This window comes from Pseudophryne corroboree, chromosome 10 (genome assembly GCF_028390025.1).
Source record: "Pseudophryne corroboree isolate aPseCor3 chromosome 10, aPseCor3.hap2, whole genome shotgun sequence".
Lineage (NCBI taxonomy): Eukaryota > Metazoa > Chordata > Amphibia > Anura > Myobatrachidae > Pseudophryne > Pseudophryne corroboree.
In genome coordinates this window covers 366,478,010-366,538,957 of record NC_086453.1, presented here as the reverse complement: position 1 = coordinate 366,538,957, position 60,948 = coordinate 366,478,010, and the positions used below count along the sequence as shown (strand labels likewise).

Below are 60,948 nucleotides of genomic sequence, written 5' to 3'. Positions count from 1 at the left end.
AATGAATGAAGCGCTGTCCGAATCAGTGTATATTCAAAAAGCACACAACATTTAATAAACAATACATAACAAACATGTATCACACGGCCGGTGTCTAATAATTAAAAACAGCTTTAAATTTCATATAGCCACTCCGGAGTTTACTGTGCTTAATCAGTGCACTATGGATTAGTAGCTGTCACAACTGAGGGCCTGAGCTGACGGGAGGCAGCCTCAGTTGTAGGGGCTGAGGTGTAATGGAACCTGGCAGGTTGTATCAGACCCCTAGACATATAGAAGAATTGCCCGAAGGCGTGACCACGACAACCAGGAATAAAAGTCAATGATGTTTATTTATGACAAACTCCATGCATCACAGTAGCAGTAAAAGAACATAAAAATCAGCAGAGAAATAATAATACAGTTCCTGGGTACTACAGGGTGGCAGGGGCCACAGAGCTCTGGTGGTATGAGACAGTTCTTATTATCTGCAAGTTGGAAAGTCCTTACCAGGCTCAACTGTAGCAATGAGGAAAGCCCAGGGTCGTACCAGCTGGTGTTCCAGGGAAAGCTGGACTGCTGTAGATAAAATGCTGCTGTGGGTACTGGTTAGAACCAGACAGGTGTTGGCACGGAGTGGATACTGGCTGGAACCAGTTAAATAGTAAATAAAGCTTGAGAGCGATGCAATATAGATGAAATGTAGAATTTGAGAACGGAGAAATAATAAGACCGGTGGAGAGAGGTAAACTGCAGAAAGGACACCGGCCCTTTAAGAGAAGCTGTACACTGCTGGAAGCTGGGCTGGAAGCAGGTGATTGTTGTAGCTGGAAACAGGTGAGTCCAGAATGGATCGGAGAGTCAGGCTACACCGCAGATGGAATGCTGGTACACCGGCCCTTTAAGAGAAGCAGTACACTGCTGGAAGCTGGGCTGGAAGCAGGTGATTGTTGTAGCTGGAAACAGGTGAGTCCAGAATGGATCAAAGAGTCAGGCTACACCGCAGATGGAATGCTGGTGCGGGTCTCTGTAGTGGAAGGATTGACACAGGAGCTGGAACATGGAAGACAATCACAGGAGAGAGACAAACTGGAACTAGGTTTGACAACCAAAGCACTGACGCCTTCCTTGCTCAGGCACAACCTATTTATACCTGCAGCAAGGAAGGCATTGGCTAGGCAATTATGCAAATTAATAATACTGACAACGGATTGGTAGGAAAGATCAGCTGACAGAATCCAAGATGGCTGCGCCCATGCAGACACTTGGAGGGAAGTTTGGATTGTAATCCATGTGGTCTGGAAAACAGTAATGGCGGCGCCGGCCACCGGAGACAGAAGACGCCAGGCTGACAGATGCACATCCGACCACGCGGACACAGCGGAGGCCGCGGCTGACGTAATCGCCACTCTGAATGCAGAAGCTCAGGGACGGCGGCGGAGGCCGCGGGAGACGCCATGCCAGATGTATAAGGCGTTACTGTGACTGCGTCCAGAGAAACAGGAGAGGATGCGGGAATGTGCACATCAGGATAACAGATGGGATCCGGTCCTGGAGCGCTGAGCCAGCCTTAGGAGGCATCTGATAGGTAAGAAATGGCGTCCAGATACCCGGATCGTGACAGTAGCAATTCATCACGCCCATAACAACAGGCTTGGAATGATGGAAAAGTTCAAAGCATGAAGATTCAGTCAGCTTTTAGAAAGTTTAAAAGTTCAAAGCAAGAAGCTTGTTAATGTATTGTTTATTAAATGTTGTGTGCTTTTTAAATATACACTGATTCGGTCAGCGCTTCATTTATTGTGTATATACTTTTTAGATCCTTAGTGAGGTTGACAGTGACCTCTTAGTGAAGCAGCAGCCCTAAATCAGTCATTTAAACATCATAGTACTTTAGTGTCAGTGCCCAAATATTTGTGTTTTATCACTAACCCTCCCTGGTGGTGTGTAACTCTAACCCTCCTCCCAAAAGCCTAACTCTAATGCTCAAATCATACTCTGTGATTGGTGCCTGCGTAGGTGCATTCATCACTACACCAATCACACAGTATACTTTGAGTTGGAAAAATTGCCTTTATTTGAATCAAGATAAAAGTGCGGCTCAGTCACAGCCCGGTAACCACTCTGTAAAGCTGTTTCTTCGTAATCAGACTTGCTGTGTGGATCGTCTCCGACCTTTCAGAAATCTCCTGCTAATTTGCTCTCTGTTCCTGCTGTTGAAATCTTCAGCTGGCCTCACTTGTTCCAGCTGGTTTCTACATTTTCTCCATATAGTATTTGATCGGTAATTATTTCATTTACTGTTTTCATTTATATATCTAAATCTTCTTACTGTACGTGTGTATTTTAGCTAGGGTATCATGACGCTCCTTCAGCATTGTCCTGTAGCAGACAAAACCTATGCCATCACTCTTTCTGTAGCTGAGCACTGCCACTAGGCAGGGGGTCATGGGCGGTGGCCATTTTGTCAACTTGCTATGCAATTGAGTCCGGTGTATCGTAATGTGAATAGAGCTCACCTATCCCTATCGCCCCTGTGTATTTTAGCTAAGGTATTGTGACGCTCCTTCAGCATTGCCCTGTAGCCTGCAAAACCTATGCCGTCGCTCGATCTGTAGCTGAGGGCTTCCACGAGGTGGGGGATCATGGGCAGTGGCCATTTTGTCAACTTGCTATGCGATCGAGTCCGGTGTATCGTAATGTAAACAGAGCTCGCTCATCCCTATCGCCCCTGTGTATTTTAGCTAGGGTATTGTGACGCTCCTTTAGCATTGCCCTGTAGCCTGCAAAACCTATGCCATCGATCGCTCCATATCTGAGCGCTGCCACAAGGTGGGGGGTCATAGGCACTGGCCATTTTGTCAGCTTGCTATGCAATCGACTTCGGTATATTGTATTGTTCATAGTGCTCATTTATCCCTATCACCCCTGTCTATTTTAACTAGGGTATTGTGATGCTCCTTCAGCATTGCCCTGTAGACTGCAAAACCTATGCAATTGCTCGCTCCATAGTGAGCGCAGCCATGAAGCAGGGGGGTCACATGCGGTGGCCACTTTATCAACTTGCTATGCAATCGAGTCCGGTGTATCAAAACGTGCAGGGAGCTTGCCTATCCCTATCGCCCCTGTGTGCTACTGTACCATACTATACTGTAGGTGCAAGCAGTGCAGCTGCTTTGGGGCCCAGAGCTGAGAGGGGCACATCTTCCCTGTCAAAGTTACGTGTGTTACTGTACTGTATATACATTTTTCACCACTGGGTGGTATGTAGGGGTCCTTTCAAACTTTTTACATGGGGCCTGCAATATACTGTTCTGTATCTACTGTAGGTACTGTATGCACCTGGACTTGCTCATTGGAGGGGATCCGATCTTTACTGTAGGCTGACCTTTTCACCTGTCGGCCTAGACCATGTTGACCTAAAGACCCTGTCTACCTAGCATCCCTGTCGACCTACTTACTGTCGACCAATAGTGGTCAACTCAAACATTATCAACCTACTTACTGTCAACCTAACATACCACACCCCATTGTCGTGTGGTAGAGTATAACGTGAACTGTAGGACATTTTAATGTTACATGGACCGGAGCTCTGTAATGAGGCACAATATGAATGGGGAGCACTTTACAGTGTATAATAATGTGAATTGGGGGTACTGTGTGGCATAATGTATACTGGCAGCTCTGAAATGTGACATACAGTACAGTAATGCAGGGTGACTTATTCACTACTACAGTATGATTCATAAAAGAAGCTAGGGCACTACTATGGGGCATAACATTAAATAATGTTCTGCTATGGTTCTGCTATGGTTCAGAAAATGATCTACAGTACAGTACTGCAGGACACTATTATAGGTCATTAAATAAAAACTGCTGCAGATGAGAGTCTCTCTACAAGCATTGGGATGGGGGCCCCATCAAAATTATGCTATTGGTCCCACAAAGTTCTAGCTATGCCCCTGAGTCTGGTGTACAGTATCTTACGGTTCATTGGGCTTGCTTATCCCCATAGCCCCCTGTGTTTTTTAACTTCCGTATTGAGACACACATTTTTAGGCCTACAGTATTTAATATACAGTAAGCAGCATTGCTGGTAGGCAATAACTGAAGAATTTACATACAGTAGTGACATATACTGTATGTATTGCTGGTACAGTATGTCAGTCGTTCCTTATGCTATACAGTACTGTATGTATCACAGGGCCCATGCACCTCCAAGGAGGGTTATTCAATTGTTTTATACAGGACAGTAATTGCAGTCCATAAGACTAATGTGGTATTTTCAGTACAGTACTGTACAGTACAGTATACGGTACTTACATTTTAACATCAGATTCTGTATAGTAAACATGTAGAGTATTAGCTTTTATCATAAAACTGAAGCAAATTTTCAAATGTGTACATTTTGAAATACAGTATTCACAAATGTTATTTCTCAACACAGGAGTTATGGTTGGACAACATGCCAGTAACTATCAACAAAACTATGAGCAAAATAATCACCAACATGAAAAAATAAAATAAAAGCATCACAGAGATCCATGCATGGCTCACGGAAAGTGGTATTATAGTCACAATAGAAACTGTGCGCTATCATGCTTTCAAGAGAACAACGCCCAGATTTGCATTTCCTACAAAATGCACATGGTACGTACTGTACAGTACTGTAATGTTTAACTGACTTACTGTACACAATAGTCCATTTTTTTGTAATAGTAAAGAAAAAAAGTAACACTTTATCTTCCTGTGATTGTGCTGTTCATTAATTTGTATTTTTCATACTGTATTGTACTGTCGGAGAGTGCAAGAAATTGTGAAGGAACTAACTTGTGAAAGATGAGCGTACTGCTTCACAAATAAAATGAATTCTCCATTCCAAGTATGACTTGGACATATCGATCACCATCATTAGAAGGATGCAACGGAAAATGGGATGGACCTTTGGCGCTACAAAGTAAAATACTAAAAGCAGTATAAAGCATAAATGCACACTTGTTCACAGTTAATAATCCCTTGATAAGTTATAAACCAATAATGTAAATGATTATACAGAGTGTGTACTGTATATGTATATATATATATGTGTGTGTGTGTGTGTGTGTGTGTGTGTGTGTGTGTGTGTGTGTGTGTGTTGTTTGTTTCAAGCAGTACTCCCAATAATCAGATACAATAGCTGGTTCCTTTGTAGCTGGTGCCTTCCTACAGTAGGTAACACAGTGTGTCCAATCTATAACAACAGTCAGGCGGCACAAAAAGAGATGAGTAAACAGTCAATAGGCAGTTGTAAATTCAACATTTTAAAGCAGTTTACTTCATCATCAGGTTGAAGCAAACTGCTTCAAAATGTTGCATTTACAACTGCCTGTTGCCTGTTTATTCATCTGAGTGCCACCTGACTGTTGATAAACAGTGTATATACTGTGTATATATATATATATATATATAGTATACTGTATACAGTACAGTATATACTGTACTGTACAGGTATATACTGTATCGTGTATACCATGTAAACAATATATATATATATATATATATATGTCTATACTGTAATGTGTATACAGTATAATACATACAGTGTATATATACAGTACAGTATAATGTACATACAATCTACTGTATATACTGTAATCTATTTCATTACTGTACATGCTGCACTGTATAATATATGTAAATGCACAATAATATAAGTTGGTTATTAATGAGCAAAATTTTCTTATTTCTGTAGGGATCATGGATAAGCAATTCTTCCAAGAAAAAAATAGTAGAGGGATATATGGTGCAATTCGTTAGTAAATATTACCCATCTCACCACAGGATATTCCAAGACAATGATCCTAAACACTATGCCTTGGCCAAATTTATGGAAGAGAAAGGTATCAATTGGGAAAGCAAACCACCAGAGTGAGTATTGTTTCAATACTGTACAAGTAAAATTTTGGATAGCACTCTAGTACTGTAAATGGTATTTTTTGGTTTACTGACCAGTACAATACTGTATGTTTTATGTTCTCTTTTTAACTTAATTAATTAACAAACCTTTTGTTCTGTACTGTTTTTTTTTAGATCACCGGACATGAATCCAATTGAATTAGTGTGGGATCAATGGAAGAGATACATTAGGAGTGTTGCGAAGTCAACAATAAAACAGTAGCTGTTGGTTGGGATTGAAAATTTTTGGCTAGAAGTATTCACAACTGAACATTGTAATAATTACATAAATCACCTGCATAAAGAATCACCTGTTATAGTTGAAAAAAATGGTCAAGACACAAATATGTAGTTCTGTACTGTATTTTCTGTATAAAATTTGAATCAATGCATTATTCAAAATGTTTATAAAATTGCCTTTGAATATTGCTTAAGCTAATGTACAATATTGTACATTACACTATAGAGTAGTACTGTTATTGATGTGTATAAACAGTTGTTTACAGTATTATAAGTCCTGGATAACAGAGTACTGTACATTTTTTATCAGTACAGTAAATGGAATCTGATTTTGTAATAAATACTTTTTTTTTTACATTTATATTGATGCTTTTCCAATAAATATTCCATTATACAGTATGGTATGGTACATGGGGGTAAATGTACAGTACAATGTGTCGTTAAGGGGGAGAAGTGATATTAAACATAGAAACATACTGTACATACTGTACTGTAGAAACATACACTAGAATTTGACAGTAGATAACCACTGTGTCCTTCCAGTATGACCCTTTTTTACAATATTTTTAGTTCAAACCTTATTTGATCTTAGCCCCCCTTTCCATTATCTGCTACAAACTACAGAATAGTACTTACAGTACTGTATTTAGATGTTTAGTCTTTCTGGGTACAGTACTGTACTGTAAGCTCAGTGTGACAGTACAGTATTTGTCAAAGTACAGTACATTAACTCCTGAGATTGCTGTGTATAGTAAAGTACTGTATCACACCTTTACAGAAAGACTGTACAGTATCTTGCTAATGACTTATGTACAGTAGCTTAACTGTACATTACTGTATTTACTGAGCTGTATACTTTATTTTGGGAAAAAATCACTAACAGCAATAATTCGGCCATCCTGACAATGGGTAATTGCCTTATAGAGTCTGATTGTATGCAAATGCAGCTTTCCTTGAATCTTTGCTGCTGGTGTGTCTGAGGGGCAGATTTGGAAATAAAAGTGGGCCTGTACTTTTGTCTAGAAGTGTCTCAACATGGGCAGCACAAGAGGCACAGTATAACATACCATGAAGCCATGAATCAGGACAATGCAGTGTACTGAGTGTGGTGGGTAAGCTTTCTGTCATATGTTGGCTGGGGCCACATGGCAAAACCTAAAACAGGCCACACAGACACATCAGACTACCAGGATTCTTCCTGGTGAGGCCTATTGCCTATCTCCCCCTGACTGTAACAATGTGTCATGCATGATGTCACAACTCAGTGGATATGTATTATGATGTCAATCACTGTTGGTCACAGCATCCAGGTCTGGTAATAGCAGGGACAAAGGAGTATGCTTGTACCAGGCACCCAAACTCAGGGGGGCTATGCACCCTCAAGATTCTTGGACATTAGTTTCTCATACGGCACTGATACTGTATATAGTACCTTTGCTGTTTTAGAGTAACATAAATTCTAATAAGCAACAATATAAAGAAATGTGATTTGTCTAAGATGCATACTGTATGGTACATTATTTTTTTAGGTACTGTACATTACTGTTTTAAGATTTAAGCCACAATTGTGCTTACATTTTTCAGTATAACACTGCATGTTACACGGTTATAAATGATGTGTATACTTGTTTTTAATTATTTTATGCAATAAAATAGTATTTGAGAACTTTGCACAATTGTACAGAGGGCTTCCTTTATGCAGTGGAGAGTAATTCCTCTCCACACATATTCTGATGGTTCATACAGTACAGAAGTTGCCTACCCTCACGGATATTGCAGGAGTCTCCAAATTGCAATTATTATCTCCTAATCACCTGCATCATACAGTACAGTACATTAAATTTAATTAAATCTCCCAGAATGTTAACCACAGCCTCTGTTACAAAGAATTTATAAGGACAGTGATTTGCGCCAGTCAATACAGGTACAGTATGACTGCTACTGTACAGTATTTGTGCAAACTAGTCCTGACTCTATGCAACCCCCTCCTAGCCCCCCCCCCCTGCGGTAGAGAACACATCCTGTGTACCAGCAAGCTCCTTACTGTACTGTACAGTATCAGAATGTCTGCTAATACTCGGAAGTGTGAAGTGCAAATGTTTTATTAGCAATACAGTAGGAACTGTACAAAGAAACATAGATAAGGCACCCATCATTTTATTGTGATCACTTACACTTTAACTTTAAGCTAGCTTAGCACTATAAATAAAGACACGGACACCAATAGCTAAATTTAAAAGGTCAGACGGTATTTATTGATGACTGACCAGAACTTTAAACTAGATTTTATTTTGGAGGATGGCAAAGATAAAGGCGCTACCAAACGCCAGCTCCAGTCATCTGATTATATCACCGAAACTGAGGAGGGGACTACCACAACAACCACCTCCTACATGCCTAACCCGCATTGTGCAGGACCCACCACTCTTTCCTCTGGCAAATATGGATGCTCCCGTAGGGGAGCATCCGATTGTCCAACCGCAGGGTAAGGACACAATCGCTTTCCATTCCGAAAGAGGGTGCCCCACAATGACCACTTAGGCCTATATGACCGCTGGCTGGTAGCGACTTTCCCGCCACACGAGATTTACCAAACCACGACCTCCATCCTTAGAAAAAACATAAAAACAACCTTGTAAGCTAAGGCAAAACCCAAAAGTCCCATCAAGAAAACCACCGACCTCCCGAGGAAGAGACTAACATGCTTAACATTGCAAAAAACTGTGGGCCCGGAGGACCAGCAAAATAAAACCGCCCTACCAAACCACCGAAAGCTACAAAACAAACCCACAGAGCCACTGCCTCCCGGGCCTGAACAGACAGCAGAGAAACATGCTGCACCTCTACAATAACAACGAAGCATAATCCTCCCCGATCAATGACAGCAGAATGCCGCTGAACAGCCAGTGAGAGCATGGAGCAACAAAAGGGGACCTGATAGCAAATATGAAGCAGAAACCTACGAACATGACCCAAACAGTACAGACTAAGGGCAGGACACCTGAACAGGTAACACCACCTACCTATCCGGTGGAAAAAGAAAACCCAACCAAATGACCCCCATGCAAGCCACGAGCTCCGTACCCAGGGACCACCATGTGACCAAAACCACAGCCGTTCCTCTTGCCATAGGATGCGAAGCCGGCAAAAATTGTTTTTTTTTTTAAGTGGCCCAACAGGCACATGCTCCTGTGTGTTGATAGCATCTGAAAAAGAAATGATCCCTAACACTGGTGCTAAAACAGACAATAAAATTACACAATAAACAGTAACAAAACAAACCCAAGTGAAGGAGAAAACTCAAAAAACCTCCCGTGGACCTTTGATAAGCCAATTGTAATTAGGCCCCCTCGGAGGAAAATGTAAAAATTCGCTTCAAACCCTCAATTCCTGAACATTATCCGTTCAAAAACTGACCGGTAAACACAGTTTTTGGGTTCGCGCAACAGGCGCAACTGAGACATTACAAACATACACCAAACTCAAACAACGCAGAGTCCCAGCGGCCCAGCACCCGAATCGCAGCTGCCGCAGTCCGCAAAGCTGCCCCAATCCGCAAAGAATTGGTACCAGAGCCCTGAAGCCGCATCCAAACACCATTAGAAAATAGGGGGGCGCTACCAACCCACCAGCTCAGTCAACTAGCAGAAAGCTGCATAACCTAGGAGGGGACTTCCCACCCCTCCCAAAGCATAACCCGCATTGTGCAGGACTCACCACCCTTTACTCCAGCAGAGCAATGGATGAAACCGCACGGGAACGTCCGTATGTCCACCCACAGGGAGAGGACGCTCGCCGACTTACCAAAAGGGGGTGCCCCACAATGACCACATATGCACACCCTTGACCGCTGGCTGGTAGCGACCTTCCACCAAACCGCAATACAAAGCACACCTCAGCGGCCCCGCACCTGAATCGCTTCTGCCGAAGAAAACCGCCGCCTCAGCATGCGTAAATGCCCCCAACCGCAAGGAATGGGTGTCATAGTTCGAAAAACGCATCCAACGTACACCAGTCGGACACCACGCAGACATCCAGTATCGGAATTGCTGCCGCTGCCAAACCTGCCACCACAGCATGCGCAGCCGCGTCAATCCGTAATGAACAGGTACCCCAGCCGTAAAACACAAAACAAAGCAAATCCCCAGTGGCCCAGCACCTAAAACGCTGCCGCCAAAGAACGTGCCCGCTGCAGCATGCGCAGATGCTCCCATCCGCAAGCAATGGGGGGTACCTCAGCCCTAAAACACCATACAATGCACTGTCCCCACGGCACAGCACCCGAAGTGCTGCCGCCGAAGAACGTGATGCTGCAGCACCTGCAACGGCCCCAATCTGCAAGGATTGGGTACCAGAGCCCGACTGTATCCAAACGTACAGAGTCTGCATAGCACCCAGACTCCCAACAGCCCAGCACCCGAAGCGCTGCCACTGAAAAACCTGTCACTGCAGCACGCGCAACAGCCCCAATCCATAAGGAAACGGGTATCAATAGCCCAAAAACCCTACCCAAACGCACAGAGGCTGTATACCACGCATATCACCAGCAGCCCAGCACCAATAAAAGCTGCACTGAAGAACCCGCCTCTGCAGCATGCTGAAAACAATTGTATTGGTGAGAGGTCTGATTACCAACCCTGGTGGTATTTTTAACCAAGTAAGGAGGTGGTCCGAGGAAACAGACCCCAGGCGACCAGATGGCAGTGTCCCGCAGCCTCATACTGACAAAGACACGAAGATCCTCGATGCCACCCCAAATCGGAAGGAATGAGTACCCTGGCCCCCCCACTGCAAAACCCCCGGCAACCACCAGAGTCGTAGACGCAGCAGATAACCAAACTAGAGAAGAGGACCCAGGAGGGCACACAAAAGAAAATGGCAATGAGTTTGGCCAACGTACGCGGGCACCCAGGGAAAACAGAGGAAAACACTACTAGAAGAACTAGAAGAAAGTGTAGAGGAACATGAAAAAGTAACAGCATGCTCACCGGTACCTGAATTACCCGGAACTTCCCCAGCCGCCGCCGATCCTGTCCAGAAGTCTCCAGCAGACACCGATACCAAATCATCTCCCGGACCCCGACTCTTCGGGCTGACCACTCCGGACTGCACACTCAGAGGGAACAAACGAGGTTAAAGCAGATGAAACAACCCTACTAACAGATGGCCCAGGCAGCAGGGGGGAAGAGGAGGGGGGGCGGGGGTAAAAGGCAGGGGTCGGTAACATGAATGACGCTGCCGGCACCGTGATGGGCCTGTCCGCTGGGACCCCACTGAAACAGAGGCCGGGAGCCAGGGAGCCAAAAAACCAGGGACCCATGGGATGGGATGGGAAGCTGGAAAAACTGCTAGGGAATAAAAGGATACTGCCAATATGACGGCAGCTGGGCCGGGTTCGGGGGAACCTGATAAGACCCATGAAAAGGAGGAGGGCACAAAGAAATGTAATGCCCGAGAAAGGACCGCAGCGGCCGAACAGCAGGGTTACAACCAGGGTGTAGTGACCATAAAAAAAACCGCAGGCAAAGGGAGAACATACAAACTCCACACAGTTATGGCTGCGGCTGGAACCGAACTAAAACATAATAGCTATGAGGCAGCAATGCCAACAGTGCCGCCCCACCCCACTGCGACAGTGCCGATTTACCTGCTTAGGCCACAGGGACCACAACACGGGGCCTAATATCCCCCCTGTATGCTATCGTGCGACAAGGATGAGGGTGGGTGGGATCCCACAGCCACCATATATCAACGGAAGCTGCGGGTCGCACCCCCACAAAGACGAGCACAAAACACAGGGCACCAGGGAGACATGTGGGCATGGCACCTGACACAGCACCACCAACATGGTAACTGCATAAAAATCCCCCGCCACGAGGCCCGTCCACCGGAGGACCAGCGGCCAGATCCCTGCAGCCTGTGTAAGCCTGTGTTGCTGCCCCCCGCGTGCATGCCTGAACTAGGAGACGCCACGACATATCAGCGTCTGCCTGCAGGCACCGCGGGCGGGGAGCGGGACACCGAGGGAAATGCCGGGAGGGAGGTGCCCAAATGCCGCGGGCATCTCGATCACAAAGGCCCCGAGACATGCCCGCGACCTCCGCCACCCGGCGCGGGAAGGGGAAGGGGGGACGCACAGCCAGCTGGTGTGGGGGGGGGGGGGACACAAACGGCCAACGAGCATAGTGCAAGTGGACAGCGGGGCAGGCAGGTTTAACAAGGAGAGGGTGGGGGAGAGAGTCTGTGAGCGGGGAATAACAATAAAGGGAGACAATGCAGAAAACACAAAGGGAACAGATGCACACTAAATGCAACAGTCACTGAGACTGTGAAACTTAGCTGTCCAAAATGGCAAGAGGAAGTATGAAGCACATGACCCAAGCTTTAATATGCACTGAAATCGACACCCACAAATACTGATGAACAAGGAAAACAACCTATAGAAAATTCCCAAGGTCCCTTGGAAAAACAACATAGCAACTGTTTTGTCATAAAAAAACAATCACAAAAAATGGGGCAAAATCACAAAATCACAAAATCACAAAAAACAGTTCTTGAGAGTCCAATCCATGAATGGTACTGTAGATAAAGTATGAATGCAGCAAAGAAACTTTGATGGGAGTTATTCCACGCTTTTAGCCGTGAGTTGGGGTACGCCAAGTTAGATGTGATTGGTCACGTAAAGATACCATGATAGGAGTCACCCAATTGATCACTGTGTGAGTTTGGGGTACGCTTTGGCTCAATAAAACTACGGTGAAGGGTCTATGTTCAGTGTACTAAACAACTGTGATACAGACATATGACATAATCATGGTGTCGGTCAACCAAATCATGTGTTAATACATATAAGAGTGGAGTTGTTTGAAATACTACACATTGGTTGTCTTTTCCGTCTTTCTAATCCCATGAGACTATTGTGTGGCGGGGAGGTACATCAAGAGCTGCATTGAACACGCAAAGATACCTTGATAGGAGTCGACGAATTCTTCTTTGTGTGAGTTGGGGTACGACACCCAGTCTTTTATTGATTTATTCCGGATTCATCACTGGCGTAAGGTCTAGATCGATGTGATATTGTTTTTCGATTGAAAGAGAAAGATACCTTTATGGATACATCCTACTCCCGTACAGTGTGAGTGGGGGTACGCAGATAAATTTATTCGAGTTTTGTCGAGCTAGACATAGGAAAGTAATATTAATTATATGCATAAGGAATTTCCTGGCTTATTTTCCTCCCCTTTTCCCTTGCACCAAAGGAGTTAACTTATCCGCAATTTTTCTATGTTGAAATGGAGGAAGTCTGCCTTCAAGCGTGACTTCCTCCACTGTCCCTCAGCAGTACATGAGCATTTGTGCAGATCTCTGGTGCATTTGGAGTGCCATGGTTCAGGTGTTGATCTGTGAGGGTGAATGGTGGTATGTGGAGCAACGGAGTTAAGAGCAGAAGTAAGTGAATCCTTGTATAGGACATGGCATGTTCAGGGCATGAGAGAGACAGTATAGGAGAGAGAAGGGAGTTGAGCAGGGAGGATATGGAAGTGGTGTTGATATCCTCAATTCTTTTTCACTGTTTTATCACTTGTCCAGGCTTAATACATCTACCCCTATATTAGCAACCAACAGTTGATTATTGGTTTTCTCGTTCAGAATCTTCTTCTACCCATGAATTATTATTAACTTCTGCTGAGGAACTTGAAGCCATGGAGGAATTTATGGGAGCTTCACCGACACCAACATTTTCTGAACCCTCCATGGATCCATGACTTAAGTGCAAAAGGAAATTCCCATTGTAACCCCTAAACAAACATCTGTTCAGAAGTGAGTATATTATATTTTTACATAAATAATGTTCTAATAAATGGACTAGGACATCTAGAGCATTTAAGAGACACAATCTTAATGAGGAGAAAAGAAAGCCCTTTATTAAAATCAAAGAATTGCCTGATGTTGTGATAATACCTTCAGATAAAGGGAGCAATGTTGTATTATGGCCCACAGAACTATATATCAAGAAAGCATAACATCAGTTAGAGGATAAACTGTGTAACCGACACATTACCTTTAACACCACTGAGAATTTCTCCAGCCTCTAATATCAGATAGTAACATAGTAACATAGTAATTGAGGTTGAAAACAGGCAAAATGCCCATCACGTTCAACCTGTTTATTGAATTAAGTTGAGTTGATTTTAATGTACAGTAGTACCTGCAGAAGAATGTTTTATGACTAGTTAACAATTACAATAATGTTACACCAGGATTAACAACTTCAATATTTTAAATGTTGTAGCCTTGGATATCCTTTTCAATCAGAAATTCATCCAATCCCCTTTTAAATGCATTTATAGTGTCCAACATTACCACCTTCCCTGGCAAGGATTTCCAAATCCTTATTGCCCTAACAGTGTTAAACCCTTTCCTCTGTTGTGTGCAAAATTTTCTCTCCTCCAGCCACAGAGAGTGCCTGCGTGTCCTAAACAGAGTTCTTTTAATAAATAATTCCTCTGATAACTCTTTGTAGTGCCCTTTACATATTTGAAGACACTAATAATGTCTCCTCTTAGACGCCTCTTTTCCAGTGTATACATGTTCAACCTAGTAAGCCTGTCCTCATAATCCAGTCCCTCTAGCCCTTTAATCCATTTAGTAGCTCGGCTTTGAACCCTTTCTAGTTTACCGATATCTTTTTTAGACAGTGGTGCCCAAAACTGAACACAATATTCCAGGTGCGGACATACCAATGATTTGTACAGCGTCAGAATTACATTCTCTTCCTTTGTCTCAATTCCCTGTTTTATGCATGCTAGCACCTTACTTGCCTTCTTTACTGCGCTTTGACATTGTATACGGTTATTAAGTTTATTATCAATGAGTACCCCCAAATCCTTTTCCAAAACTTTTACCCCTAGACTTACCCTGTTTAATATGTAGGATGCAAGTTTGTTTTTAGTCCCAAAATGCATAACCTTGCATTTTTCTATATTGAAACTCATTCTCCATTTAGACGCCCATATTTCAAGTTTATATAAGTCATTCTGCAGAGACTCCACATCTTTCTCTGAGTTAATTACCCTACACAGTTTAGTATCATCTGCAAAGATTGACACTGTGCTTTCCAGGCCTATTTCTAGGTCATTGATAAATATGGTGAACAGTAGTGGCCCGAGTACGGACCCCTGTGGTATTCCGCTGAAAACGGGTGTCCAGCTTGAGGACTTCCCATTGACTACTACTCGCTGTACCCTGTTTTCCAGCCTGTTGCTTATCCATGTACAAACAGTTTTTTCCTAGGCAAAGCTCTTTTAATTTGATGATTAATCTCCTGTGAGGCACTGTATCAAAGGCTTTTGCAAAATCTAAGTAGCCCACATCCACTGCTTTTCCTTGGTCAAGATTGTCGCTCACTTCCTCATAGAAGTTAACTAAGTTAGTTTGACATGATTTGTCCCTCACAAACCCGTGCTGGTTCTTGCTAATAATCTTAGTGGTCTGCAGATACTCCTGTATACTGTCCCTTAGAATTCCTTCAAAATTTTTCCCAACTATAGATGTCAAACTGATCAGCCTGTAGTTACCCGGACAATTTTTTGATCCTTTTTAAATAACGGCACTACCTCCGCTTTACGCCAATCATTCGGTACCATGCCGGACCTAATTGAAATATTGAAAATCAAGTACAGGGGTATTGCTTATTGTGACCTAAGCTTCAAAAGAACCCTCGGATGAAGTCCGTCTGGGCCAGGTGATGTATTAATCTTTATTTTGCGTAATCTCTCCTTGAATACTTCTTCACTTAAACAAGTATCTAACCACGAATCATTACTGTCACTATTGCTATGCACTACTCCCACCGTCAGTTCTTCTCTGGTGAACACTGATGAAAAAGATTTGTTCGGTATTTCTGCTTTTGATTCATCATCATTTTACAATACTCCAAATTCATATTTTAAAAGACCTATGTTCTCCTTTATTAACCTTTTACTGTTTATGTATATATTTTTTTTTAAATAGGAATGGGTTAACTTTCTAAAGCAATTAGCTTTTCATTATCAATTTTAGCTGCTTTTATTGCATTTTTGCATCTTTTATTGCATTCTTTGTAGTACTGAAATGAATCCTACTTTCCATTAGATTTAAATGCCTTGAAAGCACACCTCTTTTTATCGATTTCGTCCTTGACCTTTTTGTCAAGCCACATCGGTTTGTGTTTGGCACTCCTGCACTTTCTGTCCACGGGGATACATTTGTGAATATTACTATCCAGCAACCCCTTTAAAGCATCAAATAAGGCCAAAGTAGTCAGCATTATAACAAAACCTGAAAATGTATTTGACCATGTAGCCCACCCCAAGATACCCATGCTTTTCTTCCTGATAAAGATGTATGAATATCTCACCACCCACTGGGTAGGACAATTGTGTCTGAATGCAGGGACTTTCCAAACAGGTGAGCATCCTTGTGGATACACATTTCAGGCATCATGTAACCACCTTACCCTTTTATTCCCAGGATTTCTCAAAAGAATAAAAAACCTCATACTGAACAAAGATCATATGCTAGCTAGTATAGACATCAAATCCCTCTACACCAACAGCATTCATCTACAGGGAATGAAAGCCATAATTTTTTTTCAGGATAGAGAAAAGACATCAGACTTCCATAAGTTAACTCTTGATCTACTGGAATTGATACTAAACAGTAATTATTTTGTTTTTAATAATATTTTTTTCCTCCAAACTAGGGCATTGCATGTTTGCCCACTTATGCAAATCTGTTCATAGGGTGATAGGGACAATGTTTATGTCTTTAATTATGCAAATGATGAATTTACCACATTTATATCACTTACATTTTACTGATTTGGAATGGAACAGAACAGAAATTCCATGACTTAATGATAATGCTCAACAGGAAATTCACCTGTACCATTCATTTTCTAGACCTTTAACTGTATATGTATGAAGAGGGCAATCTCTTTTATCACCTATATAGGAAGCCAACTGCAACAACAGCCTTCTTCAATACAAAATATATCAATTTCCACCACCAATAGTTTCTAAGATTATGGAGAAATTGCTCCATCTCACATTTAAAAAGCAAAGCAAGGACTTAGCTAGAGGGGGTACCATAGTATACTGATCAAAAATGCCCAATACATGGTTACCAAAATAGCAAGGGTCTCGTGTATCTTCACTCATAAAAAAGACTGCTGAGAAACAAAATTAAGGTTTATTAATAACTACTGTAACAAGTGGCAAGATTTTAAGGACTATGAATATCATCACTGTGATCTCAGGTATTATTTTATTATATTATTTGAATATGTACTTTCTTTTTATTCAATTTCTACTGTTTTCATCATACTCCGCTTTTTCCCTTTTTCTTCTTTTTGTATTCCCACTTGCTTCCACTCTCTCTCACATTTTTATCCTGGTTGGCATACTGTATATCTATTAATAGTATTCCACTTTCACTGTTCAAACTTTATTTTTGTTTTCAAACAAATGACTATGGCCTTGAATTTAAATTCCACTATGGCAGGCCAAATATCTGTATACAGTATGTGTTTGCTCTAGAAATATTTTAATTAAATTGCTTAAATATTTTACAATATTTAAATATAAATTAAAAAAATAATTAGTATGATAATTTATTTTGCTTTAGGAGATGATCACACTGTCATCTGCATTTCCAAGACAGCTCCTGACGCCGATAAACCATCATGTGATAACACGGATATCCTGGTTACTGATTAGTTTATATAACTGGATCCTAGTGTTTATAAACAGAATTCCTGAGCCAGGAAATTAATATACGTGAGCATCAGACAGCCTGTGACACAGTAATAAAAGATGGATTCCAGCAACCATAAATTCTATCCTGTACACGGCTTTGATTCTAAAGAATATCTGGAAACATATTTATCTAGCAAACCAGACATGGACTTTAGAGATGATTCAATTAAATTTCCAATGGAATGTTTACACCGTGCATTCAGTGCAGGTATGTATATTATACTTACAGTATATATAGTATACTGAATAACTTACCTTTGTGTGAGTGATTGCATGTATATGATTGTGTGTTAAGGAATTAAGACTGTATTCTCTAATGGAGTAGGGACTGATTTGCATGACAAATATAATCTCTGTAAAGTGCTGCAGAAAATCCTTGGACTATATCAATAAATTGTAATAATGATACTTTATGATGGATCTAAAATTATATATTTCTATGCAGTTGTTAACGTGAAGAATTATTTTTTTATTTGCTAAATGCAATGCCTATGAGTCTGTGTTTGATGACAGAACATGACTGTGTACAGTACATACTGATTGCCATTGAGTGTTAGGAATATGCATTACATCATTATATCTGTCTACTGACATGTCTATGTAACATACAGTACTGTACAGAAAGTAGTTCTTGCGCTATAGTGTATTTCAATGGTGACCTCTTGCATGAGCAATGGTGATTCTTGCACAATAGTATTTTATTTGACACCTCACGCATGCGCAACAGTGATTTTTAAAAGCAAAATCTGGTGGATGATCACTAGTATTACACTCACCAGTAATGCAATATGCCAAATGCCAGAGACAGATAGATGAGCGAGGCTCCATCTGTATGCATTATATCATTATATCTGCCCACTTACATACTGTAGTTACAGTGTATTGAGTGAGGATTGAAGAACCCTGTGTAATCGCTCTATCAGATGACAAGGACTAGAAGGGCAAATTGAGCACTTGAAATGGCCTAAGACAAGACCAACTAAAAAGTAGGTGGGGTTGACCAGGGCCAAAACTAGGATGTTTGTCACCATGGGCAAGGCAGAAATCTGGAACCCCCCCCCCCCCTTTCTGACATAAAATAAATATTATTCCTCCTCCCTATCACACTTTATAAAGAACAGAGTGCACTGCAAACAGAGGGGTCTTACAGTAGGGTGAGAGGATCTCTGTTATCGATGATGCCCCTAGGTCTTACAGTTGGGTAGAAGGATCCCTGGCAGCCATGACAATCCCAGGTCTTACTCCAGGGTCACAGGATCCCCAGCTGCACAGCACCAGACCCTAACACATGATGCAGGATCTCCTCACCTATGTGTAGCCCATAGGTGAGGAGGATCCCAACAGCTCAGGTGCAATCTACTGTAATCTAGGTCTTACAGTTGGGTAAGAGGATCCCTTTCAGCGATGATTTCCCCAGGTATTACAGTTGGGTGGGAGGATCCCGGGGCAGCCATGACAATCCCAGGTCTTACTCCAGGGTCACAGGATCCCTGGCTGCACTGCACCAGACCCTAATACTTGATGCAGGATATCCTCTCCTATGTGTAGCCCCCAGCTCATGTGCAATATACTGTAATTTACCAGCTGGTTCCCTTGTCGGATGTAATTTCTGGTTGCACCATCTGGGTCCCCCACTTAGAGCATGAAGTCAGGGCAGTGGCAGAAACAGGGCCACCAAGATGCTACCAGAGCAGGATGTGGGACTGTACATTCTCTAGGGAGTATGGAGTAGAAGATAGTTTTAGTAAGAGAAAGAAAATCACATGAGGGAAGAGGGCCATGCTCATGAGAGCTTACATTCTAAATGGGAGGGGCAGATAGACAAGGGTGACACAGATGAGGTAAACAGTGGGTGTGGGAAAGAAGGCCTAGGAGGAGAGTTTGCTGGGTTTGGTAAAGAAGTAAAGAAACAGGTGCAGGGTGTAGCCCCCTTAAGCTGCATGGGCCCCATAACAGAATGAAAAACAATGCTCAAAAATCTTCCTACCTAGAGTAGAGCCGAGATGGGAAAGGCTGGCAAAAAAACATATGCGGGGCCCAGAAGATACAGGGGGTGTGGCAAAATCCGGAAGGTTTGGCCATGCACCTCTAAAAAAAAAAGAATGAGGAACACTATGCATACACTATGGACAGGAGCATTCATCCTTCTCACCAGCTGGCCCTGGCCTCTGCCAGTACCCTCGTACAAGCCTGTGCCCAGGTAATGAGTTTCTTAATCTGTTTTTGAAGTGCTACAATGCAGCGGCAACACTTTGTTTTCATGCCAAGTTCTGTTGTGCTTCACATACAGGCTCATTTGCACACATATATACAAGTGTTACATATCATATTAATCAGCACACTCTCCTGGTACGGGCTAGGTGCATTGCATTGTAATAGACACCAGCAGAGGGAACTGGTAACTCACACACGCCAGGCATCAGTGATATCTAAGTGTGTATGTTTCCTAAGAGTTTACATTATGGCACATTATGACACTTCTGAGGTGTGTAAATGTCTGTGTGTATATGCAGGAAAAGTGGCTCCAGTTATTGAAAATGCTGATCAAAGAAGTACTTACATACCTCATACATTACAGTAAAGCAGCAACAGGTGTGTTGTGAGGAAGTGGCTTACCTGTATCTAGGGATGTGCGGGTTCTCACTTGTTTTGGATAACCAATAAGATAAATATGAATAAATCCAAACTTTAAATAAATTTTGCAAAAAAAAAAATTGGTAAATTAGAACCCGCACATCTCTACTTGTAACAGGACATTACAGAATGATGCATAGTAGAGTATTGTAGATGCTACATATTACAGTATATTACACTCTGTAATTACTGGGGTCTTTCCCTGCAGGTCACATTAAGGGAGACCTTTTGATTGACATCAGTTATGGATCCTTCATTCATCATCTATATACAGCCAGTGGATATTTCAAACAGATCCTTGTGCTGAAGGTCTCTGAGCAATGTATTATGGAGCTGAACAAATGGATTAACACACGTACCGGAGCGTTTGATTGGTCTCACATAATAGAATATATTAAATTCACAGAAGAAAACAGGTAAGAAAACATATTTTCCAAAACATCTATCAAGTGTAAGCCCAGTGTCAGTACTCAGTAACCTATTCCAAATGCTTTACACTGGGCGTCATTTATCCTGGGATGAAAGAAATATCTGTTGTACAGCTCATGCCATTGGGGGTAATTCAGATCTGATCACTGCTGTGCATTTTCACACAGCGGCCGATCAGATCCTAACTGCACATGCGTATGCACCACAATGCACATGCTCGTCGGACAACAACAATGAGGATCGCTGGTCAGCGACGGGATGGTGCAAAAAATTCATTTGCATGGGCATTCGCAAAGTGATTGACAAGAGGAAGTAGTTTGTGGATGGTAACTGACTGTTTACTGGGAGTGTTCTGGAAAATGCAGGCTTTCCCAATCATTTTCAGGGAGGGTGTCTGACGTCAGCTCTTGCGACAATCATACTGGAAGAGTAAGTCCTGGGCTGCGCTGAGACTGAATACACAATTTTAGCAGCTCGGCGTACACATAGAATTGCACACGCACAGCAAAAATACACTCCCCCTGTAGGCGGCAACAATCTGAATGCAGGACAGCAAAAAATGCAGCCCAGTGATCAGATCTGAATGACCTCCGTGGTCTCCTGTTATATGTATTTCAACAGACTTAGCTAATATTACTAAACCCATTACTGTGTAACTCTTTCATTTGAAATAAACAACTTGCCCAAATCCCTGGGTTTCAGTTTCATTCATCGCCTAAATCCATATGGATTCTACTTCTCTTCTCTCCTGAAGGAGAGTACTAGGTAAAAATAAAAAAACCCTTTACTGAGGGACATGAAGTTGCTCTTTGCAGAATATAGACATGAATTACTCAAAAGGAGCCTTATAGCACATACCCGTCGTGAGTCTGGCTGCAGTATGGGAAACCATTCTGTTGGCTGTTCATTATTAACTTCTTGTGGTCAATGAATGAACAAATTATTAAGTCAGATCAATTAAAGTGCTGGCATCTACTTTTATAGGTGGGATGCAGCCAGTGGCGGGCTGGTAACGGGGACATGTTGCCATCTGCCATCTTAGCTTCTGGGCCACCTGCAGCCATGCTGTGCTTGCACATGGCTGGCTGTGGGAGGAAGGAAGGAGGTAGGTAGAGAGGATGCTCCCCACCTGGCCGCTCTGCCCTATAACACAATAAGAGTAGCTGGCCGGGCAGCTCCGCCTCCCTGAGCTCCTCTCTTACTGACAGTCAGGTGTGACTACGCATGTGCATTGGGCTGCTGCGTGCCGCTGATGGAGAGCTTACTATCATTGGACAAGAACAGCTGAGCAGCTACAGGAGACTAGGCAAAAGTAGAGCAGGTAAGTTGGTGCTGCTGATGGGTGGTTATTGGAGGAACCAGGGAGATTGCTGTGGACTGGATGGGGGAGAGAGTGCTGTGGGGTGGACATTTAGGAGTCCTGAGTAGGGGATTGGTGTGTGGTGTTTGTTGAAGGGGGGAGTGCATTGAATGGAGATGCTGTGAGGTAGACAGTGAAAGTTTTAGGGAATGATGTGAGATGGACATTGTAGGGGATTGCTGTGTGGGGTAGATAGTGAAGTGCTGTTGTTGGTACAGTGAGGCCAGTGTGTGCTGTGAGGTCAGTAAGTGAACTGTGGGGGAGCTATGAGGTCAGTGAGTGAACTGTGGGGGAGGGGTCAGTGGGTGAGCTGTGAGGTCAGTGAGTGCTGCAAGAGGCTCAGTGTTATATGGAAGGAACTTACTGAGACTGAGAGCTACAGAGGGGGTAATGAGAGACAGCTTTGGAGGGGAAAATTGAGGATATATGCAGGGAGAAATAAGGGTCCTATTTATCACCATCTGCATCCTTGGGTGCAGATATCATGTGGTAAAATCGCCCAAATTTGCACCGCAATAATTGATTACATTGCAGGGATGTATCAATTATCGCATGCAGGGACACAGCTTGCGATTAAGCCCTGTCTCTGCGATGACACTCCGCAGCAACATCAGGGTATTTTTCATATAAAATACCCCAATGTCCTGCTGCACATGCGCTACCCTGGCTGACAGGGGCAGAGAAAGTTGGGCAAATGACTGCCTATCACAGTGCTGCCCTGTGATCTCACCAGCCTGATCTGGCAAAATTATCACAGGGCACACTGCAGTATTTTGTCACATTTTTTTTTAGTAAATTTGGCCACATCGCATTTCCAATTATAAGTATGGGGAATGCGATGTGGGTTACTAAAAAAAAGTTAATGAAAGGGTTTGGAGTCGTTTTTCATGAAAACTTTTTGAAATGCCCTTTAATTCATTCAGGTGATAATAAAATAATGTGAAAGGGTGTGAAAACAGAAAACACCCCTTTTCACATTATTTAAGTATAAATAATGTTAATAAAGGGACCTCTAAATGAGGCAGCTATGGAGGGGACAGTCAGGAAAATATGTGGCACCCCACCAAAAGAACACTTTCCCTTTTCATATTCACCGTGGAAAGTCTTATTTGTACTCATATATTTGTCTTATGTGTTGTTGTGGTATATTTATTTATTAATATCTACAAATGCATAGAGTACCCCTCGTACATTGGTGACAGTGGACAGGAGTGTGCAGTGCTGAAAGTAGGGTGGTATGGGGAGGTATGGAGTACCATTAAGAAATATGGTGTTGGTATTCAGTACCACCAGCCCACAGCTGGGGCATAATTTATATGGGGAATTTTTGTGTTTGGGACATAAAATGGTGTCAGTGGCATAACTGTGTGTGGCATAATATGCAATAGGCATTATGGTGTGTGGTATAATATGTAAGGCATTACAGTGTGTGGCATAATGTTTAATGGGAATTACGGTGTGTGGCATAATATGTAATGGGTGTTACAGTGTCTGGCATAATGTGTAATGGGCATAAAAGTGGTTGTCATAATGTGTAATGGGCATTTTGGTGTGTGGCATAATGTGGCCAGGCCCTATTGTCATGTAGCCACTACCCTAGTCTTGTATGCTCCCTCATGACACGTGACCATGGCCATTTTTACCCCCAGGTAATCTAAGGAGACACATGGCTGAGGCCGGTCTATTTGACACATGGCAGGTACACTACCTGTCCTCCAGAGACAATACCTTCTTTTCCAATCCCCACGATACATACACATGCATCGACATGAATCTTGGATGCAGTAATTTAATTCAATCTTTCCTGAAAGTAGACATTATTTCCAATGCTTGGTCAGACTTTTCGCTTGTTCTGGCTACCATTGATCCAATAAACACTCACAAGGGCCGCCAATCTTGGAGCTTGAATGAAATCCCTCCTTTGCATCCCACACTTTCAGGATTACATCAGAATCCAATTAAAAAACTATTTCAAGGTTAACATAAGAGACAATATTCCCTTTCCAGTAATTTGGGAATCCCACAAGGTGGTCCTCCGTGGCATGATAATTAAATATGCTTCACATAGGAAGAAACAGCAAACCGAGAGGATCACTTTTCTTGCCTTCCAATTGACTCATCTAGAAAACATACATAAATGATACCATTCTTCCCAAATTTAAACCAGATCCAGACTGTTAGGGGTGTACTTCTGTCCCTCCTGGCTGAGCGCACCAAAAATCCCTTTGATACCGCAACCAAAAATTCTATGAAAAAAACAACAACTCTGACTCCAAGCAGAACTCAGGGCAAAGAAAGTCTCAAACTATTCTGGCTCTTAGAAATGAATCAAATACCCTTAGCTACGATCCAGGTTCTATCAACAACTCATTCTATACTTACTATAAATCTCTTTATAACTTGCCTGTCCTGGCTTGAAGACCCAATATGCCCTCCATAATTTCCCAGCATTACCTGGACGCATGTAACCTTCCTAAACTCTCGGACTCTGCCACGCACACCCTCAACTCCCCTATGTCGATCAAGGAGTTTCATTCAACCCTGAAGACCCAAAAACCATCTAAAGCAACAGTCCCCAATGGTTTTCCCATGTCTTACTACGTCTTTATCCAGCTTACTAGCTCCCCATCTGTTTGCCGGTTATAACAAAGTGATGCAAGGTGTACATTGTCATGCTGACTCCTTAAAATCGACAACCACTGTGCTCCCCAAACCTGGAAAAGACCCCACACTGTGAATGGGCTACAGGCCTATTTTACTCATCAATGCAGAACTAAAGCTGATTGCGAAAATATTGGCTATTAGGCTCGATATATACCTGACACAATTAATGGATGCACATCATGTGGGATTTGTCCATACAATACAGGCCCTAGACAATACTAGGCGTATGGTCAATTTAATCTAACACATAAATAAACATAAGATCCAGCAGTTCTGTTATTGTTAGATGCTGAAAAGGCCTTTGACTGCCTGTCCTGGCCATTTATGTTTCAAATGTTGCGGTCCTATGGCCTATGTGGTGGCTTTATGTCTGCATTGCATGTTATGTATCATAACCCAGCAGCATTTGTTTCCACTACTGGACTTTACTCCCCTGTGTTTGACTCGGCAGGAAGTGTCTCGCTAAATCCTCAATCAATGGAGGATTAGGCCTACCTATATTTGAATGGTACTTCCAAGCCACACAACTAAGCCATGTAGTAGCATTGCATTCCCAGGAGGGTTGCAAGAAGTGGGTGACTCTGGAAAACAACCTGATTAACTATCAACAGGTCAGCTTTCTTCCATGGCTACCTCCGTATATGAGAACAGCCTCGGTCAGCGCCACTCTTTGTGTCAAAACAGTACTGAAAACTTGGGATAGCCTCAATAGGAATCACAACTTAGCACCATACCTTTCACCTCTGACACCTATCTGGCACCACCCAGCTTCCTCTTGGGTTGTATGGCTTCTTATATGCGCCCTTGGGTTACAATGGGTATAACCAGGTTTATACATATTTCAGGGGAATATGCCCCAAACAACTTTTCACCCCCCTGCGAGAAATATGGAGTACCACAATCTAAACACTTGGACTTTATGCAGATTATCAGTTTTGTGCACTCCCTGAGTAGGCCTGACAAACTCAGACCTTCAACCCCCTTTGAATGACTATGTTTTTATACTACTGACCGTAGGGGCATTTTATCCATTTTGTACTCTCTTCTTGCAGGCTCCCCCTCCTCCAAGGAGCCATTCGAACTAGCCTGGGAACGTGATTTGGGTGTGACTCTGGAGGAGGGGGACTGGTTTGAAATTAGAGAGTTGGTCGCTAAAGCCTCTATAAATTTGAATATCAAGGAAAATGCCTACAAGGTATACTCAAGGTAGTACGTGGTTCCTGCACGAATACACAATATTTTTCCCTTAAGCTTAGATCTGTGTTGGAGACACTATGGATCCAAGGGCTCGTTTTTACATATTTAGTGGGATTGCCCGGGGATTGGCACTTACTGGAATGATATTTTTTCTCTCTTAAGACACATCACTAATTCATCCATCCCCAAAAATCCACTTCATGCATTGCTTTGCAAACCACTGGAAAACATTTCCACACCGGAAAGCAAATTATGCAACCATATATTCAATTCCTTTAAATTATTGATAGCAGCTAACTTAAAACATCCGCTGCCCCATCCCAACAAGCGGTGATAAAAAAAAAATTGTAGCCTCAATGGAATATATCACATTCCTACTCCACGACTCGGTGGATACATTTTCGGCAGGCTGGAGCCCTTGGAACCACCATTTTCAGACACAGTTGCCTTGCACCATGTTGACTCTCTCATTACCTTCCATGCAGATCTGGCCTTACCCCCTTCCATTTTGGTGTTCTCACTTATTCTACCAACCTCAACATAGTCCCCTTCCCATATCTCCCCCCCCCCCCCTCTGTTACTTCGGGTCCCCATGGCTCCCAACCTACACAGCATATTATCTAGATTCCGACGGCAACTCTCTGAGAGAGTTCAAGAACAAGATGAAAAGTATGTTTTTCATCTCAACCCCTTAATGGATGGTCAGCAAGTGGAGATTCTAGTTGGACAACTAAAGGTATCTGCATTAATTCATGGCCACAAGAAGAATGACAGAATATTGATCAAAATTTGCAGAGTTTAGCAGATATCTTCGATATTAGTACCATTTCTGATCTAAAAATGAAATTTTATGTGAGGAAACAACAGCCAGGGGAATCTACATGGCTATGCTCTAGGCCTACAAGAGACATTATGGAATATGCAAGCGATAGACAACACTGAAGTAAGAAATGTTAACGAAACCCTGATTAACAAAGTCATAGAAGTTGCAGATAGTGAGAATTTTAAAACTCAGTTACGTTTGTTTAGACTAGGGATGAATGAGTTCAGATCTCCAAGATCCAAACTTCCTAGGACTTCAGGATCTGAGCCCACATCTGAATCCGGCTCAGGACTTCCTGCCAGACTCGGATCCCAGAATAAGGCAAAATGTCATAATCCTGCTGTCGGATTCTTGTGGGTTTTGGAATCCATATAAGGAGCCGTGTGTCACTGCTATTTTTACTCTGGACTTGGAGAGTGAGGGAGACAGACCTCTGTCTGTGGGTGGTTGTGTACGGGGGTGCTGATGTCCTGTGCTCTTCTGGGGTGGTGTCCTGTGCTGGTGTACTGTGCTGTTAGGGGTGCTGCTATCCTATGCTGTTATGAGGTGGTGTCCTGTGTTGGTGTACGGTGCTGATAGGGGTGCTGCTGTCCTGTGCTGTTCTGATGCGGTGTTCTGTGCTGTTGTACTGTGCTGTTATGGGTGCTGTTGTCCTGTGCTGTACAGGGTTGCTATTCTGGCATGTCCTGTGCTGTTTAGGGTGCTATACAGTGGTGCTGCAGTCCTGTGCTGTACAGGTGTACTGTTCTGTGTGGTGTAAAATTAAAAAGGCACTTTGACACTGTTGGGTACAGTAAAATACAGGGGTGCTGTGTCCCTGTCATGTATGCTGTAAAAATACAGGTGTGCTGTAATACTGTACTGTATGCTGTAAAAATTTAGGGGTGTTGTGGCCCTATCCTTTATGCTGTAGCAATACAGGGGTGCTGTAATAATTCAGGAGTGCTGTGGCCCTCTCCTGTATGCTGTAAAAATACAGGGGTGCTGTGAAAATACAGGAGTGAAGTGTCCCTGTCATGTATGCTGTAAAAATACAGGGGTGCTGTAATACTGTACTGTATGCTGTAAAAAAGCATGGGTGTTGTGGCCCTATCCTTTATGCTGTATCAATACAGGGGTGCTGTAAAAATTCAGGAGTGCTGTGGCCCTCTCCTGTATGCTGTAAAAATACAGGGGTGCTATGAAAATACAGGGGTGCTGTGGCTCTTTCCTGTATTCTGTAAAAATACAAGGGTAGTGTAAAAATACAGGGGTTCTGTAAAAATAAAAGAACACTGTGGCTCTGTCCAGTATACTGTAAAAGTATAGGTGTGCTGTAAAAATAAAGGAACACTGTCTCCATGTCAGGTGATGTAAAAATAAAGGAATGTTGTGTCCATATGGGGTGCTGTAAATATAACAGAATGCTGTGGCCCTGTTCTGTATGTTGTAAAAATATAGGGGTGCTGTAAAAATAATGGTATGCTATGGCCCACTCCTGTATACTGTAAACATATAGGGGTGCTGGCTATCTACTGCATAAATCCAGAGGTGCTGCTGTGTAATTCCAGGGGTGCTGCTGTACTTGTTCCAGGGTTTACATTTTAAATTAAAGCCTAGTGCAGAATATGAAACAATATTCAACATCACAACCAGATTTGTGAAAATATATAGCCATAAAGCTGGAAATGGTAATTCCAAGTTTGACAAAGTGTTTTCCAATAAAGTGGGAAAAGACTACATTTGTGGCCAAACTCAGTCAGACTCATAAGAGATAGAATCATAATCCATCAGAATGTGACATGGCAACATCTCCTACTTCATTTTCTATGCCAACTGGAGGAGAAAACTAGATTTACAAAACACACCTACTGTATGTCTATATGACTGCCATATAATTTCCAGGGGTGCCCTGTCTGAACCCGCTCATCTCTAGTAGATATATCTTCTAGTGTGCACTGTGTACCCAGCATTAGAGAGAGGTTCTTCTCAATTATTTCATATTAGGGATCAAATTAATGGCTCCAATTAGTTAACCTTAATTTTGATTTATTAATTTTCCACAATTTGGGATTATTTACAAGATGCACATTTCTTGTACAGGGTTCTTTTGCTTTATTTTGTAAATGTTTTCTCCTTATTAATTGTACAATGTAAGGGCTGCGTAGGGTTATCACAAGACCTTGCGGTGTTAGAAGAACAGTTTCAGTGATCTTGCCTTGCATCAGCTTTCCATTGCACTGCAGCACTTGGTGGGCCAGGAGCTCCTGTGAGGCACAAACAGTTACTGAATAAGGGCACAGTATGGAGTCTCATGGTGGTTGAAAGCCAGAAAGCTGGCTGGCTTGCCAGGCTGAGGCATGCTGTTGGCACAGAGGTTAGCATTGCTTCCTCCCACAGTCCTACTTGTAATATGAAATGAGTTTGGACTGTAGAGTGGTAAGATCCACTAGGGTAGGGACTCAATAACAAAAAATCACTGTACAGTCCTGCTTAGTACTGTTTTGAACCCACTCAAACTCAACTTGCCCATCCAGGGCTGCTGTGGGGGCTCACAAGGGGCTGCTAAAACATCTAAAGGGCTGCTTTTTAAAAAAATAATATAGGAATATAATAAACAAGACACACAGGCATGCTCACATGCGTGCAACTAAGACACACAGGTAGCTCCCATGTGTGTAACTGGGAGCTGTGAAAAATTAAAATAAGGCATCTGCCACAAAATTTGTAAATAAAAATGCAATAAAAAATGGAAAAAAAGAAACCCATGAGATTTTTACAAAATAAATCTCCAGACTCTGTGGAGGGGGAAATATCCAATCTTGATCCTGTGGTATACACATGTTTATTTGCATACCAGCATTAAATCCGAGATTATTGTAATCCCTGAAAATGGTGAAGGGGGTACATATTCGGATGCTTTGGCCCCTAGTTTTTCAGTTTGTCCAGTAATATGGAAATTATATATTTGCATGTTTACAGTCCTTTCTGTTCCACACCAAGATAGGAGTGGCGGCGAAAGCCTATGTGTTGTTTCTGATTGTATGGGCCTCTTTATTTTTTTTATCACATTCTTGACACTGTACTCTTCCTCTTGACTCTTCTCATAATGTGAAATGTCATCAAATAAGGAGGTGGTATGTTTGTAGCTAGCTATGATTCAAAGAACTTGGCAAAATTTTTCCAGCGGGACAACCTGTCGCTAAAATGATGGGTTTATTAAACTGTGCATGTTCTGTTTACACAACAATCCCAAGGAAAATTCCATCTTGCACCTCTTTTTTTCTTTGCATTATGTGCTCTTTGGGGCCTAGTTTTTAAAACTGCCATCCTGTCTGGCACTGCAGTGCCACTCCTAGATGAGCCACGTGTTTTTGCCGCCCACTTGTGTCGCTTAGCTTAGTCATCCAGTTACAGTACCTCAGTGCAACCTCTTGGCCTGAAAACAATATTGTGTGGTGTGAGGTGTTAAAAATAGACTGGAAATGATTGGAAATTAATGTTATTGAGGTTAATAATACTGTAGGAACAAATAAAAATTCTGTGACTTTAGCTGTTTTTTTTTTTTTAAATCCAGAACCAAAACCAAAACCCGAAAGTGTGGTTTTGGCAAAACCAATCCAGATCCAAAACACGTATGCAGATCCAGATTCAAAACCAAAACACAAAACCCGAAAAGTGTCCAGTGCACATCTCTAGTTAAGACTTCAATTTCCTGAGTGTTCCTTCTGACTTTCAAAGAAGCAGCAATTAAATTGATGGGCTCTCACCAGAGTAATGAAGTGATCTTCCCTGAGTTGCCAGGCTTTCAGGAATCGGGCAAGGGAAATGATTCCCAAACAAAGAAGTCATTTCTCAAGGAGCCCAGAAGCCATTCCCTGATCTGCTACAAACATTGATGGGGCGAGTAGAGGTACTAAGTGCTGGCATGGCAGAAATGTGCAAGGAATTAAAACATTTTGCTAGACAAGCCATGGAACCTCGAGAGGACAGGCAACAAGCAGAGTGAAGGAGACTGAACACTGACTTGTGGACTCTTCCACGTTCAATAGGCATTGACCCATTGACATATTTGATTCACAGGGGTGCTCAATCTGCCATCAGTTCAACCAGAGCAGACACATCAAGAGGAATTGTGGTCAAGCCGGATCTTTAAACTCCCCTGCCCCAAGGATGGAGGACAACCCTCGGGGGGGCCAGCAAGAATAGACCCGACACCAGAATGCTGGTGGCAATAGTACATGAAACAGTGTCCAATTATAAACATCTTATTGAATGCTATAGAAATACCAGCCATGCTTGATACTGGGTCCCAGGTCACCAGTATACAGTTAAAGACTGATGTATTGGGGAGCTGAACAGGTTCAACTTTCACCGCTAACATGGTTACAGTTAATAGACAGTAATGGAATGGGAATATCTTGCTATGGATACTGAGAAAATGATATTCTAATTGGCAATGTTCAGCTGCCTAAGCAAAGATGTATCATTACTAATGTAGATGAGGTCAATGCTACCCCTGTTATAATAGGGATGAATGTCCTTCAATATTGTTCCGATGAAGTGATAGGGTCATGGAAAAATGCATTTACCAAGAAGAGGACTATGGTGAAATGAGCATTGCAATGCGCAATAAAAATCCTTCAGGTGCATCAGAGATTTGCCAATCAGGAGGGAGAGATAGGAAAAATACGGGTAGCAGATTACCGACCTGTGATTATACAGCATAATTCCAAAACAATGTGTGGGGCAAGGCCCATTGTGGACCCCGGGGCACCAGTTACAAAGCTATGGTGGAGCCCAATGAGATTAATTTTCAGGACGACACAGTTGTTGCGAGATCACTAGTACAAGTGGAAGATGGACGAGTCCCGAATTCTGAATCCTCATAACCACCATATTCGGTTATGTCATAATTGCTCAGTTGCTAAATTGTTAAAAAACACTTTTCAATACACTATTGACCCGAGTTTCAGTGCAAATCAGTGCAGTGTGATGACAAAGCCTGAGTCGAACTGAGAAACAGAGGCATGGTGGAAGACCATACAGATTTGGAATGGAAATATCCCACTTCAACAAAGATAAGGAGTTCTCCAAGTTGTTCAGGAAAAGTTCAAATCCTTCAGTAAAGATCCTTCAGATATTGGAAAGGTAAACATCATTCAACACCATATTCCCACAGGAGATGCAGTACCGATTAGAGAGAGGCATCGACACCTTGCACAGGCTCTATACCAACCAGTAAGGCAAATTCTGGAGGACATGAATGCCTCTGGGGTCATCAGGGAAATACATAGTCTAGGAGCAGCTCCAGTAGTCTTGTTAAAAAAAAGGATGTGCAGTTAAGGTTCTGCGTGGATTATTGCAAATTAAACAATGTCACAAATAAGGATGCGTACCCATTGCTGCGGATAGAAGAGTCACTAGAAGCATTGAAATCAGCCCAGTATTTCTCTATCCTTGACTTGACTAGTGGCTACTGGCAAATTCAGATGGCTCTTGAAGATAGAGAAAAGTCTGCCTTTACTATTCCAATGGGGCTATTTAAGTTTGAACATATGCCCTTTGGGTTATACAATGCTCCATGAACCTTCCAGCAAGTAATGGACACATAAACTTTGAGAATGTCTTATCGTACCTTGATGATATTATTATCTTTTCTAAAACCTACCAGGATCACCTTCAATGCCTGAGAGAAGTTTTCAAGCAGTTAATCAAGTATGGGCTAAAGATTAAACATTCTAAGTGCTACATTATCAAGCCAAAAGTTTCATTCCTTGGGCCACGTAGTCTCTACTGATCCATAGAAAATTAGAGTCGTGCAGGATTGGCCATCTACTCAGAACATCAGAGATTTCAGAAGGATTCTAGGCTTTGTGGGGTATTATAGGCACTTTACTGAACACTTTGCCAAAATTGCAGCCCAAATCATCAAACTTCTTCGAGGGGTTCCTGACTCTGGTCATTCCAGGAATATTCTATTATGTGTACAACACAGTGCCAGGAGGCATTCACTCAGTTGAGAAAGATACTTACCAAAGGTAAGATTGACAGTGGAGGGAGGAGTATGTCTAAGGGACAGCTCATCTCCGTACAGCCGAGGCAGACTGTGAGACAGGGCTGGGATCTCCATATAAGGGCATTGCTGTCTACAGGAGAGGTAGTACAATAAGCACCACACATCACACCTGCACAGCTTAGTGGAGGACAGAGACAGTGATCTATCACCTATGGACTTATAACACTATCTTAGTCAGCACTAGTACTATTGCAGACAAGAGTCTCAGCTAACAATAAGGCTGTAGTAAAGTGATACACTATCTCCAGTTCACAATAACAGCACAGAGACAGTAATGGCAGTCAGATTACAGAAGAATACAAAAAAAATATTGCTGGAGCTAGAAACATCAACAAATCAATCCAAGAACAAGCTGTTCACCATAGGCAGGACGGGCACACCCTGAACAAGGAACACCAAAAAATAGAAAAGAAGTGGTAGTGTTGCTGGGGTAAAGTGAATCAACTTAATTTAAAAAAGCAGATATGTACAATACCTTTAAAATGTAATAACATGAAAATACAAGCAAATACACAATAATTATTAAAAATCTGCAACAATGTAGCATGTATTGGAGACACAAGTGGGTGATCTGATCTACTTCCAAAGTGTTAGACTGGACACATTATTTTGCTACTGTAGCTGCAACATATACAATGAAGCCAGGAAGTGTGTAGAGTCTGATATAACAGCAGCATTTGAAGATCTGATCACTAGCAGTATTACCGGCCATAGTGATCCGTGATTACTGATCGGGACTGCAGCCTGTGATGAAGTCTTACCCAATAGGTAATTTGCGATCCTTGAGCTATTCAGTGTGTGCTGCTGTGCCCTGCTGTATGGTCCATTCTAGGAGTAGCAGAGGGGGTCAAGAGCAGATGACGGCGCGGCAGCGGCTTGAACCCATTTGGGGTGGGAGATTTACGCTGTAGATCACAGTTCACTTTGAAATAGGGCACACACTGTGCTTGTGTGTCATCCAAAAGAGCCGATCCTCAACACGTTTCTCGGTCTATGTCGCTGACCGTTACCTCAGGAGGGTTAGTGAAGAAGATTACAGAAGAAGTAATTACCAGACTACAGGCTATAATAGAGATATTGGGGGTAATTCCAAGTTGATCGCAGCAGGAAATTTTTTAGCAGTTGGGCAAAACCATGTGCACTGCAGGGGAGGCAGATTTAACATGTGCAGAGAGAGTTAGATTTGGGTGTGGTGTATTCAATCTGCAATCTAATTTGCAGTGTAAAAATAAAGCAGCCATTATTTACCCTGCACAGAAATAAAATAACCCACCCAAATCTAACTCTCTCTGCACATGTTATATCTGCCTCCCCTGCAGTGCACATGGTTTTGCCCAACTGCTAAAAAAATTCCTGCTGCGATCAACTTGGAATTACCCCCATGTGCACTGCAGGGGAGGCAGATATAACATGTGCAGAGAGAGATAGATTTGGGTGGGTTATTTTATTTCTGTGCAGGGTAAATACTGGCTGCTTTATTTTTACACTGCAAATTAGATTGCAGATTGAACACACCCCACCCAAATCTAACTCTCTCTGCACATGTTATAGCCGCCTCCCTGCAGTGCACATGGTTTTGCCCAACTGCTAAAAAAATTCCTGCTGCGATCAACTTGGAATTACCCCCATTGTCTGCACAATTCCAAACTATTTCCTCAGCAGCCAGCACTAACAGATGTGATTCTCATCTGTCATTTACCCCCAGCTTCTTCTTCCATCTGCTTATTTACCTCAAGAGTCAGTCAGGATTATAAAGTTGCTGATAATAGGCACTGACCTCTTAATAAACCATTCATCTTCAAATACTCCTGTGAGGAGCAGCACTTACCGGTGTTAGTCAGGAGACCGCTACTTTACTGTTCCCTTTTCTACTCTCTCAGTGAACAGGCAGAGATAGATATGGTAATCAGTATTCTTTGTCTGAACTTAGCTGAGACTCCGGCAGCCAGCATCGACGAAGTGGAATATTTTTACCAATAAAAGCCTGTGGATGCAGTGAGGTAATTCATTTATTTGGAAATTCTAGTGCTACAAAAATGCTACTTATATGCAAAAGATATTGGGGGTCATTCTGCAGTTTATCGCAGCGCAGCGATCAGTTTGGAACTGCGCATGCGCTGGTGCCACAGTGTGCCAGCGCATGCCAGCCGTTGTTACCTAGCGATCACCTCTGAGCAGAGGCGGTCACTGGAAGGGAGGGGGCTGGACAGCGGTGTTAAGGGGATGTGGTCCGGCCAACGCAGGTGTGGTCAGACCGTTGGGGGGGCGGGCCACGGCGGCTGCGTGACGTCACACGCAGCCGCTGCGACCTGGGGCAGCGAGGAGGTGCTCCCGGCCAGCAGCAGGAGCTGCGCTGGTCGGAAGTAACCCCTGAGATGCAAAAGCATTGTCGCTGTGTGATGCTTTTGCATTTCTGCGGGGTAAGGGGGGCGGCACTGACATGCGGGGTGGACTAGCCCTGTGCTGGGCGACCCCCACATGTCTGAGTGCATGATCGTATCTGTGCTAAATTTAGCACAGCTGCGATCAACTCAGAATGACCCCCATTAAAGCAACAATTTCACGGTATATTGCTACCTTAGAATAACAACACTAGGGAGCATTAAGGACCATTGATTAACTGTCCATGTCCTGCAAGTCACCAGGGACACATAATGAACAAGTCTCATGTGATTATATTTGTATTTTATTGTGATTTTTTTTTTATATTTTAATATGTATGTTTAAAATAAATGTACAGGTATATTTTATAAGGTAAAGGTCTCCCAATGTTTACTACTGAGCATGCTGCCACTGTATTATATGTATATTGTAGTTTACAAGAAGCACAGTGCTTTACTTTACATTAATTTGTCTGAATGGAAGACACTACTAATCTTGTGGTTCATAACATACCTCAGCTGTCTAATGAGATATTTTTAATCAGTTAATTTGGGCAGTGGGTTGTGGGTTTGATTGCCAACATGAACCTTTGTGGAGTTTGTATGTTCTCCCCGTACTTGCATGAGTTTCCTATGGGTGCTCCGGTTTTCTCCCACACCCCAAAAAATATATTGGTTGGTTAATTGGATCTCAACCAAAATTAACGTGTGTGTGTGTGTGTGTGTGTGTGTGTGTGTGTGTGTGTGTGTGTGTGTGTGTGTGTGTGTGTGTGTTTTAGTACATGGGCAGATGAGATTGGCCAAGTTCTTCTTATCTGCCCTCACATTATATGTTTCTATATTTCTTTAAAATTATGCAGATACTGTAGTTATGTAATTTCAGCAGGTAAGGTAAATCAAACTTATTATTTTATAATGTATTTTGTGATATTCTACTGATTTCTCCATTCACTATGACAGCATCCAAATTTTTATTCTTCCTAAATTAAATCTATAACACAGAATGAAATAAATAGGTTCTATGCATTTCCCGAGTAGAAATTAGGCAGAATTAGTAATCCCCCAATACTGTATGTGGGAAATGCTGCCTGAAGCTTTTATGGTCACCTCACAAAGGGAGGCAATTACAAGACCACCTGTCAGGATCCCAGCGATTACAATGCTGACACAGGAATCCCAACAGGCAGTGAAATGCTGCTGCTGGAATACAAGCACAACAGGATATTTTCCACTTTCCTCCCCTTCCCTCTGGCACAGCCAATTATTCAACCTCAGCCGCACAGGCTATACAAGAATGAGGAGCTGAATGAGCATCAAGAGCCAGGCAAGTAAGAGAACCTTTAATGGGTTCTTGGTGTGTGATTGAGGCTAAATTGTGTTGTGAGAAGGAGAGTTAATGAGTGCTGGGGGTGAATGGATTAATAAGTGCTAGGTGACAGGGTTAATGGGTGTTGAGCGTGAAAGGATAAATATGAGTTGGGAAGGGTGGGGAGTAATTTTTGCTGTGAGGGGGGTTAATGAGTGCTTGGAGTGAAATGATTAATATGTGCTGGGAGGGTGTGGGGTAAGAGGGGTCATAATGAGTTCTCAGGGTGATTGGATTAGTAGGTACTGGGTGGCAGGATGGAGTGCTCACTGTGTGGACAAATTTGTTGCTGTGAGGATGAGTTGATAAATTGATGTGCAAAATAACTTTGCCCCCATTGTCATAGACCAAGTGTGGTTTTATGGAAATGGTTTGAAGGAGTGTATTGGGGAATTAGGGCAGTAATATAATCTTTACCTAAGGTGCCTAGAACCCTTACACCAGTCCACATGGCAATCATAATTATACATGCCAATAAATGCTTTCACTAACCCAAAAGTGGCACAAATGCTCTAAGATCCACATACACTACTTATATTGTATGAGGATAAGCATCAAAGAAATGCTCTGGTCATCTTCAGTCTTATTCTCTACTTTTTAATTGAATGTAGCTGTGTTTTAAGCAGAGAAAAAGTAGGAGCTGAGTGTCTCGGATAGAGGCATCCAATGGCCACCTGTGTCCCACCACTGCCATATAAAATGCTCGTGAAAGATTAAAGGGGTGTCTGATTGAAAGTGTAGAATAATGCCCAATCTCTACCAATTTTAAGGAACCCATCTAGAAAACAAACAATGCCCTCCTAAATTATACCTTCCCACTTATTCAATATCCATATAAAACTATATCCTATTTCTCATGTGATGGGATGGCTAGTCCTAGATCCCAGTGAACTTTATTGTGTTTGTATATTTCAGTGACCAGTGTCAGGACAAAGACATGACATTGAAGACAGCAATAACAAAGATCATGAAATGTGACATTGACAATGAGAATCTCACAGACCCGGAGGTGCTCCAACCAGCAGACTGTGTCATCAGTGCAGGTTTCTTGGATTTGATCAGCAAAGACCAAGATGATTATATAAATAATTTCAGAAAACTTGTGAAGCTACTAAAACCTGAAGGATACCTGTTATTGATAGGGCTTTTAAATACAACTTATAAAATGGTTGGGCAGGAGAAGATACATGTGTTCAGATATGATGAGAAATTTGCAAGAAAAGTTCTCACTGATGAAGGGTTTGTTATTGATCACTGTGCAGTCAAGAAAAGGAAAGTAGTGAGTTATCTTAGTGACTATGAGGCAGTTATATTTATAACAGCTCATAGAAAGTAATAAGGGCCTGATTCTGAGTCACATGCTATGTCAGGTGCAGTTACATAGTAACATAGTAACATAGTAATTGGGGTTGAATAGAGGCAAAATGGCCATCGTGTTCAACCTGTATTAAGTTGAGTTGATTATAATGTACCTGCTGAAGTAATGTTTTATGACTAGATAACAAATATAATCATGCTACACCTGGATTTAGATGTTATAACCTTGGGTATCATTTTCAATCAGAAATTTATCCAATCCTTTTTTAAATGCATTTACAGAGTCTGCCATTACCACCTTCCCTGGCATGGAATTCCAAGTCCTTATTGCCCTAACAGTGTTGAACCCTTTCCTCCGTTGCGTTCGGAGCTTTCTCTCCTCCAGCCGCAGCGAGTGCCCATGTGTCCTAAACAGAGTTCTTTTAATAAATTATTTCTCTGATAACTCTTTGTAATGCCCCTTTACATATTTGAAGATATTAATAATGTCTCCTCTTAGACGCCTCTTTTTCAGTGTATACATATTCAGCCTAGTAAGCCTTTCCTCATAATCCAGTCCCTCTAGCTCTTTAATCAGTTTAGTAGCTCGCCTTTGAACCCTTTCAAGTTTACCGATACCTTTTTATAGCATGGTGCCCAAAACTGAACACAATATTCCAGGTGCGGACGTACCAATGATTTGTACAGCGGCAGGATTACATTCTCGTCCCTTGTCTCAATTCCCCATTTTATGCACGCTAGTACCTTACTTGCCTTCTTAACTGCGCTTTGACATTGTGTACGGATATTAAACCTATTATCAATGAGTACCCCCAAGTCTTTTTCTAATACTGTTACCCCTAGAGTTTCCCCATTTACTATGTAGGATTCAAGTATGTTTTTAGTCCCAAAATGCATAACCTTGCATTTTTCTATATTGAACCTCATTCTCCATTTAGACGCCCAGGTTTCAAGCTTAGATAAATCATTCTGCAGAGACAACACATCTATTTCAAAATTAATTACCCTACACAGTTTAGTATCATCTGCAAAGATTGACACTGTGCTTTCTAGGCCTATTTCTAGGTCATTGATAAATATGTTGAACAGTAGTGGCCCGAGTACGGACCCTTGTGGTATTCTTCTGAAAACCGGTGTCCAGCTTGAGGACTTCTCGTTGACTACTACTTGCTGTACCCTTTTATCCAGCCAGTTATTTATCCATGTGCAAACAATTTTTCCTTGGCCAAGCTCCATTAATTTGGTGATCAACCTCCTGTGAGGCTGTTACGCACACCAGTGCTAACAGGAGTATACCGGTGTATGAACAGAGAGGGATGCGAGGCAAAACGAACTCACAGACAGTATAACACAACATACACAGGAGGTGATGGAATAACTAATAAACACAAAATGAACGTTGACGCCCAAAGGCTCAGGAATTGGGTGTCTCCCTAGTGTCAGGAATGCTCAGATGAAATAGAGCGGACAATGAAGCGAGATGTAGTGATTTAACATGTGGAGCACCCAAAATGATGTTGCTAAGAGCAACAGGAAAACCCCCAAAGGGTTACCAACGGGTGTGGGAAAAAACTCCTTGGTCAGAGATAGAAATATAGACACAAGGAGAGTATCCACAATCCTAACCCCAACTTGCAGGGCACAGGTTCAGCTTACTGCCACTAAACTGACACCTGGACGCCCTGCACAGTGAGGGAGGATTAAGCAAGCAGGTCTGAGAGTACAGCCTCAAACCTGCTGGGTTCACAGAATAGCAAAAGAACCCCAGCAGGTTAATCAACTGACTCCAGTCTTACTGCTAGGTCCGGATTGGCAGAATGAAGTACCGAATCCCAAGGCCTATTCGCAGTAAGCAACAAGTAAATACAAAGTAACAAAGTACTAGCTAACTCTCTGGAACTGACTAACAAACAAAGATTCAGCAGCATTTGCCTAGCCTGAGAGGATGGTTTATATAGCCGGTGCTGTCCACGCCCCACTCAGACCTCACAGACTGTGAGCACAAAACCAGCGCCGGATTCCCTGCCGTGCACAGAGCCTGTAACCACTACACAGTAAAAACCCGTACCGGAGTATCAGCTGCGCTCAGGTTACTTCGCTAACACTTGCCTCCCGGTTGCCATGGCGACGTGGCAGTACAGAACAGGAGATCCTAACAGGACCCCCCCTCTGACGAGGGGTCAAAGAACCCCTACCACCGGGTTTATCGGGGAACTGCGAGAAGAAAGAGCGTATCAGAGTGGGGGCATGAAGATCACAACTGCGCACCCACGACCGCTCCTCCGGGCCATACCCCTTCCAGTGCACCAAAAATGACAGCCGACCCGAACCATCTTGGAGTCAAGAACCCTTTCAACCACAAACTCCCTCTGACCCCGTATCAGAAGAGGAGAAGGTCTTCCACTGGAAGAAGGATTACTAACCGCCAGTTTTAAAAGGGAACAATGAAATGTTTTATTGATACCCAATGAACGGGGCAGATCTAACTGAAATGCCACCGGATTGATAACCCTGGTGATCTTATAAGGGCCGATGAACCGGGGGCCTAACTTATGAGATGGCTGTCTCAACTTCAAATTCTTGGTGGACAACCAGACGAAGTCTCCTAATTTAAAGCTGCAGGATCTTCTCCGCTTATCAAAAACCCTTTTGGTCACTAATGACACAGACACAAGGGCTTTCTTAACTTTCCTCCAAATACCCCTAAGGGCCGAAACCACAGAGGAACCACCAGGCGTGGAATCCAGGGGGTCAAAAGAATTGGCTTTAGGATGATGCCCATACACACAAAGGAAGGGAGAGATCCCTGTAGCAGAGTGAGCAGCGTTGTTATAGGCAAACTCCGCCATGGACAGATGAGCAACCCAGTCAGTATGACACTTGGAGACATAACACCTGAGGAACTCCAAGGACTGGTTCACCATCTCAGTCTGCCCATTAGACTGTGGATGGTAGCCTGACGGCAAGCTCACAGAAATCTGGAGATCAGAACAAAATGCCCTCCAGAATTTGGCCACATACTGGGATCCACGGTCAGAGACCACATCAAGTGGCAACCCATGGAGGCGCACAACATGCTGCATAAATAACTCAGACAGGCGTCTGGCCGATGGCAACCCAACCAGTGGAACGAAATGCGCCATCTTCGAAAACCTGTCAACGACAACCCAAATGGCTGTCATCCCCGAGGATTTGGGCAAGTCCACCACAAAATCCATGGAAATGTGGGTCCATGGCTTAGATGGAATAGAGAGTGGATGTAATGGGCCGACAGGAACCCCTCTAGGAGTTTTATTTCGGGCACAAACGTCACATGCCCGAACCCACTGATCCACATCCCTAGCCACCGAGGGCCACCACACCGCCCTAGACAGCAACTCCCGAGTTCTGGCAATACCCGGATGCCCTGCCGACATCTTGGCATGGAATTCCAGGAACACTCACTGTCTTAACCTAGGAGGCACAAACAAGAGACCTACCGGAAGGTCTGGAGGAGCCTGCTCCTGTGCTCTAAGGACTAATGACAAGAGGTCCTGGGTAATGCCCACTTTAATTCATGATGGGGACACAATGGGCAATGGTTCCTCGGTGGTCTCTTGGACTGGAGCAAAACTCTGCGAGAGCGCATCAGCCTTGATGTTTTTTGACCCAGGGCGATATGTTATCAAAAAATTAAAGCGAGCAAAAAACAAAGCCCATCGTGCTTGCCTGGCATTGAGCCGCTTCGCTGACTCTAAATATGCCAGATTCTTATGGTCGGTGAGAATTGAGACCACAAACTTAGCCCCCTCAAGCCAGTGTCTCCACTCCCCGAGTGCATCCTTTATAGCCAACAATTCCCGGTTACCCACATCATAATTTATCTCGGCAGACGAAAATTTACGGGAAAAGTAAGCACAGGGATGAAAGCGATTATCAGACACCCCCATCTGAGAGAGCACTGCCCCAATACCTATCTCAGAGGCATCCACTTCTACCACAAAAGGACGCTCTGGATCTGGGTGTCGCAGCACCTTGACCGAGACAAATGCCCTTTTGAGACGGGCAAAGGCCGCTTTGGCCTCACAAGACCAGTGAGCAACATCCGCCCCTTTCTTAGTGAGTTCCACCAAGGGGGCCACTTTAGACGAAAATCCAGCGATGAACCGTCTATAAAAATTCGCAAAGCCCAGAAAACGCTGAAGCGCCTTCAAACTAGTGGGCTGCACCCAATCCAGGACTGCCTGTACCTTAGAACCCTCCATTTGGAAACCTTCTGAGGAGATAATATACCCTAGAAATGCGATTTGCTGGACTTCAAATTCGCACTTCTCCAGCTTCGCCCCAAGCTGGTGGTCTCTGAGTTTCTGGAGGACTAAGCGTACATGCTTCCGATGTTCCTCCAGGGAATGGGAGAAGATTAGGATGTCATCTAGATAAACAACTAAAAATCAATCCAAATATTCCCTGAGCACATCGTTCATGAATTCCTGGAAGACTGCCGAGGCATTAGAGAGCCCAAAAGGCATCACCAAATATTCATAATGCCCTGAGTGGGTATTAAAGGCAGTCTTCCATTCATCCCCCTCTCTTATTCGGATTAGATTGTAAGCACTGCTTAGGTCAATCTTAGAAAAAATGGTGGCAGTACGAAGCTGGTCAAACAAAACCGAAATGAGAGGCAGTGGGTACGAGTTTTTAATCGTGATACGGTTCAATTCCCTGAAGTCGATGCAGGGTCGCAACGAACCGTCCTTTTTACCCACGAAGAAGAACCCCGACCCAACTGGGGACTGTGAGGGTCTGATAAATCCCTTAGCCAAGTTCTCCTGAATGTACTCTGCCATAGCCTGAGTCTCAGGACGTGACAGGGAGTACAACCTGCTCTTGGGAAGCTTAGCATCCGGCAACAAATCAATGGCACAGTCATAGGGGCGATGGGGAGGTAGTACCTCCGCAACTTTTTTGGAGAACACATCCGCAAAATCTGCATAACATCCTGGCAATCCTGGCAAACTTAGCTGCGAGAGCCTGACTGGAAGGCTCAAGCAACTCCTGAAACAATCACTACCCCAACTAAGAATCTCCCCAGAGACCCAGTTAAATTGAGGGTTATGGGCCCTTAACCAGGGTAACCCCAAAACCAATGGGGCAAAAGAACAGACAGTCACATAGAAAGACAATTTTTCAGAGTGTGTGGCTCCAATAAACAAAGGAATTTGGCTGGTGCAGGAGGTAATTTTACCCTGGGACAATGGTTCCCCGTTTAACCCACAATCTCTGATGCCAAAGGTACTGAAGGAACAGAGTGTTCCAGGGCGAATTGACTGTCCATGAAAACCCCATCGGCCCCACTGTCAACAAAGGCCTCAGTCTTGACAGTTTGACCGAGGATCTCCAAAGTCACCGGAATGAGAAAAGTCTTTTTGGGAAAATCTGACTTCTGGCCTGACAGGATATTTCCCATCACCCTCAGGCCCTGAAGTTTTCCGGCTTTTCTGGGCATGATACTACGACATGACCTTTATTCCCACAGTACAAACACAAACCCTGCTGTCTCCTCCGCGTCTTCTCACGCGAGGAGAGGCGGGTAGCCCCAATCTGCATAGGCTCCTCGGAATATTCCTCAGAGTCTGAGGTTCCCTTGGGAAAAAAGGAAACTGCGGTCTCCCTTTCAAGCCTACGCTCTCTCAGCCGTCTATCCACCCGGATAGATAACTGCATGAGCTGATCTAAGCTATCAGGTGAGGGATATTGTACCAGTTGGTCCTTTATCTGGTCAGAAAGGCCCCTTCGGTACTGGTTTCTCAGGGCTGGGTCATTCCACTGGGTATCATGAGCCAACCTCCGAAACTCTGTACTATAAACCTCAGCTGGCCGTCGCCCTTGCTTTAGGACCGTAATCTGAGCCTCGGCTGAAGCCATCTTGTCAGGGTCATCATACAAAATGCCCAGTGCCGTAAAAAAAGCATCAACACTTTTAAGCGACGGACAGTCAGGCTGCAACCCATATGCCCAGACCTGTGGGTCTCATTGTAGCAAGGAAATCACCATGCCCACCCGCTGAATCTCCGACCCAGAAGACTAAGGCCTAAGCCTGAAATATAGCTTACAGCTCTCCTTGAAACAAAAGAACTGCGAGTGATCTCCAGAAAAACGATCCGGGAGATTTACTTTCGGCTCCTTAACCCCTAAACTTGCCGCTGCTGCTGCGGGAGCTCCGCTAGCGGCCTGTGGGGTGTTCATTTTAATGGACATCTCATTAAATTGTCGAGTCAGTACCTGCACCTGATCGACCACCTGTTGCAAAGTATTTTGAGGGGTATGCTCCATATTCCCACAAAATTTCAACAGGAGTAGGGCTGCTGAATATGTTACGCACACCAGTGCTAACAGGAGTATACCGGTGTATGAACAGAGAGGGATGCGAGGCAAAACGAACTCACAGACAGTATAACACAACATACACAGGAGGTGATGGAATAACTAATAAACACAAAATGAACGGGGAAGCCCAAAGGCTCAGGAATTGGGTGTCTCCCTAGTGTCAGGAATGCTCAGATGAAATAGAGCGGACAATGAAGCGAGATGTAGTGATTTAACATGTGGAGCACCCAAAATGATGTTGCTAAGAGCAACAGGAAAAACCCCAAAGGGTTACCAACGGGTGTGGGAATAAACTCCTTGGTCAGAGATAGAAATATAGACACAAGGAGAGTATCCACAATCCTAACCCCCACTTGCAGGGCACAGGTTCAGCTTACTGCCACTAAACTGACACCTGGACTCCCTGCACAGTGAGGGAGGATTAAGCAAGCAGGTCTGAGAGTACAGCCGCAAACCTGCTGGGTTCACAGAATAGCAAAAGAACCATAGCAGGTTAAACAACTGACTCCAGTCTTACTGCTAGGTCCGGATTGGCAGAATGAAGTACCGAATCCCAAGGCCTATTCGCAGTAAGCAACAAGTAAATACAAAGTAACACAGTACTAGCTAACTCTCTGGAACTGACTAACAAACAAAGATTCAGCAGCATTTGCCTAGCCTGAGAGGATGGTTTATATAGCAGGTGCTGTCCACGCCCCACTCAGACCTCACAGACTGTGAGCACAAAACCAGCGCCGGATTCCCTGCCGTGCACAGAGCCTGTAACCACTACACAGTAAAAACCCGTACCGGAGTATCTGCTGCGCTCAGGTTACTTCGCTAACACTTGCCTCCCGGTTGCCATGGCGACGTGGCAATACAGAACAGGAGATCCTAACAGAGGCACTGTATTGAAGGCTTTTGCAAAATATAAGTAGACCACATCCACTGCTTTTCCCTGATCAAGATTATTGTTCACTTCCACGTAGAAGCTAATTAAGTTAGTTTGACATGACCTGTCCCTCACAAACCCATGCTGGTTCTTGCTTATAATCATAACGGTCTGTAGATACTCCTGTATGCTATCCCTTAGAATTCCTTCCAATATTTCCCAACTATAGATGTCAAACTAACCAGTCTGTAGTTACCCGGATGATTTTTGGATCCCTTTTTAAATAATGGCACTACCTCAGCTATACACCAATCCTTTGGTACCATACCTGATCTAATTGAAATATTGAAAATCAAGTATAAGGGTCTTGCTAGTTGTGACCTAAGCTCCATAAAAACACTCAGGTGAAGTCCATCAGGACCAGGTGATTTATTAATATTAATTTTACTTAGTCTCTCTCGTACTACTTCTTCACTTAAACAAGTATCTAACCACGAATCATTACTGTCACTATCGTTATGCACTACTCCCACCATCAGTTCTTCTCTGGTGAACACTGATGAAAAAAATGTGTTCAGTATTTCCGCTTTTATTTCTTCATCATTTATCAATACTCCAAATTCATCTTTTATTGGACCTATGTTCTCCTTTTTTAACCTTTTACTGTTTATGTATTTAAAAAAAATTAGAATTAGTTTTACACTCTATAGCGATTTGCTTTTCATTTTCCATTTTCCATAAATGATTTGAAAGCACATTTCTTTTTATCTATTTCTGGCTTGACCTTCTTGTTTAGCCACATCGGTTTGAGTTTAGTACGCTTGCGTTTACTGCCCATGGGAATAAATTTGTGAATATTGCTATCTAGCAACCCTTTTAAAGCATCCCACATTTCCAAAGTGTTCTTGTTATGAAACAGAACTTCCCCTCATTGTTGTTAAGTGCACATCTCAGCATACTGAAATTAGCCTTCCTAAAGTTAAATGTTTTGGTTGAACTATTATAGCTATGTTTCATGAAACTGATGTTGAATGTGATCATATAGTGATCACTGTTACCCAAAGCAACTTTAGTGTTTGATATAATGTCCACATTATTAGTAATTACTAGATCCGGAGTAGTTTTGCCCCTAGTTGTGTCCTCGACTAATTGAGACAAGTACTGATCCTTTAACATATTTAAGAACCTGTTGCCCCTCACTTTAACACATGAATCGTTACTCCAATTTATATCAGGATAATAAAAATCCTCAATCACTAAGATGTCCCCCAATCCTGCAGCCCTTTCGATTTGCTGCAAGAGTTGTTCTTCCTCATGTATGCTAATATCTGGCTGTTTGTAGCACGTGCCTTTGACTAGTTTTTTTGCATAAATACTCCCACCTGAGATTTCAGACCCATAGTGACTCCACATTATCACCAGTCCCCTTATAAATAACCTCCTTTAAGTATGGTTTAAGAGATGGTTTAACATACAAACATACACCTCCCTCTCTTTTGCTTACCCTGTCCCTACTGAAAAGAGAATAACCCTCCAAGTTTGCAACCCAGCCATGAGAGTCATCCAACCATGGCCCTCATTCCGAGTTGATCGGTCGCAAGGCGATTTTAGCAGAGTTACACACGCTAAGCCGCCGCCTACTGGGAGTGAATCTTAGCTTCTTAAAATTGCGAACGATGTATTCGCAATATTGCGATAACAAACTTCTTAGCAGTTTCAGAGTAGCTTCAGACTTACTCGGCATCTGCGATCAGTTCAGTGCTTGTCGTTCCTGGTTTGACGTCACAAACACACCCAGCGTTCGCCCAGACACTCCCCCGTTTCTCCGGCCACTCCTGCGTTTTTTCCGGAAACGGTAGCGTTTTCATCCACACGCCCCTAAAACGCCGTGTTTCCGCCCAGTAACACCCATTTCCTGTCAATCACACTACGATCGCCGGAGCGATGAAAAAGCCGTGAGTAAAAATACTATCTTCATTGTAAAATTACTTGGCGCAGTCGCAGTGCGAATATTGCGCATGCGTACTAAGCGAATTTTCACTGCGATGCGATGAAAAATACCGAGCGAACGACTCGGAATGAGGGCCCATGTTTCCGTAATACCTATAATGTCATACTCACACTTTTTTTATACTGCGCATGTGTCTAAATCGCACTGTGCATACATCCTGATTGTGTGTGTACACAGTTGAAGTAGCTTTGACATACACACGTAGAAGTGTATTGAAAATGTATTATGTGTTCCCAAGTGTGTTTCAGAGAAGAGTGACCCATATAGAGGTTCCTTATTAGCCACCTCCTCTCTGGTGGTGCAGTAGACTCTGGCTTCATACCACAGTTTGCTCTGCATGCGCAGGTCTCTGAGAACTTGGCAACTGTGCCTTGATACCAGGGAAAATCTCAACTGTGCAAATCAGAAGGATAATGGCCATGACAGACACTTTCCCTGTGATTTTTGCAGCTCTGCAGCCAGTGCAGGGACAGCGGAGTGATAAGTATAATTATATGGGTGCAGGGTGTGCAGTGTGTGGGTTTTAAAAAGGGGTGTGGATCACAATCACATCATTCCTGCAAAGCCATGCCCCTTTTTGACAAGTCCATATCCCCTCTTTGGGTGCAGGAGTCCCTATTTCACCATGGAGAATGTTGGGTGGTATGTATGTGAGTGTCATGGAAGTGTTGAAGGTACAGATGTGACCACTTACACCGTTTCCATATATACCATGGCTAAACTTTTTTTAAACATGCAGCGAGTGGATGGATTTAAAAAAATGTTGTTTCCCATAATAGAATATGTATAAAGTAGCATAATAAAGCATGGCTAATCTCTGACTCTGCGGCATTCCAAACCGTGCTATACATGGCAGGATATAGGAAAGGTGTATGAAGACACATCTGTATGTCAGTGAAGTAGCTGCGTACACAGACGTTTAGATGCTCACATTGGAGGTCACACTCCGATGGAAACTCTGCACCTAGCATGGCATGGGGTAGGTGTCTATAGTGTGACTGATGGTGACATGTAAAGACGTACTGAGCGGTGTTACAGTATCTATAGCTGCTGGAGGTCATCATTTTAGTACTGGCACAGTCAGACGCTGCTTGTACACCAGGGGATGGGATAATACCCGCATTACCATATAGTCGCAGACGCAACTACACCAACAGAATCGACCACAGCGTGTGACTCAGATCAGCCCCTACTGTAAGCCTGAGATACAAATAGACATAAATACTCCAGATCTTCCTGACAATTTGCAAATGATAAACCTTAATAATACATAATTACATATATTACTGCACATTTATATTGAGCTGATGTTAAAACCTGATCAACATATAAAGTAACTGTCATTTTTTGCAGTTTATTGTGTGATTAAAGAGTCTGAGATTCATGTGTGATCTGTGAGTGGTTCTGTCACCCACCAGGGACCATTGTTGTCATTCGCTCAGCAGACTCGTAGTTACTACAATGGCCCACATATAATTTTATTATCCCACTGATATCTGACATAGAGACGAGGAATAGATGAGGATTCATGTCACAGAGAACAAGAGACTTTGTGATTTACTTTAATTTAACCTTATAACATTTTCTATTAAATTAAATTACTGTAGAAGTTTGATTCTTCTAAGTAACTCCCTGATTCTTCCAGCCAACATACATTTATAGCAAGACCCCACATCTTTCTATAAGGACCCAAGCTGCTAGGCAGTTGCAATTCGGACTGTCCCAAGAGACATAGGCACTCATTCCGACTTGATCGCACCAAGCAACTTTTTGCTGCAGGTGAGATCAACTAATCTCCACCTATGGGGGAGTGTATTTTAGCATAGCAGGGCTGCGATCGCTTGTGCAGCCCTGGTATGCTAAAAAAGTTTCCTGCAAAACAAGACCAGGGTAAAAGTTACTTACCCTGTGCGATGGATCCAGCGATGAAGGTCCCGGTCCTGACGTCAGACATCCGCCCTCCATATGCCTTGCCATGTCTGCGTTGGACTCACCACACCTGGAAAACTGTGAGTATCCACCCTGGAATGCCTCCCGCCTGTCCATCTTCTTGCGATCCCCACTGCGATCACATTTGTCGCTGGGCAATGACGCAAGTGCGCAATGTGACCACCGCACATGTGCATTTATGACACGTTTGCACTGCAGCGAAGAGGTACTGCAATTTACCACATGTATGTCAGCCATCAGCAAATTTACTGGCACAGTTAAAGTGGGGAATTCAATTGTGCCCATTAGTAATTGACATGAAAAAATGGGTTTTTAACGCAATTTTTGCCTGTTAGTCTGAATTGGGCAACTCCATTTAAGCCTGAAAACTGACCCATTTTCTTGCAAAAATACATGGATCTGGGAAAAGTTGTCAGAGCTATGTATTTTCTTGGAGTTGATTGTGAAAATGGGTCAGTTCTCAAGGATTTTCTCAGGTCAGTTTTCAGGGTTTTCTCAGGTCAGTTCTCAGGGATTTTCTTTGCCTGCCTCTAGTCAGGTGAAAAAAATAATCGATAGCACTGGATTTAGGGGCTACTTGGATAACCGCCTAGGGATCCATAAGCCATAGTAAGTTACCACATTAAATTGAATTCCCCTGTAAGATTTTTTTTTATCATCAATCATTTTTATTAAGAGCACAAAATGCTATTTTTATTTATGGGGGAATAGGATACAGAAAAGAAAAAGAGGGGGGGGGATGACAAAACCATGGAAAAGGGATGTAGCAAACAAGCCAGACAAATTAAACATACAAATACAGTGAGCATGTTAATCAGAGAGTACAAAATAAGAAATAATTATACAAGTAAGCATTAGGCATACTATAAAACTGAAAACTATGTAAAAACCACGTAAACATGGTGAGACATAGAGAAAAAAAGGGGTCTAGGGACATTTAAGATGGAGAGAAGGCTCCTGCACCACCTGACACATATTCATGCCAAGCCATCCATTTCACCATAGGTGAGGATGCCAGAGATGAATAGGGCATAAATTCAGTTTCCATAGTATAATGAACAACCATAGAAAGGGAGGGAGGAGATGGTTCCTTCCAGCACTGAGCTAATGCAGCTCTAGCAGCTTTACTTATATGTCCCAACAGATATCTCTGATGAGGTAATACTTTGGCAGGGAAATGTGTAATAAAGCAAAGGCTGGAGAGGGAATCAACGACAAATTCAACACCTCATGAATTAGTTGAAATATTGCTGACCAAAAGCTTTGGATAGATGAGCAAGTACAAAAAATATGAAAAATATGACCCATCTCCTCACAATTCCTCCAGCAAAATTTCAAACATGAGGGCCCAAAAAACATGAATTCTATCTGGCGTTAGGTACAACCTATGTAAGAATTAATGTGCATTTCCGTGTGATTCAGACTTCTCGACCTGCAATAGATGAAATAAATATCCTTTCCCAGTTACCCTTAGATTATGGAATCCCCAGGTCTGTCTCCCATTTCAATTGCACCCTAGATTTTGTAGTATTGAAAAAACCTAAAAGAATTTTATACCAAAAAGAGATATCTTTATTTGGGTTAAGAATTGCTAAGTGTGCTACAATGGCCTGAGCTGAAGGTCCCAAGTTAACCAAAGATCTAGGCAAACTTTTAAACCAATGCAGTACCTGAAGGTAGTGAAATAGTTCTCGGTCAGGATGGTTTGCAGCAATGAAAAGGGGAACATGACAGTACCAGCCAAGAAATTCCCAAGGGACTGTAGGTTACATGCATACCAAGTGGATAGATTAGGTTGAGGATTAATTTAGCTACAGAGCGTAATGATAAAGCTGAGTATGGATTTAAATGCCCAGGGAGGCATCCTATCAATTTATCCCAAACCCATAGGGACGATTTTACAGACGGAAGAAGTGTCAATGATGAAGGACTTAAGCTTGATGGTATTTTGAGAAGCTCTGCTAGGGGAAGATCCAGGCACCCCGCTCTCTCAATAGCTACCCATCTGACAAGAGAAGGTCCACCCAACCAATATTTAAGCTGCGCTATCACACAAGCATCCTGATATAAAACAAGATCTGGCAGAGCCAAGCCTCCATTTCTGCAGGGAAGGATCATCCTAGAGTGAGCCAGTCTAGGGGGTTTGGCCTTCCACACATAATGCAAAAATATAATGTGACCATTATCTAAATACATTTTAGGAAAGGAAGAGGGTATTGTATGATATAAATGCATAAGTTTCGAGTGGATAGTCATTTTAAAAGCTGCCAATCTCCCAAACCACGAGATCTCATAAGAGAGCCAAGATGTAGTCAAGGCCAATAGACTATCAAGCAGCAGAGATAAATTAACTTCAAAAACAGAAGGGGTAGAAAGGGGAATATGAATCCCTAGGTATTGAAGTGAAGTTGAGTGCCAATTGTATTGATACTGGGACTTAAGGACAGAAAGAACCGGGTCAGAATATTAATGGGGAGGGCATCAGTTTTAGTCATATTCATCCTGTAAAAGGAAGCTGCACTATAGTTTTGTAATATACATGTAAACTGGGGAGGGAAGATAATGGCTCAGTAACAAAAGAAGGAAATTCCCTAGTTATCTGAATGTTTTCAGCAAGGGGTTTAATGCCCAAAGCAAAAATTAAGAGCGACAAAGGGCATCCCTATTGAGTACCATTTGTGATTGGGAAAGCATCCAAAAAAAACCCATTACTGAAAACTTGGGCAGTGGGGCAGCTGTATAAGGCTAGTACTGAAGATAAAATTTGATGACTAAATCCAAATTTTTCTAGGATCGAATGCATGTACAACCAATTAAGTCTGTCGAATGCTTTTTCTGCATCCAGAGAGAGCAGCAGGAGACCATTACTAGAACCAATTGTCTCAATCAAGTCAAACACCCTACGGGTGTTGTCCGAGGTCTCTCTGCCGGGCACAAAACCGACTTGATAAGTTGGTAAATATTTTAACATCTCCGTTCAGGAGTGCAACAGGTCTATATTTTTGACAGTGCGCTAGGTTTTTGCCAGGTTTGGGCAACATGATAATGTGGGCTTCCAGCATATCTTTTGGGAAAGCCCCAAAAGTTGACACCTCTTTAAATAATAAAGATAGGGTAGAGGAAAGGTGATCATTAAGGAAGATATAAAACTCGTTCATGAAGCCATCTGGACCTGGAGCTTTGCCACGAGGAAGCGCCTTAGTCACCTTTGTCACCTCTGAAGTAGACGAACAAGTATTTAAGGATGCCAATTGTTCCTCATTAAGGATAAATTATATAAATTAGTATAGTAATTAGAAAATTGAGTAGCTATGTTAAACAGATTTGCCACCTTAGTACCTTGGGGGAGATTAAATGTTTAATCCTGTTCCTACCCTGCATAACATGAAGCTTATGGGCTAGCATCCTACACAACCTGTTACCAGACAAATAAAATTTCTGCCGCAAACTATCTAAAGCGAACCGAGGGCTTAATTCAGACCTGATCATGGGGGTCATTCCGACCCGTTCGCATGCAGCGGTTCTTCAGTGTGGTGCAAATGGGTCATGATTGCGGCTTCGCAGTGCCCGCAATGCGCACGCGCGTCAGTTGCCTGGCGATGGTCGTTGCCGAGCAGTGACGCCGTCAGCACTGAAAGTGATTGCAGCGGCGATTGCAAGAAGATTGATGGCGGGGAGACATTCCGGGGTGTCTACTCACCGTTTTCAAAGCATGTAGATCTGAACGCAGGCATGTCCAGGCATTTGGAGGGTGGATGCCTGACGTCAATCCTGGGACCTTCGTCACTGGATCCGTTGCACAGGGTAAGTAAGTCTAACCCTGGTCTTGTTTTACGGGAAATGTTTTTAGCATAGCAGGGCTGCCCTGCTATGCTAAAATACACTCCCCCATAGGCGGTGTCAAGTTGATCGCACGAGCAGCAAAAAGTTGCTTGGTGCGATCAACTTAGAATGACCACCCGTATCCATGCAAAATTTTGCACAGCTACGATTAGGCACACTGACATGCTGGGGGACGCCCAGCACAGGGTTATTCTGCTTCGCATGTCAGGCCCAGCCCCATCACACAAGTACAAAAGCATTGCACAGCGGAGATGCTTTTGTACTGGAAGAGTAGCTCCCAGCCAGCACAGCTCCTGCGTGCTGGCAGGAAGCTACTCTTTGCTGTGAGGGTCACAGTGGTTGCGTGTGACATCATGAAGGCATCGTGGCTTGCCCCCCGTACGGTCCAGGCACACCTGCATTGCCTGCACTGCGCCCCCTAAATGGAGGCCAAATACTGTTGACCTGCCCCCTACTGCACAGAGAATGCATCTGCCTGTCATCTGCCTGTCAATAAGGCAGAGGCAATCGCAGGGCTAAGACAGTCGTCGGCTGTCTGCCAAGCACCAGCGCACTACAGCACCGGTGCATGCGCAGTTCAGATCTGATCGGCTGCTTTGCGATAACGCACGGGACCGATCAGGTCTGAATTAGGCCCCAAGTTGAGGAGTTACTGCAGTTGTCCCCTAATAGTAGTCAGTTCTCTACGAAGGGAACTAGAGGAATGCAGTTTATTTTTATTCTCAACTTTCTTAAGTTTAGCTTCTAAATCCTTTTGTTGTTGTAATGCCTGTCTTTTAAGCCTGGCCCCTGCCTGGATTGCAGCACCCCATACTACTGCCTTAAGCACACACCAAAAAGTGGATGAGGAGGTATCTGATGGGGAATTAGTGGCCAAATAAGTTAAAACACAATCATGTATCGCCTTCTTAGATAGAGGATCTGAAAGAAGGTGGGGAGATAAGCGCCAAGGTCTTGGGGGAACAAATTGACGGGAAACATTCCAGTACCAGAGGAGAGGGGCATGGTCAGACCATGATCTTGGTAGAATATCCACCTGGTCTGTATGTTGTAACATCCATTTATCACACAAAATAATGTCTATGCAGAGTAAGAATTGTGGAGAAGCAAAAAATATGTATAATCCCATCCTGACGGATTCTGAACCCTCCATAGATCATACTCAGACAACAAATTTTGAAAGGTTAAAGAGGAGCTATTGTGGAACTTGGCAGACTGTGTAGTGGGAAGGTTAGATCTATCCGATTTTGGGTCTACCACTAAATTAAAATTGCCCAAAACAATCAATGCACCATAGCGGACCTTCATGACAGCAGAGCAAACTTTAGTTAAGAAGGGGACCTGATTTGAATTCGGGGCATAAAGAGAAACTAATGTAACAGGCCTATCCTCCAGTATTCCAGTTAATATAAAGTAACGGCCATTTTTATCTGCTGTATGGGATTTCAATTCAAAAGAGACTGAATTTCGGAAGAGGATGGCCACTCCATTGTATTTAAAAGGGCAATTTCAGAGTGTGGGGGCCAAGTGCTGAGAAATGGGTTTCCTGAAACACTACTACATCAGCCCTATGCTGGAAGTCAGGGCTACCCTACGTTTATGAGGAGAATTCAATCCTTTAACATTTAAGGAATAAACTTGTACCATTCAAAAAGTAAAAGTATGATAACAATTAACATTCCATAGAGGTGAGGGGATAAAACACGGGAAGGAAAGGACATGACAAGGAGTAAAAACCAAAAGGACACAGGAAATCAGGTCTGCATCACTACCACAGGGGAGAGGAGTGTGGTAGGATAAAAAAAATGGAGGGTAGCGGCTATAGCTTCACCACCCGGGGCACCAAGTTATACTGTATATATATATATATATATATATATATATATATATATGTTAAGTGCAGAAATATACCCTATCGAAAAGCAGCATTGAGGGTAGAACTGGACTGCAAACACAGTATCAAATATAGCCTACAATTTACCTCATTCTTCCACTGTCAATACACCAATAAAGGGGTATATCAGGGAGAAAACACACATATATACACACAGTCACTTATATAGTAACTAAAGGAACCAACAGTGTACAAAAATGCAGCAAAGAAACTCACATATCAGGAGCATAACTCTGGTATCGCTGGAAACTCAGCAGAAAACAAAAACAACATGAAAAACCACATCAAAACATAAGTGAGGAATAAAGTCAAGTAGTCGACCATTCAATTGAAGACAAAGTCTGCTTCTTGGATGTAGAAGGTAGTGTGACAGGGATATCCTGGTCAGCAAGCAATTGGACGCTCGCGTCCAAGTTGGATTCCCCATAAGAGGAGTTCTCATAGGTAATCAGCAATTTCACCAGAAAACCCTATAGCTGATTTCCTGAGAGCGTAATTCAGCCGTGATTTGGAGATAGTCAATGCAGAAAAGTCGGGAAATAATTGTAGACCTCCCAGATCATCGGAGTCGGAAGCAGATCTCGTGGCATGGAGGAATTGCTCTTTAATGGTGTAGAAGTTAAGAATGCCAAATTGATTTCTCTCAAATATTTAAAATGCCTGCTCTAATATATATTGTAAACGCCTGCACCTCTTATTACCATACCCCATGAATGTGCGCTATACATCGCAAAAACTGCATCCCATAAGAGAAAACAATACACCCACACATTATCTGAGTTCCAAAGCTCATTTTTTTTTTTATAATTTTTATTAAAGATTTTCAAGAAATATAAAGACAAAGACAAAAATCAAAAATCAATATAAAGGTGACATAAACTTATCAGTCTGTGCGGTGTGCATCATCGGATAGGAAACATATTAGTCAAACAATAATCTTCATATTTTCAATATAATCCGAAAGGAGAAAATGAGCTAGGTCGGACAAAGTATGTCCCAGCAATATTTTAGTGTATCGGAAGCAAGATTAGAGAGTACAATAGTTATACACATATCAATAAAGCCACCTGCAAAATAAAATACACACAAAGGAACTATACCTAGACACACGACAGACAATAAGGGAATGTAGGGAAAGAGTAGAAAGGATAGAAAGAAGAGAGAAGGAAGAAAGGAGAGAAGGCAATCTGGCAAACCTGGATTTCAGTAAAGAGCAAACAGTATTAAGACCACAATAGGACGTTAAATCTATCATTCAAAAAGGCATCATTAAGTAGTAATTGTAGGGTGTACATGTTCAAAACACATCATAATATGGTTTTTCATGTGCACGTCTAGGGTATTAATAAAAGGCAACCATTTTTGATAAAATGTACGAACACCGTATTGTGCTTCCAATCTAGCATATTTAAGCTCAAAGTGCAATATTTGGAAAAGTTTCTGTTTCACTGCACCCAATTGGGGAGCCAATTTTTTGGTCCAGTGGGCCAAAATACATTTCCTGGCCACAGTTATAATCGTAATAAGTAGGGGAAAGGCAGATCTCTCCAATTTCTGTGCCGTCCAAACAGAAAAGTTGAGCCCCATGCATGCAAGTGGATCAAAAGTTAACTTGGTGTGAAAAAGTGAGTTGACATAAACAATTAACTTGGACCAATAACGTTTTAACTTATAACAATTCCACATGCAGTGGGAATAATCTGCTATCATAGTTCCGCATTTCAGACAATAGCCTTTTTCCTCGATAACCATGTGGCACCTTTGACTTGGTGTAATATAAACCCTATGAAGAGTTCGGAGATACACCTTTTGGAGATAACTGGACTGTAAAATTTTTAGTGAAAGAGTATGGAGGGATAAAACATCACTAATCTGAGTAACAGATGGGATATCTGATGCCCATTTGTGTACCAAAGTCAGCCATTGAGGGTGAGTGCTGTAACAGGCTTTCAAAAGTAATGTATACATGTATTTTACCTTGTAGGTTTTATTTAGCAGAAATTCTAGTAGAATATCAATGCTTACAAGTTGTGAGGGGAAAATTGGCGTGGAATGCCTAGTAGCCCAGTCTATCCTAACACTATTTAAATATTGTCTGACTTGAAAATACATAAATCTGTGAGTGCAAGGCAGTTCAAAGCGGTCAGAAAGATCTGAGAATGGGAAATAAGATCCTCCGGGATCAAAAACCTTGTAGGAGGTATCAAGCCCTCTAGATTTCCAGTAATGGAATAAAGAGTTAGTCAAGGACAGGGGAAAGGAAGGATTACCCCATAAGAGGAGGAAATGAGAAATGTAGGGATTTCTACAACAAATTTTGTTCAAGGTGACCCAGGCAGCGTATGTGTCTCTAAATAAAATATGGGATTTTATGTGGGTAGGGATATAAGACAATTTGGTCTGAATCAGGGCTCCAGGGGAATATGGGTAAAAAATAGCTTGGTCCAGGGTAGAATCTGTATAGGTGGAATTGTTCAGAATCCAGTCACTAATATATCTAAAAAAAGGTAGCTAGAGAATAATTATGTAAATCTGGGTATCCCATTCCCCCATTCGCCCGAGGAGTGATGAGTTTAATCTTAGCAATCCTGGGCCTTTTGCTTTGCCATATAAATTTTCGAAAATAAACTTTCTACCCTAGCAATATCTGACTTGTGTAATGCCAATGGAATCATCTGCATACAGTAGTAAAGCTTCGGGAAGATGATCGACTGGATTATGGCAAGTCTGCCTAGCAAAGAGACCGACAAGTCTTTCCATGATTCCAGTTTAGTTGCTATTTTGGATATAATGGGGGAAAAATGTAGGGAGTATAGTTTAGTTAGGTCCGAAGAAATTTGGACACCCAGATAGGGGAAATGGGAGGAATCCAATTTAAAAGGGATATCATGGTTGCTAATGGAGTCTGGCTTGGCTCCCCCAAGCAACATTATTTCAGATTTTGTCAAGTTGACTTTGAACCCCGAGAGAGTTCCAAAGGAGTCAAGAAGGTGAAGCAGGGCCGGTAGAGAGTGCAAGGGTTTGGAGAGGAAGATAAGTGTATCGTCAGCAAATAGAGCTATCTTCAATTCAAGTGAATGTATGCAAATTCCATGTATAAGAGGGGAGCTACGTATAGCAACAGCAAGAGGTTCAACAGCTAGAGCGAAGAGGAGAGGGGATAGAGGACATCCTTGGCGTGTACCTCTGTGAAGCAGAAAGGGGGAAGATAAAAGGCCATTGCATGATACCAGCGATTTGGGGTAGGCATATAATGTACGAATTATCTGTATAAAATGAGGGGGAAAACCAAAATTGTGTAGAGTTTGAAAAAGATGGGGCCATAAAACTAAATCAAAAGCTTTTTCTGCGTCTAACGTAATCACCATGTTAGGAGAGGAAGTGCCAGACAACGAAGGAGTTTGGTGAATGGCCGCTAACACTCTCCGCACATTCACTACAGAATGTCTACCGGTGATAAATCCTGTCTGGTCTAATTTGATCAATATAGGCTTCAATCTCTCTGCCAATTTCTTTGTCAATATTTTGTAATCAACATTTAGCAGAGAGATTGGCCTATATGAACCAGGGAGGGCGAGGTCACGACCAGATTTGGGGATGACTTTTATAATAGCGTCAGAAAAGTACAGTGGGAGAGATTGTTGGTCAATCATAAAGTTGAAAGTGTCCGCCAGCGGTCGTGCTATCTGTGGAGACAATATTTTATAAAATTCATTGGAGAATCCATCGGGGCTTGGCGCTGAGGCCAGTTTCAACTTTCCGATAGCCCAAGAGATCTCCTCAGGGGTAATGGGGTTTAACAGGTTTACCATTAACGTTTCTGGTACTTGCGATAAGGTCAGGGAATCCCAATAGGAAGAAGAAAGAGAAGAGTTAGGGGGTGAAGAAGAGGGAGGAGGAGGAGAGGGGGATAAGGAGGTAGAGTTCCCTAATGACTCCTCTGGAACCAATCCCGGGGCTTAGAAACATTTCATAGTCTCGACTATCTGTGAATCAGAGTCAGTCTTGGAGCCATCTGGACGTAGCAAAGGGTGGACAACCGTACGTGGTCTAGACCCTTGTAGCAGATTCGTTAAGAGCCTCCCAACTTTATTCCCAAATTTATAAAATTTGGAGTGCACATTAAAAAGGTATTTATCTCCTGAATGTTGGAGAAACTCGTTATAAAGTAATTTAGTTTCTATGTAAGCAGTTTTGTGTGCAGGTGAAGGGTGTGTCTTAAACATTTGGAAGGCAGTAGATAGTTTCTCTTGCAACTGTAAATATTCTTGTTTATGTTGTCGTTTGGTATTTGAAACAAAAGCTATCAGTTCACCTCGAAGGACCGATTTGGCCGTTTGCCAAAAGAGAGGCGGGTTAGATGAGGAATGAGACACATTTGTTTCTGCGTACTTGTTCCATTCAGTTAAAAGTTTCTGTTTTAGACCTTGGGACTGAAACATGTGAGAAGGTAATCTCCACATCGGAGAAGCTGATTTAGATTTTTCAAGAGCTAACTTCACATTGATCAATGCATGGTCCGATAAAAGGGGGGGTTCGATCCCTACCGAGGTTAGGGAGGGAAAAGGGGGTTCAGCAAGTAGTATATAGTCTATCCTGGACCAAATATTGTGGGTTAATGATAAGCAAGTAAAATCCCTCTCTGTAGGATTAAGAGCTCTCCAAGAATCTACTAAATTAAGATCCTTGCTGAGATAAGGAACTACCAATCTAGGGAGAGGAATATTTCGTTTGGGAGGGGGGGATCTATCTAGATACTGAGAAGATATTAAATTAAGGTCTCCACAGACTATCAAGGAGGACAAGTCGCAGGCAGGTAAATGTGTGAGCAGTTCAACAAAAAAAGATTTTTTTGTATTGAGTAGGGGCATAAACATTACAGATAGTGAAGGTGGTGTCAGCTAGGGAAAGGGACAAGGTCAAGTATCTACCAAGCGGGTCAGCAAAGACGGAGGTCACCTGTATATTCAAGGCCTTTTTTTGCTAGTATTGCCACACCACATGATTTAGTGTTGAAGGAAGCTGAACCTAACAGGGACCAGTTCATAATTTGAAGCTTTTTCACTTCGTCTGGCATCAAATGGGTTTCCTGCAAACAAATAAGGTCAACATTGTGTTTGTTGAGATAGGTAAAGAGTTTGCGGTGCTTAGCCGGTGTGTGAATACCTCTAATATTAAGAGAGCCTATGTTAAGAGACATTAAAGTGGACTTCAAGTATTAGCTGTAAGCGAATACCAGAAGGAGAAAAGTGAAGAAAACAAAAGGGAAAAACATGAGGGTAAGGGGAGACAAAGGACAGGGGGAACCAAACCAACCGTACAAGTGAAATAACGGACCTCCAGAAAAATTCCTGGTACCTGTATCGCTGTGATTACAGGTAGCAGGGAGTGTCTCTTAATAACAAAACTTCAAAATAAACTATGCACGGCAGAGCTCCGCCCTCCCAGTTACTTCTTTAAACATGTAATATCAAAACATAAACAAAGACATTCATACAACATGGACTGCATTCCAATATAACATTATTGAAGTATATAAGTGTATAAAGAATTGCATGACATCGAACCCAAACTGAAACTGAAGTTCAGGAGCGGTGTCAGACAGGGTGAAGCATTTGTCAGGTGTAAGATTAAACGCATGGCATATGCCTCATTACAGGGTTACCAATAAGATTTTAAAGTCAATTTCCACATAGTAGGGCAGCAGGAGTCTCACACAGCCATATCATCAGCTTCTGTACTAGGACCTGTCCCTATCTCCTGAGACTCTTCCTTGAGATAAGCTGCAGCATCCGCTGCGTTGGAAAAGTCAGCAAAGCCAGACGCTGTAAAG

The 60,948-nt window shown here is 42.8% G+C and overlaps 1 protein-coding gene across 1 annotated transcript; it reads left to right on the top strand.

Annotated features, from left to right (window-relative positions):
* Positions 1 to 18,008: 18,008 nt before the first annotated feature.
* LOC134965388 (nicotinamide N-methyltransferase-like) lies at positions 18,009 to 38,199 on the top strand. The gene is made up of 3 exons (XM_063941851.1): positions 18,009 to 18,159; positions 20,794 to 21,001; positions 37,779 to 38,199. Exons 1-3 carry the CDS (start codon positions 18,009 to 18,011, stop codon positions 38,197 to 38,199), a joined length of 780 nt encoding a protein of 259 aa, XP_063797921.1.
* The last annotated feature ends 22,749 nt before the right edge of the window (positions 38,200 to 60,948 follow it).

Bases quoted from the DNA above. Each gene is read 5' to 3' on its own strand.
- LOC134965388 (XM_063941851.1), top strand. From the start codon at position 18,009: ATGGATTCCAGCAACCATAAATTCTATCCTGTACACGGCTTTGATTCT. The intron at 18,160-20,793 runs GTATGTATATTA...CTTTCCCTGCAG, and splicing joins ACACCGTGCATTCAGTGCAG to GTCACATTAAGGGAGACCTT. The intron at 21,002-37,778 runs GTAAGAAAACAT...TGTATATTTCAG, and splicing joins AAATTCACAGAAGAAAACAG to TGACCAGTGTCAGGACAAAG.